A 72,089-nucleotide genomic window follows, 5' to 3' on the forward strand; every position below is an offset into this window, starting at 1 on the left:
TCAGGGGACTTTAAAGCCAAAGACAAGCTTAATTGACCTTGAAGACAAATTAACTAATACAATACTCTGTAAGATTCCACAACAATGCTTGGTCTGCATATTCTCTTGGAAATATTCAAGAATAAAATTTTGAAAATGTTGAAATGATAGCTGCCAGGAGCCAGCGTGAGGAGCTCCGCCCATGGTAAAGGTCATGAGGAAGGAGGCTCGGCATACGCAAAGGCGAGATCGAGCCTCAGGAGTCCCCCTGGATATTCTCGAGCATTTACCCGCCAAAATCAGAGTCTGCCTACTTTACTGCTTTGTGTTCTCACCTCTGACTTTACGGGGGCTGTCCCCCACCACCATCTCGCTCTCTCTGAAAAGGAGTTAACTTACAGCTCCAGTTAATAAGTTCCTGGGCATTAGGAGTGTTTAAATCCAAACCCCTCAGATGGCTCTCTAACTTGCCTGACAAGTTTACCCAGACTCCTACAGCTATGCATACGATTGTTTACAGTCTCCCAGCTGCAAAAGGCACGGGAAGCTTAAGATATTCAAATAGCTTAGAGCTTCTCAGAGAGTTAGAAACTGTTAGAATAAAACTAGTAAAAGATTTCATTGATAAGCCAATGCTTGCTGCCAAGTTTCCACATCCCCTGTATTGTATCCTTGAATGTGTATTAATTAATATAGTTGGTATGTAGAAAAAATAAGTAGTGGCCTTGGTGCTAGCAACTTTAGACCCTCACAACCCAGATAATCACGATGGTGTGATCACTGACTTAGAGCCAGACATTCTGGAATGTGAAGTCAAGTGGGCCTTAGAAAGCATCACTACGAACAAAGCTAGTGGAGGTAATGGAATTCCAGTTGAGCTATTCCAAATCCTGAAAGATGATGCTGTGAAAGTGCTGCACTCAATATGCCAGCAAATTTGGAAAACTCAGCAGTGGCCACAGGACTGGAAAAGATCAGTTTTCATTCCAATCCCAAAGAAAGGCAATGCCAAAGAATGCCCAAACTACCACACAATTGCACTCATCTCACACACTAGTAAAGTAATGCTCAAAATTCTCCAAGCCAGGCTTCAGCAATATGTGAACCATGAACTTCCACATGTTCAAGCTGGTTTTAGAAAAGGCAGAGAAACCAGAGATCAAATTGCCAACATCCGCTGGATCATGGAAAAAGCAAGAGAGTTCCCGAAAAACATCTATTTCTGCTTTATTGACTATGCCAAAGCCTTTGTCTATGTGGATCACAATAAACTGTGGAAAATTCTGAAAGAGATGGGAATACCAGACCACCTGATCAGCCTCTTGAGAAATTTGTATGCAGGTCAGGAAGCAACAGTTATGGACATGGAACAACAGACTGGTTCCAAATAGGAAAAGGAGTTCATCAAGGCTGTATATTGTCACCCCGTTTATTTAACTTCTATGCAGAGTACATCATGAGAAACGCTGGACTGGAAGAAACACAAGCTGGAATCAAGACTGCCGGGAGAAATATCAATAACCTCAGATATGCAGATGACACCACCCTTATGGCAGAAAGTGAAGAGGAACTAAAAAGCCTCTTGATGAAAGTGAAAGTGGAGAGTGAAAAAGTTGGCTTAAAGCTCAACATTCAGAAAACGAAGATCATGGCATCCGGTCCCATCACTTCATGGGAAATAGATGGGGAAACAGTGGAAACAGTGTCAGACTTTATTTTTCTGGGCTCCAAAATTGCTGCAGATGGTGACTGCAGCCATGAAATTAAAAGACGCTTACTCCTTGGAAGGAAAGTTATGACCAACCTAGATAGCATATTCAAAAGCAGAGACATTACTTTGCCAACAAAGGTTCGTCTAGTCAAGGCTATGGTTTTTCCTGTGGTCATGTATGGATGTGAGAGTTGGACTGTGAAGAAGACTGAGTGCCGAAGAATTGATGCTTTTGAACTGTGGTGTTGGGGAAGACTCTTGAGAGTCCCTTGGACTGCAAAGAGATCCAATCAGTCCATTCTGAAGGAGATCAGCCCTGGGATTTCTTTGGAAGGAATGATGCTGAAGCTGAAACTCTGGTACTTTGGCCACCTCATGCGAAGAGTTGACTCATTGGAAAAGACTCTGATGCTGGGAGGGATTGGGGGCAAGAGGAGAAGGGGATGACAGAGGATGAGATGGCTGGATGCCATCACTGACTTGAAGGACGTGAGTCTGAGTGAACTCTGGGAGTTGGTGATGGACAGGGAGGCCTGGCATGCTGCAATTCATGGGGTCGCAAAGAGTCGGACATGACTGAGAGACTGATCTGATCTGATCTGATCTGAAGGTAATAAATTCTTTCCTTTGTTGTAAACCCACTGCACCTCTGCCCTATAGGAATGCAACTTTATCTAACACCTTCAGAGGATGGCGCCAAACTTTAAAATAATTACTCTTAGAGAAAATAAGTCTTATGGATTGACAAACCTTTGTCAGAGTCATAAAATGTTAATAGGCCTTCTGGCCAGAAGATGATGTAAATCACCTAAACCATTTGTATACGATAAATTTGCAGGAAAGAAACCCTGGTTTCGATAAGGATCAAAGACTGCTGACTTTGCATGATTTCACATCCCCTATTATTCTCTATGTGCAACTTATGGTATAAAAGCCCCTGTTGAAAATAAAGCTACGGGCCTTGCTCACCGAAGCTTGGTCTCCCCATGTCATTCTTCTTCTCAATTTCTGGCTGAGTCTCCATCTGGAGCGCGGAGGTCCCCTGCAACCATTTATTTGCCTGGGCTTCTAAGACCCACTCGAGAAGGTGCCTAAGGTGAGGCAACTTCCGCTATTCGAGAGGCGCCTGCGGCCTCTGTGGTCAGAGCTAACCTGATGTCACAGGTTATACTGATTTTCCGCGTAAACCAAGCTACTCAGCCTCTTTTCTCCGTTGAATTTTCCTACTGAGCTATCCTCATTCTATTACTCTTTATATCTTTGATGAATATTTAAATAAAGCTATTGTATCCAGTGAACTCGCTGAAGCCGTCTCCCCTTCGAACTCCCTGGATCAGCTGGGGCTGGACCTCGGCAGATAGCTGACCAAAAATGATGTTCATCTTTAAACTCTGAACTTTCTGGACTAATCTCATCTGCTGAGAAAATCATGGTGTTGAGTTACTTGCAGAATGACATATGCTCCGTATTTCACTAGTCACACTATTAGTTATGCTTTAATTTTATTCCATTTCTTTAAGCTTTCACTTTCTTTGACCTCGTCTTTTTCAGAATGATTCTGGGTCTTACATCTGGCTCTGAAGATACCAAGACAAGAGGGATTTCTAGTATTGGCTAAACACAGTATGCTGCTGTGCTGAGAATTCCAGCACTTTATTTAACCATGTAGTAAAGAAGATAAAAAAATTATTATAGTTTTGAAAAAGGGATATTTAAGACCCTGTGGAAAAAACAACGTCAAAGCAAATGATGTAAACTGATATCTGAAAGCAGTTAAATTCTCTGTAATCACTTCTTTTCCTCCCTTGTTAACACAAATGGAAAGATTAGAGTTGGAAAGACACAGGGATGAATAAAGTATTTAGTGGCCGTTCCTCATATTATAATGAAAATACACTGCCTGCATCAGTAAGTGAGAATGGTGATTTTCTGCCTTTAGGAAGCATTGGGCTCACAGGAGTGAATTTCACATTACTTAGTCACTTTTGACCAGAAGCCATGGATCACTCAAAGTCCAAATGCTCTTTGGAGCATCAACTGCCCCCGTTTTTCTGTGCTTCCAGAAATGTGCATATTGACTCTTCTAAAGCAGTGACCTGATCAATCCGAGAATAATGGTCAGATATGAAAAATAAGTACATGAATGAAAAAGAAAATAAAATGCTCCCACTACAAACACACATCCTGGTCAATTAGAAACATTTTCAATCCCACAGGTCGGCTCTTCTCCTGGAATTCTCATAGCCTTATGTTAAATGTGAAGCTGATTGTTAGAATGTTGAAAATCCATTGTTCAAGGGAATCACATCAAAATAGTTTATTATTTTATAAATATAAGCAGGAATTGGGTCTCACCCTTTTGATACCCTTATGATAAAGTGTATAAATACAAAGATAAGAAACCTTTGATTCTATTACAGAAAATAAAGCCAATAATTGGTGGACACAACAACCCTGTTTATACCCCTAAACAGGCAGTGTCTTTTTGTTTGGAATTGAATGTTTCAAGAGTGAGTAAAATCATTTGTCTTCATATACTCGAAACTTCTAGTGTTGGTCATAACCAGAGTTTACTACACTCAGACCAAGTAGGAAAAAAAAAAAAGACAGAATGAAAAACCTGTTGTAAAATGTGTTCTGTTAACATTTGCAGAGAAAAAAGAGAACACAGTGAGATTAGAGAGAGAGAGAAGGAGAGAAGAGGCATAATATGAACTACCATCCTCCTCACATAAAGACTTCAAGGAGTGAGGCAAATAAAAACTTAAGGCCAAAACTTGCAGCAGGATGGACATGTATGTGTATTAGGACTTTGACTTGACTGTCCCTAGCATGTTTGACATAAGGACCAGGTGAAAGTAGGTACAAATGCAGATAGAATTTTCCCACTCAAGCGCTAGTTCAGAAGTTGTGTCAAAAGAAAGTCAAGAGAAATGACTTGGGAACTCTTACTGGGCTGCCTGGTGGCATTCTGGTTGTTGTCTGGTGGCCAATTTTCCTTACTTGAGGTGCTGTCCAAATGCCACTTCAGGACACAAAACTACTGGTACCAAATTGGATGAAAAAATTTCCCGCAGTGGTTATAGAGTTCTCAGATTGCTCCCTAAGCAGGTTGTAGATGTACATTCTCTTTCAGGGTGTTGAATGTTTGTCTTTCTCTTTATGAAAATAATTGCCAGACAGCTTCTCTGGTTCTAGACACAGCATAATCCACATGGAGGATTATGTGGTCTGGCTCCTGGGCCAGGTGACATGGAATCTTCCAGATCTGAGTGCGGTCAGAAAAGCAAACTGCTCTCTGTAGCCTGCAGTGCCAGCAGCCCTCCACGGGGTCCTGGAAAACACAGAAGACTTGATTGAAAACATCAATCATCTGGATCTGTTTACACTTAGAACACTGTGTAACAATAGTTAAATGGTTCGAAACCTGCCTGACATCAAAATACAACAGGGAGCTTAGTGGATGCTCCAGGGGGAACATGGCAGCCATTCCCTGGAGGCACGGTGGGGCATGAGCTCCCTTAGTGGGGAGGAGGATGGAGGTTCTGGGAGGCTGTCCTGGGGGAGCTCTGAACCCTGTTTACACAGAAGAGGACCCAGTGACTGTGACTGAGGCCTCTTGTGGCCTCCTCCTCAAGACCCTACACTCATATATGCCTCAGCCCAGCCTGGTGTCAGCCCGTTCTCTGCTCACCACAGCTCCTCCTGCCACCCTGGGGCTGAGCCTCATTGGGAAGATTCTGTTTGGAGCCTTACATTCTGTGGAGCCCAGTGAGTGTCCTGTTCACAGACATGCGTGCAGTGTGTCCAGGCTCCTCACTGCTGATTCTAATGAGAAATCAATAGACTGTTGAATAGAAATGTGTCCCCTCCTTGAACATCTGGTGAAATCCTGGTGCTGGATACTTGTGTTTCTTTGTATATGTTACAAATCGATGAAGATAAAAACACTTATAATCAAGATAATAATACAATTTTAAGCATTTCCTGTGTAATCTCAAGCTGGAAAGGAAATCATCTTTAATAAGTTTTATTCCTTTAATCAGCAACAGGATTATATTGTTCAGGGGGATTTGGAATTAGTTTATGTCAATCATACACTGTCCGAATATGCAACTAGCATGTCCAGTATTAGTTGGGAAATATGTTAGAGCATTTAAAAACTGGGATCTGTTTGAAGTATTCAGTTTCTATATAAGAATCGCTAGAAAACGTGAGAACTTCCCTGGTAGCTAAGCTGTTAAAGAATCTGCCTGCAATGCAGTAGACCCTGGTTCGATTCCTGGGTTGGGAAGATCCCCTGGGAAAGGGATCGGCTACCCACTCCAGTATTCTTGGGCTTCCCTGGTGGTCAGATGGTAAAGAATGCGCCAGCAATCCAGGAGCCTGGTTTCGATCTCTCGGTTGGGAAGATCCCCTGGAGAAGGGCATAGCAACCCATTCCAGTATTCTTGCCTGGAGAATTCCACCACAGAGGAGACTTGCGTGCTATAGTCTATGGAGTCAAAAAGAGTTGGACATGACAGAGCAATAGAGCAGAATACAGAAAATGTGACCCATATTTGATTTCAGGATATGAAGATTCATGTGAAAACTTTGCATTTATTTACTGTTTGAATTCATTTGTTTTCATAATAATCCTATACCAGGCTTATAATCTCCAAACTGTATTTTGGTTAAAAATAAGAAATGTGAAATAATACAAAAGGTGAATCACTATTGCTAGGGAGAACACTGGATAAGCCAACCACTTATTTGGTAACCAACCACTGCAGAAGGTACAACATAATAAAGGGGTAAAGTGAGGAATACATATTTTCAGAACATCAGAAAAGAGTGGAAACTATGAGAACTAGATGACACGAAAAATCAAAGCTTTCAGTTTTGAGGTGATATTTACCAAGCAATCTGTCCTTCTGTATTATCTTCAAAATGGCATATGAACAGAAGTTCTGATTTGGTTCTAACAGAGGAATGTAGCTGGAAAGAGAGAATCCATATGAGGGCTATGGACTCAAAAGGCTACTTCTAGCATAAGGGCAGTTCCCTAAAGGGGACATTCTGAGATCTGAGTCAGCAGTCATGGGAGGAGATGCTGGGCCTAAAACCAGGAATCCTCCCCATGGGTCTCCATCTCCTCTGCATCTGCTGTTCTGCACCCTTCAGGTCTTTCTGTTCAGGCCTACAGATGCCTGTAGCATCTCCCAACCCAACCACATGGCCTCTGCTGGACTGTCTCCAGGAGCAAATAGGTTTTAGAGACTCTCCTCATCTGAAGTAGGTTGACAGTGACTGTGGGACATGACCTCAGGTTTCTGCACAGGGACATCACTGAGCCCTTGATAACAACAGACCTCAAGCCTGTTCCACACACTCATTTCCTCTGACACTAACAGTGGCCTAGACATCACAAAGAAACCCAGGCCCACATCTCTTCCTCTCTGTGATTCCATAAGGAACACACTGGATCTTCTTTCTGGGTTCCTATTTTCAGTTCTCAACCCCACCACCTTTTTGAATTCCACCAAAGAGAAGCAAAGAGCAGAATACGTCCAACTATGAGAGTTGACTAGATTTTCCTCATGATTCCATTCCTGCTGTCTTCTCACACTATAAAATGCTTCCTTTTCAAAAAACAAACAAAACAAAACCTCTCATATCATTCTGTATTCTTCCAGGGTTCTACAGAATAAATTCTACATCTATATAATCCAGTTTATGTTTTGTCTTTTTTTTTTTTTTCAGTTTTTAAATACCTACTTTTTAAGACACCTTATTCCTTATTGTGATAGGTAATTGAGAAAAACAAAAACAAAACAAACAAACAAAAAAAAACCAAAGGTCCGTCTAGTCAAGGCTATGGTTTTTCCTGTGGTCATGTATGGATGTTAGAGTTGGACTATAAAGAAAGCTGAGTGCTGAAGAATTGATGCTTTTGAACTGTGGTGTTGGAGAAGACTTTTGAGAGTCTCTTGGACTGCAAGGAAATCAAACCAGGCCATCCTAAAGGAGATCAATCTTGAGTGTTCATTGGAAGGACTGATGCTGAAGCTGAAACTCCAATACTTTGGTCACCTTATGTGAAGAGCTGACTCATTTGAAAAGACCCTGATGCTGGGAAAGATTGAAGGCCAGAGGAGAAGGGAATGACAGAGGATGAGATGGTTGGATGGCATCACTGACTCAATGGACATGAGTTTGGGTAAACTCCAGGAGTTAGTGATGAATAAGGAGGCCTGGTGTGCTACAGTTCATGAGGTCACAAAGAGTCAGACACGACTGAGTGACTGAACTGAATAATATATGATAAAGTAAACTGCTAACAGGTACTGAACTTGTTTTGCTATAAATTCACCTGACCTGTCCCCTGATAGACTGTGATTGATTCTACATGTCACGGAATAGGAAGACAGGAGAAAAAGGATGACCTAGAAAGCCTCCCCTTCCTCAAAAATCTATTTGCTGATCACATTTAAATTGTCCATTTTATTATGCTGGTAATGTCACTCCAGTACCCAACGGGATAAAATAATATATTGTCTGAAAATGAGCAGAGAGACTCAAAGCCTTCCTGAGCCCTCAGATACGTTCTGTTCCCATGGTTCTCCAGCATCTTCCTCCTACACAGACTCAGAGTCTCATGCCCTCCATGAACACATGTGAGCAACTGGGCCACCAGGAGAGAGAGAGTTTATGTTTGGGGTTGTACCCTTGGACAGCAAGTGGGAGGTGCATCCTAAAGTAAACTCTGCTGGCAGTAATAAGGACAGCATCCTCAGCCCCCACCCTGCTGATTATGAGGATGAAATGTGTTCCCAACCCACTGCACCCTGTCTGGGGACCCAAGACTCCCAGTTAGAAGCCCTATAAATCAGGAGCTGTGGAGACTGGCTGGGCTTCTGCACATACCAATGCAAAAAAATTGTCTCCATATCTATTTTGAACGCTCTGACTGGCTCTGCAGGAGATGGAGGCCGTCTCTCCAGGGATGACAGACAGGGAGCGTAGAGTCTGGGTCTGCATTATAGCCCCAATGCACCCTAAAATAAATAGAGAAAAGCACAATATTTCAGACAAATTTGAAGAGGCATTTTCTGAAATTTTCTCTTGCTTATTTCAGACTAAGTTATTTTTTTAATCCTGATTAATACCCCAAATTTCCAGTTTCAAAATAATCCAAGATTCACAATGTAAAAGGTCTCTAGGAGTCATGCACACTTGCCCACACTTTGTATCTCACAGTATTTAACAGGGAACACCTACTTACTTCCTCTGCATTTATCCTCATTCTCATGTTGATAAACATCACATGCCCTTTACAGAGGGCAAGGTGTGCATCTAACATGGGGACAAAGACACATGAAAAGCAGTGCTGGCCCAGAGCTCACCACTCTCTGCATCTTCCTTCTCATCCCCGCTCCATCCTCACCTGGGACCCAGAGCAGGAGGAGCCCAGGAGCTGACAGGGAACCTCATGTTCAGAAGTGTGAACTGAGGAGTCCTGGTAAGTCAGAGTAAGACCAGAGCTGAGCTTCTATCTCAGACTTGCAAGGGAAGGTCCTCCCTGGGGAACAACAGGCAAATCCCCTGGTGGGGGCAGCAATGTGCACAGAGCCCAAGGGGGAGCAAAGGAAGAGAAAATGTTTATGTGTGGAAGAAAGACCTTCAACTTCATTACAGATGAAATTCATGCTTTGCAAGGGTAAAAAGCACACAGTTAAATGTGTCCTTCCATTTTCCCTCCCGGTTCTCTAGTTTCTTAGAACTTTTGAATTCATGTTATTGTGGTTCAGTTACTAAATGGTGTCTGACTCTGCAAGCCCATGAACTGCAGCAAGCTGGGCTTCCCTGTCCTTCACAATCTCCTGGAGCTTGCTTAAACTCATGTCCATTGGGTCAATGATGCCATCCAACCATCTGTCAACTCCGTGTCCTCCTGCCCTCAATCTTTCCCAGCATCAGGTTCTTTCCCAATGAGCTGGCTCTTTGCATCAGGTGGCCAAGGTACTAGAGCTTAAACTTCAGCACCAATCCTTCCAATGAATACTCAGGGTTGATTTCCCTTAAGATTGAGTGGTTTGCAGAATTGAAAGAGACATGTGTACCCCAATGTTCATTGCAGCACTGTTTATAATAGCCAGGACATGGAAGCAACCTAGATGTCCATCAGCAGATGAATGGATAAGAAAGTCCTGGTACATATACACAATGGAATAGTACTCAGCCATTAAAAAGAATACATTTGAATCAGTTCTAATGAGGTGGATGAAACTGGAGCCTTATTATACAGAGTGAAGTAAGCCAGAAAGAAAAACACCAATACAGTATACTAATGCATATATATGGAATTTAGAAAGATGGTAATGATAACCCTGTATGTGAGACAGCAAAAGAGACACAGATGTATAGAACAGTCTTTTGGACTCTGTGGGAGAGGGCAAGGGAGGGATGATATGGGAGAATGGCATTGAAACATGTAATTATCATATGTGAAATGAATCGCCAGTCCAGGTTCAATGCATGATACAGGATGCTCAGGGTTGGTGCACTGGGATGACCCAGAGGGATGGGATGGGGAGGGAGGTGGAAGGGGGGTTCAGGATGGAGAACACACGTACACCCATGGCAGATTCAAGTCAATGTATGGCAAAACCAATACAATATTGTAAAGTAAAATAAATAAATAAATAAATGGGGGGAGAAAAAAAAGATTGACTGGTTTGATCTCCTTGCTGTCCAAGGGACTCTCAAGAGTCTTCTCCAGAACCACAGTTCAAAAGCATGAATTCTTCAGCGCTCAGCCTTCTTTATGATCCAAGTCTCATATTTGTGCATCATATTACACTTCTCTTTAAGAATGCTGAGTTTCCCTCTCTATGTGCTAATTTTTGTTCTTGTTTAAATATTTGTTTAAAGACTCTGGATTTGTTCTTTTTCATTTTCATTGTGATATTAAAAAACATACAGGAAGAACAGGCAAATATGTTAAGTATACAACACATGAAGGTTTACATATATCACCATCTGGATAAAAATATAAAATACGTCATACCCTACAGATGCCTGACTCTTGCACTTTGAAAACCACTAACTACTCCAACCAAGAACACGGGGATTCTGAGAGTTAGGGGAGAAGATGTCTACCTTCAGGGAAACCTGAGGTCATGGTAGTCTAGGACAGAAGCAGGAGCTGAGATGCATGGAGCAGAGGAAAGGCATGAGTATGATTCAAAGCCAGGAAATTCTAGAACTGGATTTAGTTGAACAAACTTAGAAGCTGTGACTACATGCTACTCACATGAAGTTCAAATTTCATCATAGTATTCTGTCTCTAATATGAGGATAATTTCCAGATTTTTAAGAGAATATACATCAGGATGATTAAGATTCTCTAGACTAGGATTTTCTGCCAGAGAGACTGAGGGAAAGACAGTTTTCTCAGAATCACTGACCAGTCCCTCCCTGGGGCCCCAACTCTGTCTATGAGCAAGTGCCTGAGTCTGGCAGGTAAATCAGTGTGGGGAAGGTCTGTGCTCCACAGGCCTGGAGAGCAGGTGGTTGGTCCTTCACAGTCAGTGATGCTGAGAGCTGAGGGAGAGTCAGCATGGAGCCATCTGTGAGCATCTCAGCCAGAGGTCCAGACCCTGGGGAGGTGATGACAGGGACTCCTGGGCTCTGGACCTGAGGATGTTCCCACCTCCTTCCAGGGCTCCCCACCATTTCCTCCTCCCCCAGTTTGTCCTCCACTGAGAGGAGCAGCTGCTCTGACCCCGATTCCCTGGGGGAAGCAGCTGCTCAGCTGAGCACAAGGGCTGAGCCCACGGGGGAGGGGTGTGTTTAGGGCCATGACACGTGTGGTCCCAGTGAGGGTTCTGTGCACAGAAGTCACATGTAGGGACCCCACCCTGGTGAGTGTAAGTGTGAAATCCATCCCAGACCCACAGTCACTGAGCCAGGCTGGGACCCCTGAAGCCTGGGGAACCCCTATGATCAGTGGTTGAGGAGAGTGTGTGGTTTGTGCCAGAAGCATGGCGGGCAGGTGTGTCCATTACTGTGGATGAGAAGAGATGGCCTTCAGGAGATGGCGACGCTCCCTCCATGGCCACAGGCCAGAGGGAGGAGATGGAGTCAGCACAGCAGCCCCATGGGAAACTGGGAAAGAAGGAACTTAGTGTGAGTGGAAATATGGAACAGGAGTTATGAAGGAAAAAATGATGTTGCTTATTCAGGTTTTTTTTTTTTTTACATCAATGTAGTTCTGTGTATAAATTTTCTCTAGTTTTAAGTACCTATAACCTAAGCAATGACTAAAATATTTTTTTCTAGGATGTAAAATATCACCAGTTCAGTAGCTGAGTCCAGGATGCCCCCATGAGAATCCCATGGTTCACCCAGACTCACGTGCAGGACATGGGCTGCCCCCAATCCTCCATGATCAACTCTTACGTGTAACGACTGAGCATCATTCACCTGATCTTTCATGGACTGGAGAAGGAAATGGAAACCCATCCAGTGTTCTTGCCTGGACCCAGGCCTTGACAAGTGGAACGGGGTAATGTCCTGCTTTTGAATATGGGCTGCAGCTTTCCTGAGTCAAAATGACCCACTGTTTCACTGGATGGAAGCAGCAGCAGCAGGATGTAGATAAACTTAAGCTGGGCAGTAATTATAAGCTGGTTGATGTGAACATTTTGAGTGTATACTGCTGACTGGACCCCAAACAACAAAGCACTGAGTGACTATAGGTACTTAATTTTGCTTCCTTGTCATTTTTCAAAAGTTTCTGGTTTCCCATCTCTTTCAGAAAATATTTGAGAAGGAAATGATAAGCATATAAAATAGATGTTTTTCGGATCCCACCTCTGGCAAAACGTTCTGTCCATTATAATTCAAAATTGCCTTCTCTGAAACTGAATTGTACAGTAGTTTGAGCATTCTTTGGGATAAAAACTGTATTTTCCAGCCTCTGTGTTTTAATAAAAGGGCTGTGTATACACTGTTTATTTGTAGATTAACATACATTTTACCCTAAAAATGTTAAGGATGATTTTGTAGACTTCTGGAATGATCTCTTCTTAATATCTTCTGCTTCAGTCAAAAATGAAATGATTTGCTGGAATTTCCTGTCAGTTAGAATCTGGCAAAATGCTAGCTGTTGATCACTTTCATCCAATCAGGGAGACATGAATTTGAGGCTGGTCCTCAGCCTGGTGATTCCTGCTCTTGCTGGTTCATCTCCTCTCCCAGGAGTGGCCCTTCCCCCATTCTACCTGAAGGCTTTGTTCTAATCAGGATCCAACCTTCTCTGGTGCCCTTGGAGCCTTATTTTTATCTCTGACCAAGGATATCACTGAAAGCTGTGCTTGGCTTTGAGGCCTCCACCATCTCTTTTTTTTTCCTTAAAAATTTTTAGCTTTGAGGATTCCTTAGTGAGATGGCAAAAGTGTTTAAGTGTCATTAAAGAGGAATAGGGCTCACTTCCCTAGGCTTCACTGCTTCTCAACTTTTCAAGTACATTCTCTCTTTGTACTCCTGTACATGAGATAGAATTAATTATTAAGAATTTTCTTGAGTCTCCAGACAGCCCCATACCTATATAATATGAGAGAAAGATTATCACTTACATAAGCAAATTCCAGGTGGAGTAAGGTGGGCACTAGCTGGAGCAGGCTGGGTTGAAAGAGGCAGAAGTTTGGGCTCTTAATAGGGTTGCGAAGGGACTTGGTAAATTCACCTTGTGTGGACTTGGGTTTGTGAGTTTTGAGTGTCCCTGTGGCTGTTGGACAGATATAGGGCAAAGTGGATGTTGGAGAACAGCCTGAGAGGTGTCGCTGATCCCATTTTAACAATGGAGTCAGACTCCTTGCTATCTGGAGCCCCTCTGATGTCTATATAAAGACTCTGCTTGCCATTGCCAATGCAGGAGATCAGGTTCAATCCCTTGGTCAGGAAGATCCTCTCAAGAAGGGAATTGCAATCTGCTCTAGTATTCTTGCCTTGGAAAGAATGATGGGCTGTAGCCCTTCCTTTTTTCCCCAAAATTTATACACTTCTTGGTAGGTTATAGAAAATACGATACTCCACCACTTAACAAAGTTGGAGTTACCAAAGATAAAGAGATTCTAAGGAATGATTTGAAATTCAGATACTGTGCAAAAGACCATATCTCTCTAAGTACAAGATGAAGCAAACTGACAATGGCAACAAGTATTTACTGAGTGAGAACCTGGAGAATTCCATGGACAGAGGACCCAGGCAGGCTACAGTCCATGGGATTGCAAAGCCATGACTGAGCGACTCACACTGCCACTCACTTTTCATTTTCACTTACAAACTTTGCCAGTCATATGATAACTATTTTGTATGAATTCATCTATTTAATTCTTATAACAAGTTTTAGCATTTTTATTGCTAAAGAAAATAAAATCTTTTCATTTCCTTCATTACCGATCAATAAACCAAGGGGAAAGGGCTTTCCTGATCACATTAGTGGTAAAGAACCCTCCTGCCAATGGGGAAATATAAGAGATGTGGGTTCGATCCCTGGTTCGAGAAGATCCCTGGAGAAGGAAATGGCAACCTACTCCAGTATTCTTGCCTGGGAAGTCCCATGGACAGAGGAGCATGGCAGTCTACAGTCCATGGTGTTGCAAAGAGTCAGATACAACTGAAGTGACTTATCATGCATGCAAACCAAGGGGAAAAGGTTCAATAAATCTCCAAATATATACAACTATTAAATACAAGTCAAATTCTGAACAAGAATGCATGGTTCCATCCTTTTTGTCTCAGATGGGAGTAAATACCATTGTTATGTTCGTTTCCTGAGCTTTCCTCCATTTCACCCCAATGAGACAATGGTAACCTGGGTGAGAAGAAATCCCTGACCTTTCACTCAGCCCCCTTTCACAGAACTGGCTGCTATAGGACACAGGACCCCTACAGTCCCTGCTGCTTCTGCCAGGACCAGGCTGTGCAGCTCATGGGACCTTAACATGTGGTGCCTGAAGAATAGCTAAGACACTCATGATCCAGAGCCCTCACTGCAAACCCTTCCCCTGAGACTGCCACCTCTTATACAGACTCAGAGCATCCGCTGTCAGTTCCCCAGAGAAGCTGCACTTTGAGCAGCTGAGCCACCCAGGCAGGGAGGTTTGTGTTCAGGGCTGTATCACTGTGGAGGAGGATGTGTCTCTTGAAAACAGTAATAGACTCCAGCATCCTCAGCCTGCACACTGCTGATCGTAAGTGTGAAATCTGTTTCTGACCCACTGCCAGTGAACCTGTCTGGGACCCCAGTATTACGGTTGGAAACCTGATAGATCACACCCTGTGGTGATTGGCCTGGTTTATGTTGAACCCAACGCAAATAGGTTTTTCCATCACTATATTTCAGACTCTGAGTAGACTTGCAGGAGATGGAGACCGTCTCTCCAGGGATGACAGACAGGGAGAGGGGAGTCTGGGTCAGCACAACATCCCCACTGGATCCTAAAGAAAGGACAGAAATTTTCAAATTACATACAAATATTATGAGCTCTAATTATCATATCCAATTTCTTATTTATGTTAGCTAAAATACTACTTTGTTTTACTCTCATTATCAATACTTTTCATCCATACAACAAAAATGTACAATCACGATAATGAACATGACATCCGTGAAGTGTAAAAAGCCACTAAACATCCCCTACATCACCCCCACTTCCTCTGTCACCGTCCTGACCAGAGTACAGGTCCTTCTTCCTTCTGGAACTTTCCTCACTCTCTCAGATCTAAACATCCTATGTTCGTCTGCATGACAAGCCATACACATCGAACACACAGATAGAACGCACATGGAGAGCTGAGATGCCCCCAGAACTGAGGCCCCCATCCTCTTCTCATGCCCCCTCTGTCCTTACCTGGGACCCAGAGCAGGAGGAGCCCCAGGAGCTGAGCAGGGAATCTCATGTTCAGAAGTTTGAACTGAGGAGTCCTGATAAGTCAGAGCAAGATCAGAGCTGAGCTTTTATCTCAGACTTGTAAGGGAAGGTCCTCCCTGGGGAACCACATGCAAATCCCCTGGTGGGGGCAGCGGTGTAGACAGAGCCAGAGGAGGGTGGGAGGGATCAAGCTCAAGCAAAGTGAAATAAAGCTCTTGTGTGTTTAGATGAATACCATTAGCTAAAGTTTATACTGCTTGGAACAGTGGGAAGAATAATCTCACTGAGAAAATGCAGATTGACTGTCAGGACACAGTGTACAAGGCCTGGGGCTCTAAGAAAGCACTGAAGACCCTGACATGTAGACAGGTGTGTCCAGGGTCAGTATTCGGAAGGGGACCAGCATCTTGCTTTTCTTCCCAGATGATCTAGATAACAGAACAGCTAGTACTGACCTTCAGAAATTTCTCCAAACAAGAGTGTGGAGGTGAGCTGGTTCAAGATCTGTCCAATAACTGCAGGTCTCAGGTTACCTGTTTAAGAATGTTGAAATCAGGTGTTAGAACTGCTCTTTTCCTGGCACCTAGTGAATTAAATTTCAAAGACACTTAAGTCAAAAGAAAATGACAGAAGAAAAATGATATAGCTTGTGCAGAAAGTTGATAGTTCAGTTTAAGATAAGGAAAAATGTGTAAGAATTTTATGTAAAATGAAATATCAAATGAAATATCAAAAACCCAGCAGCTTCAACCTAGTGCATATGCTATCATGATTCTATCTGAGTCTGTCTTTGTCTCTGTTTCTGTCTCTCTCTGTCTTTCTGTCTGTCTCTGGATATATCTATATGTATATATGTTGCTGTTTTTCTTTAGTTGATGAGATGTATCAAACCCTTTGCAACATCGAGGACTGCAGCCCACCCACCAGGCTCCTCTGTTCATGGGATTTCGCATGCAAGAATACTGGAGTGAGATGCCATTTCCTTCTTCAGGGGATCTTCCCAACCAGGAAGCCACATATATATATGTATGTATATATATACATATGTATATACATATATATGTATGTATGTACATATATATATATATATATATAATCAAAGAAGTTCTTGAAGAAAAAGTTCACTTGAGATGATGGGACAACATGAAAAATGTATGACTGTGTTTTCTTTTATTCCCAGTGGTGCTTAAAGAGAGCTCTTCCTCTGTTAACTCCCATTAGGTAGAACCAGTTTCCGCAGGATTTCCTGGTTTGTCAGTTCTGTGTGAAAAACTAAGGTTCTCACTGCCTGTATGTTGGAAGCCACAGTCATGAGCCTGCATTTCAAAAGGGATGGTGTTTGTGAGAAGAGCAATGACTGGATTCCTTATTTGAAAGTCTCAGGGAGGCCTGTGTCTATCACTGTCACCTTTCTGGGCTTTTATTTCAGTCCAGTTCTTATGGAATCAGGCTCCAGGCCACCAGTGCTTAGGGGGTCAGTCTGTCACACCAGCTTTTATTAAATAGGAAAACTACAGGACTATTCTCATGGGTCAGCCTGATGCAGGTCATGGTGAACTGAACTGTTCCTTAAAAATAATGACAATGTCAAATTCCTTTTGTACTGAAAACAGAATCTTGGCAATTATAAAAGTAGACTTTGCTTTCTTAGACTTTGGGCAATTTAAATCCAAAATCAGACTAACCTAATCAAGAGAAATGAACTAATAGAATATCCTGCAAGATTCCATAATAATATTTGGTCTGTATATTCTTTGAGAAATACTCAAGAATAAAATTTTGATAACTGAGCAAAAATGATGCTTGCCTTTCAACTCTGAACTTTATGGTAATAATCTCACTCACTCAAAAAAAACCACGGTGTAGAGGGAGATAAAGAATTTTATATGTTCTATAGTTCACTGAAGTGTGACTCACCCTTTTACTTATTTATTACTTCTTTAAGTTTTTGCTTTCTTTGATCTTGTCTTTTTTAAAAAAAATTCTCCTGGGTTTTCTTCCTGCTTTCTGAAGCTACCAAGACTAATAGGGGTTTCTAGCAGGCGGCAGGCAGGCTGCTGTTCTGAAAATTCCAGCCCTCTAATTAACGATGCAGTGAACGAAGTCAAAAGATAAGCATCTGAAAGAAAAGCAAACCAATACAAAACAAAGGGAAGAAGCTATTAGAAATATTAATACTAGTTTTATATGAGTCCTTTAGCATCTATTAAAGTCAGAATTGCTTTTGTGTACTATTACTGGCTGAATTCTGTTCCCCTAAAAATTATAGTGACATTTTGGACTCGAGGACCTCTGAACACGACATTATTTAGAAAATAGCCTGTATTGATATCATTTGGTGATCATGGTGTGGTTATACTGTGCTATGGTGGGCCTTTAATATAAGCGGCCTTCTAAGGGAGGAGAAAGGACACAAAGACAGAGATTCAGAGAAGAGACCATGTGAGGACAGACGCGTGACTGGACTTATGGTGCCAATGGTTAAGGAAAACCTGGGGCCCAAGAAAGGGAAGAAAGGTGAGGAGAGCCTTCACCTCAGAGGGTAGCTGCCCTGGCCTGGACAACACTTGGTTTCATTCCTCAGGGCTTCAGTCCTGACAGAATACCTTTCTGTTGTTTTAGCCCATCAATCTCTAGTACTTTCTTATAGAAGTCTTAAGAAACAAATAAATTCAGTCCTGAGAATGGAAACATAAATTGTGGGGAAAAGAATTAAAGTGAGAATTCTGTGGTATTTTCTTTTATGACAAATCAAGTGTTCAGAAACTCCTTTTACAAAATATTCTTTAAGATGGATTAATTTCAGAGAGAATTTGTCTTTTTTGTGAACTTACTAGAAAACTTTTAAAGGTCTCTATTAATACTTATCTTATCTCATAGACAACTATCCTAAAATCTACAGAAAATGTAAAATCTCTTAGAAATTGATCCTCTGTCAGGAAAAAAGTCTTTAAAACATTCCTCTCCTACTTCAGACAGAAAGTATAAGATTTCTCATTTTAAAAACACTCTCTGCCTCACGTATGTTAGCAAACCAGGCTGAGGCCTGTAAACAAAACTAAATAGCAGCCCACACTAGTCACGTCACACCACCCAGCAACAAGGAGAGTTTGTCAGGGTTGAATGTATAAGCTGTATGAGTTCCAGGTGAGGGGCAGGCCTCTGTGAGCCTCCAATCTTGACTGTAGTCAACTGGATGAGGAAGGCCTCAGGCAGGCAGGTTCATTGCACTTTTGACTCTGTTGTCAGATACTATTAGTTTCAGTTCCTCAAAACCAGAAGCCAGTGTGTGATATGCATGACCTTGGAGACTGTGCTGTTGGTGTTTGAATTTGTGTTCCTGCTGTCATTTTCTGTGGAATGGCGACTGTAACATTGTGACACCCTCTGTGTAGCATTTTCTATGGAACTGGCCACCCTCTCAGACAAGCCCATGCTGCCATGGGCAAGGTTAGAGACACATAGAGGCCTGTTCACCTTCTGGATCCAAACCCAGATCCCTCATGTGAACAGGTGAGAGATTGTCATTGAGGAAGAGTTGAGAGCAGTCCACCCAGCAGAGGGCGCTCCCTGCTGCAGATCTGCTGGGCTAGATCCTGCACCCAAAGGCTTTTGTGATGTCTAGGGAGCTGATTGCCTTTTAAACTTGAAAGCAAATTGTCACCCACAGTCTTTGGAAAAGCATTTTAGTTTCTAGGAAATAAAGACAAGTCTATGTGAATGTATTTATCCTCTGACTGTTGCAGGAAGGGGGACCCCTTCCAGGGCCCAAAACTGGGCTCTTGTCTAACACTTGGAGATGAATTGCCTGAGGAGACACATGTGCTGACAAAGCAAGAGATTTTATTGGGAAAGGGCACCTGGGTGGAGAGCAGTAGGGTAAGGGAACCCAGGAAAACCGCTCTTGCGCGTGGCTCACAGTCTCATGTTCTATGGTGATGGGATTAGTTTCCAGGTAGTCTTTGGCCAATCATTCTAATTCAGAGTCTTTCCTGGTGGCGCACACATCACTCAGCCAAGATGGATACTAGCGAGAGGGATTCTGGGAAGTGGATGGACATGGGGTGTCTCCTTTCGACCTTTTCGAACTCTTCCGGTTGATGGTGGCTTATTAGTTCCGTATTTCTTATCGGGATCTCCTGTCATAAAACAACTGATGCAAATGGTTACTATGGTGCCTGGCCAGGGTGGGCGGTTTCAATCAGTGTGCTTCCCCTAACATGACTGTATAAGCCTTCTCAAAACACAGGTGAAACAGGTTTGATCCATGCCCATCTGTTTCACATCATTAAGACCTTACTTTTCATGGTCATGATAGAATCGGTATCTAAATGTTTGACTCATTTTTGTTTCCTTTCTCTTAAAATAAGTAAAAAATTCTGTCGATCTACACAACTGATCAATACGATGAGAGAGGAAATCGTGTGCTGGAGATGGAGCCTTTGTCTGTAATAGTTTTACTCTGCGCTGTATCCCACTCACCCGTAGACAAACTGGACAAAGTAAGACAATAATTTCACTGCATTGCCCGCCCAAGCTTTCTCTGCCATATAAGCTCTTCATGTCCTCTGGGATCTTCACTCAAAACTCACCCTTGTACTCAAAATATATTCTCCTACAAAAGCACAGATTCTCTGAATGTTTAATATTTTTCCACTGTCTACATGTGTTTTTTTTTTTGGCCTCTAAGAATGTGTAGTTCACTTGAGAAATGGGGAGTGGAGAACACTGGAAGATTTTAGGCAACAAATCACAGATTCTAGTCCCTTAAGTTTTAGTTGAAGCTGTCTTTGAATGAGAATTTGTATGGTATACCAAGATTGCAAAGGACATAATTTTCTCCAATTTTTCATCCAGATAAGCAGGTGTACCTGAAAAAAAAGGAAACTATAAGCTGAGAATTCTCAAATTTAATGCTTTTTTTTAAGCTACTCATGATTTCAGGAGTTTACAAATCCTAACACAGAAGGGATATTCAAGATATTGTAGGGGAAAAAATCAAGTTAAATCACTTAAACTGATATTTAAAATCAACTGAATTCTCTATAACCATTTCTTTTCATCTCCCATTAACTCAAATATAGGGTTTTGAACAGGAAAGACACAGGGATGAATAAAGTATTTTGTGGCCATTCCTTATCTTAAAATGAAAATACTTTGCCTTCATGAGTAAGTGAGAGTGGTTTTTCTCTGCCGTGAAGTTCGTGTCTACCTAGTCACTTTGACCAAGACCAGGACTGAAGTTCAAACGCTCTCTGAAGCATTAGCTGACCCCATCTTTTGGTGCTTCCAGAAATTTGCATGTTGGCTTCTTTAAAACAGTTACCAGACCAAGGAGAGAATAAGAATCAGATATTAAAAATAAGTACATATGTTGAATATTAAATAGGATTACATTTGTACTCCTTGGAGAAGACAAGAAGGTATAAGATTAAGGAAGAACTATAGTCTATGATAAATTGCTGGAAACTTCCTTGTGCAGATGTTACTCACATTCCATACCCTAATCCTAGACAATCAGAAACATGATCCCACAGGTTGTCTCTGTGTTCTGGTATCCCTACAGCCTATGTGAATTATAAAACCAGTTATTAGAATATATAAAAATCTATTATTTCAGGTAATTCCCCACAAATAATTTATTATTTTAGAAGGAGGACAATTTGTTTATTCTATTATATAAATATACCAAATAATTACTGGTCACAATCAACCTAAACATACAAAACCTCTTTGTTTGAAAGAGACAATAATGTTTCAAGATTCAGTCAAATCATTTCTCTTGGTATAAACTAAACTTCTGGGCTTCCCTGGTGGCTCAGTCAGTAAAGAAACCAGCTTCAATGCAGGAGATTCAGGATCAACCCCTGGGTCAGGAAGATTGCGGAGGGAGGCATGGTAACCCACTCCAGTATTCTTGCCTGATGAATCCCACAGACAGAGGAGTCTGGTGGGCTACAGCCCATAGGATCACAAGAGTCGGACATGACTGAAGCGACCGAGCACTCATGCACAAGCTAAAGTACTAGTGTTGGTCGCCACACTTCTAGTGTTAGGGGTTCATGACACTTAGAACATGTAGAAAAAAGAGAGAAGGAGAAGCAGCTGAGAAAATATGTCTATGTTAAAGAATTGCAGAAATAAAAGAAAACAGAGATTTAGAGAGAGCACGAGAGAGAGAGAGGACGATAAAGTGAATTTCCAGCCTCTCAGCATCAAAATATTCAAGGTGATAGGCAAATAAAGAGAAACTTAGGAATGAAACACCCAACGTGTATTAGAAAATGGACTTGACTGCCTCCTGTTGTGCTTTTGACACAAAGACCAGGTGACAGTAGATACACGCCAAGATAATTCCAATTTAAACCCTCCTAACTGGAGCACCAGTTCAGAAATTGTGTCAAAACAAAGTCGTGTGCAGTGAGTTGGGAATCTTTTCAGGCTGCTTGGTGATTTTCTGGTCATTGTGTAGTTGATGATCTCCCTTGGTTGGACGTACTGCCCAGATTATATTTCTGGACAAGAACACTTGATACCAAATTGCACAGAAAGTTTTCCCCCAATGGTAAGAGAGTTTTCAAGGGTGTCATAAACAAGACTGGAATGTGCATCACTTTCCAGGGTTATGAATGTGTGTCTTTTTCTTAAAGGAATTGTCTGACAGCCTCTGTGACTTCTGGACACTACATAATCCACATGTAGGAGGGCTGGTCTGGCTCATGGACCAGGTGACACTGAATCTGCCAGATTTCAGAGGGCTGTGCAGTAGGTTCAGCCTGTGGTGCGAGCACCCCTGCCTCCGTGCCAGTGCGGACAGAGAGAGCTGATCAAAGACATCAGCCATCTGGACATAACCGACACTCAGAGATCAGCCTGCTGAGCAACAGGAAATCCATCAGGGAACCTAGTGGATGCTCCAGGGGGGACATGGCAGCCCTTCCCTGGAGGGACAGTGGGGCGTGAGCTGCCTTAGTCAGAAGGAAGGAAGAGGCTGTGGGAGGCTGTCTTAGTGATGCCCTGATCTCTGTTTACAAAAAGAGGACTCAGTGCCTGTGACCGAGGTGCTCATAGTGTCTTTCTCGAGGCTCCAAGGCCATTTCCACTAGAGCCCATCCTGGTGTCAGCTCATCCTCTGAGCACTGCAGCTGCTCCTGCCACCGTGAGAAGCTGAGTCTCTCTATGGTAAGTTTGTGTTTGGATCTTTATACACCATTCAGGGTCCAGTGAGTTTCCTGCTCGAGCAGAGGAAAACGTGTAGCATCTCCAGGCTCCTCACTGATGATGGTAGTAAGAAGTCAACTGAATTGGTATAAAACTGTTCCTTCTGTGAATATGTGTAGAAATACCTCCTGAAGTCCAGCGGTTCTGTGCATGTGTTACAAATTCCCTGTGTATACCATTTCTTAAAACTTCTATTATAATCAAGAATCTAGCTTTAATTGCACTTACTATGAAATCCATTGTCTGGAAAGAAATGACCTCTAATAAGTTTTATCCCTTTAACCTAAACAGTATTATGTAGTCCAGGTGGATTTGAAATTATTTAATGCAATCCACGCCATGTCAGAGAATGTGACTAGCATGCCTGTGATAAACTCAGATGTATTTTTAGAGCATTTCTAAAAATGGGATCTATTTGAAGTATTCACATTCTATACAACTATCACTAGAAACAGGAATCAGATGCACTTTTAGGAAATGAACATTCATGTGAACCCAAAGTATTTATTTATTGTTTGAATTTTTTGTTTTTATGACAATTTACTACCAAGTTTCTAAGCTCCTGATAAAGTGATCCTGATAAAAATGTGACATAAATCTCCATGCTGTTGCTGTTAAGTCGCTTCAGTCGTGTCTGACTCTGTGACCCCATAGACGGCAGCCCACCAGGCTCCTCTGTCCCTGGGATTCTCCAGGCAAGAACACTGGAGTGGGTTGCCATTTCCTTCTCCAATTCATGAAAGTGAAAGTGAAGTTGCTCAGTTGTGTCCGACTCTTCACGACCCCATGGGCTGTAGCCTACCAGGCTCCTCCGTCCATGGGATTTTCCAGGCAAGAGTACTGGAGTGGGTTGCCATTTCCTTCTCCAAAATCTCCATGAATGTTGGACAATTTGGAAATCTAGCCACTGAAAAAGTTACCAATAAAGAAAATGAAAGTGGAAAATTCATATTTGTATAATATCAGGGAAAATGGAAGGTGTAAGAATTAGATGACTTGAAATAACAAAGTAAAAAACATTCCTTTCTTGTTGAGCCAATGCTTACCCAACACTTTGCTCTTATATTGTTTTCCAAAATTTCATGTGGACAGAAGCTCTGACTTGGGTCAAGTGCACCAACCCAGCTGGAAACCATAAATCCACCTGAGGTTTGAGGCCTCATAAGGTAACCTCCATGAGAGAGGAGAGTCCTGAAATCTGAGTCAGACGGCAGGCTAGGGGTGCTGGGTCAGAAAATAGAAACCTCCTACTTATTCAGACATTTTCTTTTTCTTTACTCAAGGCTGCTGTGTGCATCTTTAATACTTGTCTGACTGCTGGAAGTTGGTCTCCATCTCCTCAGCCTCTGCTGGACCACGTTCAGGAGCAAGTATGTCTGGAGACTGCTCGGCTGAGTTAAGGTGACAGTGACTAGGGGACATGACCTTGGGTCTCTGCCCAGGAACATCACTGAGCCCTTGATGATGGAAGATCTCAATCCCTGGCCACACACTCATTTCCTGTGACATGTGCAGTGGCCGAGACACAGCAGGGGCTTCCCAGGTGGCACTAGTGGTCAAGAACTAGTGCCTGCCAATGCAGCAGACATAAGAGACGTGGTTTCAATCCCTGGGTTGGGAAGATCTCCTGGAGGAGGGCATGGCAAACCACTCCAGTATTCTTGCCTCGAGAATCCCACGGACAGAGGAGCCTGGAAGGCTACAGTCCACAGGGTCGCACACAGTCGGACATGACTGAAGCGACTTAGCAGCAGCATACACAACCCAGGAAACCAGGCAGATGGCCCTTCCTCCCCGTGATTCCATAAGGAACACACTGGGTTTTCTCTCTGGGTTCTTCTTATCAGTCCTCAACAGCACCACCATTTTAAATCCCACTGAATAGAAGCCAAGAGCAGTATGCTCAGTTGTGTGTGTCGACTTGAATCCATTCACGTTTCCATTCCTGCAGTCTCCCCACAGCTTAAAATTCTTAACTTTGAGAAAAAGAACTTGGCATATTATTCTGTATCCTTCCAATGTTCCTTGGTGTAAATTCTATACCCTACCCTGTCTAGTTTATGTTATTAAAAAATTTTTGTTTTAACCCAAGTTAAGGAATTCAAATACTCATATTTTTTCTTTCTCTGGAAGTTAATTGAGACAATTAATGCTAGCATTAGGATATTGTGCTTGCTATCACTTCAAAAAAATTTTGAACATTCATAACTCAAAATTTTCACTAAATTTTCCCCAGTAAGTCTGTCTGGGGACTCCTTGTAGAGACTGTGATCTGACACATGATGAAGAAATAGGAAGATATGTAGGAAAAAGAAGATTCAGAAAGTGCAGAAAGTGGAAAAAACTACTTTTTAATATTATGACATTTTATCTCCCTAAAAATCCCACCACCTATTCTGCTACAAATCTGCCTCATTGTCTCCCTGATATACGAACTGTATTGATTCTACACGTCACTCTACACAAGGGGGAAAGTATGATGCCTCTCACTCACCTCTCCCTCCTCAGGTCTGTTGCTCAGAGGGCACTTAGACCCCCCATTGTCCTGCTGGTGCTGTCAATCAAGAACCCCCATGGCCTTAACCTGTGTTGTCTGAAGTTGAGCAAAGACACTTCATCACCTTCCTGAGCCTTCAGACACATTCTGTTCCCCTCTTTCTCCAGCATCTTCCTCCTACACAGACTCAGAGACTCTGCCCACCTGCTTACCACACAATCAACACATGTGAGCAGCTGGGCCACCAGGAGAAGGGGGTTTATGTTCAGGGCTGAATCACTGTGGGAGGAGTTTCTTTACTTTGGTGGCAATAATAAACTCCAGCATCCTCAGCCCCCACCCTGCTGCTTTTGAGGGTGAAGTCTGTCCCTGACCCACTGCCAGTGAACCTGTCTCAGACTCCAGAGGCCTGGTTAGAAGCTCCATAGATCAGGAGCTGTGGAGACTGGCTGGGCTTCTGCACATACCAATGCAAAAAAATTGTCTCCATATCTATTTTGAACGCTCTGACTGGCTCTGCAGGAGATGGAGGCCGTCTCTCCAGGGATGACAGGGAGCGTGGAGTCCGGGTCAGAACAATAGCCCCATTGGATCCTAAAAGAATTAGAGAAAAGTACAAGATTTCAGACAAAATTGAGAAGTTATTTTCACAATTTCCCAGTTTACTTCAGGCTAAATTATTATTTCTTTTTAATTCTGATTAATATCCCAAATATCTAGTTTCAAAATAATCCAAGATTCACAATGTAAAAAGAGATTTCTAGGAGTCATGCACAGTTGCCAACATTTTGTATCTGTCAGTGTTTGCCAGAGCACACCTACTTGTTTCCTCTGTATTTATCCTGATTCTCATATTGCTGGATATCACATGCCCTTAACAGAGAGTGAGGTGTGTATCTAACATGGGGGCAAAGACACATGGAGAGCAGTGCTGCCCCCAGAGCTCACCCCCCATCTTCCTTTTCATGCCCCTCCATCCTTACCTGAGACCCAGAGCAGGAGGAGCCCCAGTAGGTGAGCAGGGAACCTCATGTTCAGAAGTTTGAACTGAGGAGTCCTGAAAGTCAGAGCAAGACCAGAGCTGAGCTTGTATCTCAGACTTGCAAGGGAAGGTCCTCCCTGGGGAACCACATGCAAATCACCCGGTGGGGGCAGTAGCATGGATAGAGCCAGGGGGAGAGGAGACTCGTGAGAGCAAAGGGAGAAAAAGTGTCTCTGTGTGGAAGAAAGACCTTCAATCTCAATATGGATGCAATTCACAATTTTTAAGAGTAAATGGCACAGTTAAATGTGTCTTTGCATTTACCCTCCCTCTTTAGTTTCTTACAACTTTTGAATTCATGTTGTTGTAGTTCAGTTGCTGAATGGTGTCTGACTCTTTGCAACCATATGAACTGCAGCAAGCTGGGCTTCCCTGTCCTTCACTATCTCCCAGAGTTTGCTCAAACTCATGTCATTGAGCCAATGATACCATCCAACCATCTGTCGCCACCTTTTCCTCTTGCTCTCAGTCTTTCCCAGCATCAAGATCTTTTCCAATGAGTCAGCTCTTCCAGTCAGGTGGCCAACGTATTGTAGCTTCAGCATCAGTCCTTCCAATGAATAGTCAGGGTTCATTTCCTTTAGCATTGATCTGGTTACATCTTCTTGCTGTCCAAGGGACTCTCAAGAGTCTTCTCCAGAACCACAGTTCAAAAGCATCAGTTCTTTGGCGCTAAGCCTTCTTTACGATCCAAATCTCACATCTGTACATCATATTACACTTCTGCTTAAGAATGCTGAGCTTCCCTGAATATGTGCTGATTTTTGTTCTTTTCAAAATATTTGCTTTAAACTCTGGATTTGTTCTTTTTCAATTTAATTGTGATATTAAAAAACATACAGGAAGAATGGGCAGATATATTAAGTACACAACACATGAAGGTTGACATATATCACTATCTGGATAAAAATATAAACCATGTCACACTCTACAGATGCCTCACTCTTACACTTTGAAAATCACTAACTACTCCAGCCAAGGACACGGGCATTCTGAGAGTTAGGGGAGAAGATGTCTACCTTCAAGGAAACCTGAGGTCATGGTAGTCTAGGACAGAAGCAGGAGCTGAGATGGGTGGAGCACACAGAAGGCAGGAGCACGATTCAAAGCCAGGAAGTTCAGAAGCAGATTTAAGTTAACAAACTTAGAAGCTGTGGCTACATGATACCCACATGAAGTTTAAATTTCATCATGGTATTTGTTTCTAATATGAGGATAATTTCCAGATTTTAAGAGAATATACACCAGGATGATTAAGATTCTCCAGACTTGGAATTTCCACCAGAGAGACTGAGGGAAAGAGTTTTCTCAGAACCACAGACCAGTCCCTCCCTGGGGCCCTGACCCTGTCTATGAACAAATGTCTTTGAGTCTAGTGGTGAAGTCACAGTGGGCCAGGCCTGTGCTCCTGGGGCTAGAGGGCAGATGGCCGGTCCTCTAGGATCAGTGATGCTGAGAACTAAGGGAGAGTCAGCATGGAGCTGTCTGTGAGCATCTCAACCAGCGGTGCAGACCCCAGGGAGCTCATGACAGAGACTCCTGGGCTCGGGACCTGAGGCTATTCCCTGGGAGTCCTTCCAGGGCTCCCCATCATTTCCTCCTCCCCAAGCTTGTCCTGCACTGAGAGGAGCAGCTGCTCTGACCCTGATTCCCTGGAGGAAGCAGCTGCTCAGCTGAGCCCACAGGGGAGGGGTGTGTTTAGGAACGTAATGTACAGTTCCCATTGAAGGCTCTGTGCACAGAAGTCACATTCAGGGTCCCCAGTCTCCACAGTGGTGAGTGTGAGTGTGAAATCCGTCCCAGATCCATGGCCACTGAGCCAGGATGGGACCCCAGGAGCCTGGGGGACCCCTATGTCAGTGGGTGAGGAGAGTGTGTGGTTTGTTCTGGAAGGAGGGAGGACAGGTGTGTTCATTTCTATGGATGAGATGGGATGGCCTTGCAGGAGATGGAGATGCCTCTTTCCACGACTGCAGACCAGAGGGAGGGGACGGAGTCAGCACAGCAGCCCCAGGAGGAACTGGGGAAGAGGGGAACTTAGCGTGAATACAAATACGGAAGAGTAGTTATGAAGGAAAAAAGTGAACGTGCCTTATTCAGGTAGGTTGTTTTTTTACCTATATATAGTTCCATGTAAAATTTTATACAGTTTTAAGTATATGTAACCTGAACAATGACTGAAATATCCTTAGGGTGCAGCTAAACCTAAGGATGTGGGCATGATGCAATTATAACCTGGTGTGATGTTAACATTTTGCAGAGTATCTACCACTGACTGGACCCAAAGCAACCAAGCGCTGGAAGAAGATCAGTCAAGTCTCTTGTTAATGCAGGTATCTAATTCTTCTTGGTCATTTCTAAAAGTTTGTGGCTTCATGAAACTATTCTGCATCTTATCACTTAATATGATAAGCATACAAAAGTAATTTCCCTCATAGCTACAGATCCTTTGGCTCTGTCTCAATGTTTATTTTATTCCACCTATGTTGATTACCTTCTCTCAAACTGAATATTTTTGCCCTTGATAATATATGCCTCAGTGTTTTAATAAAAGTGAGGCTGTAGCGTATACACTTAATGTAAATGTAAATTAATGGACATAATTTCCCTAAAAATATTAAAGATGATTTTAGACTCTGGAATGATTTTTGTCACTCATAAATAATTTACTTTTGATTCTGGCAAAATGTTAGGTGTTTATCACTTTCATCCAATCAGGGAGACATGACTTTGAGGCTGGCCCTCAGCCTGGTGATTCCTTGCTCTTCCTGGTTCATTTCCTTTCCCAGGTGTGGCCCTTCCCCCATTCTACCTGAGGACTTTGTGCTAATCAGGATCCAACCTTCTCTGTGGTCCTTGGAGACTAATTTTATTGCTGAGAAAAATGTGCCCAGTGTGGAGACTGGGGACCCTGCACGTGACTTCGGTGCACAGAACCTTCAACGGGAACTGTACATTACGTTCCTAAACACACCCCTCCCCTGTGGGCTCAGCTGAGCAGCTGCTTCCTCCAGGGAATCAGGGTCAGAGCAGCTGCTCCTCTCAGTGCAGGAGAAGCTTGGGGAGGAGGAAATGATGGGGAGCCCTGGAAGGAGGTGGGAATAGCCTCCCTGTACGTTCCTACACATACCCCTCCCCTGGGGGCTCAGCTGAGCAGCTGTTTCCTCCAGGGAATCAGGGTCAGAGATACTGTTGAAAGCTGTGTTTGACTTGAGGCCTCCACCTTCTCCTTTCTTTGAGGTGTTCGGTTTGTGAGCAGCTGTTACTGAGACAGCAATGTGTTTAAGGGACATTAAAGAGGGTTAATGGAGAAGGCAATGGCAACCCACTCCAGTACTCTTGCCTTGAAAATCCCATGGATGGAGGAGCCTGGGAGGCTGCAGTCCAGGGGGTTCCGAAGAGTTGGACACAACTGAGTGACTTCACTTTCACTTTTCAGTTTCATGCATTGGAGAAGGAAATGGCAACCGACTCCAATGTTCTTGCCTGGAGAATCCCAGGGATGGGGGAGCCTGGTGGGCTGCCGTCTATGGGGTCACACAGAGTCGGACACGACTGAAGCGACTTAGCAGCAACAGCAGCAGCAAAGAGGGTTAAATTAGGCTCAGGTCCCTAGGCGTCACTATTTCTTAGCTTTTCAGTACATTCTCTCTTTACCAGTATGCTGTCAATCTCTGGAAATGAGATAGAATTAATTATTAAGAATTATCTTGAGCTTCCAGACAGTCCCCACATCTAGATTTTTTGAGAAAGATTATCACTGACATAAGGAAATTCCAGGTGGAGTAAGATGGGCACAAGTGGGGCCAGGATGGATGGAGAGAAGCAGAAGTTTGGGCTTTTGTAGGGCTGTGGAGGGACCTTGTATGGACCTGGGTTTGTGAGTTTTGAGTTTCCCTGTGGCAGTTGCACACATATGAGGCAAAATGGAAAACAGGAGAATAGACTGAGAGGTGTTGATGAACAAATATTAAAAATGGGATCAAACTCCCTCTTACCTGGAGCCCCTTTGATGTCTATGTAAGGACTCCACCTGCCAATGTCAGTGCAGGAAGCATGGGTTCGATCCCTGCTAAGGGGAAGATCCTCTGGAGAAGGGAATGACAACCCACTCTAGTATTCTTATCTGGGAAATCCCTTGGACAGAGGAGCCTAGCAGGCTGTAGTTCATGACGTCACAAACAGTCAGACATGACTGACCAACTAAACCTCACAACAAATATATATATTTCTTTTTCCAAATGTGTACACTTCTTTTTAGGTTGTAGGAAATAAGCTATTCCACCACTTGACAAAGTGGGAGTTTCAGAAGATAATGACAATCTATGGAATGATCTGAAATAAAAATATGATGGGAAAGATTGTATCTACATAATTACAAGATGAAGCAAATTGACATTGATAACAAGTATTTACTGAGTGAGAGCCTGGAGAACTCCATGGACAGAGGGGCCGGGCAGGTTACAGTTCATGGGGTTGCAAAGAATCAGACACGAATGAGCGACTAACACTTTCACTTATGTTTCACTTTCATTTATAAACTTAATTAGTCATACGGTACTTTGTATGTATTCATTTATTTAATTCTTATAACAGGCTTTAGCATCAGTTCAGTTAAGTTCAGTCATTCAGTTGTGTCTGACTCTTTTCGACCCCATGAATTGCAGCACAACAGGCCTCCCTGTCTATCACCAACTCCCGGAGTTCACTCAGACTCATGTCCATCCAGTCAGTGATGCCATCCAGCCATCTCATCCTCTGTGGTCCCCTTCTCTTCCTGCCCCCAATCCCTCCCAGCATCAGAGTCTTTTCCAGTGAGTCAACTCTTCACATGAGGTGGCCAAAGGACTGGAGTTTCAGCTTCAGCATCATTCCCTCCAAAGAAATCCCAGGGATGATCTCCTTCAGAATGGACTGGTTGGATCTCCTTGCAGTACAAAGGACTCTCAAGAGTCTTCTCCAACACCACAGTTCAAAAGCATCAATTGTTCGGCTCTCAGCTTTCTTCACAGTCCAACTCTCACATCCATACATGACCACAGGAAAAACCATAGCCTTGACTAGACAGACCTTTTTGGCAAAGTAATGTCTCTGCTTTTGAATATGCTATCTAGGTTGGTCATAACTTTCCTTCCAAGGAGTAAGTGTCTTTTAATTTCATGGCTGCAATCACCATCTGCAGTGATTTTGGAGCCCAAAAAGATAAAGTCTGACACTGTTTCCACTGTTTTCCCATCTATTTCCCATGAAGTGATGGGACCAGATGCCATGATCTTAGTTTTCTGAATGTTGAGCTTTAAGCCAACTTTTTTACTCTCCACTTTCATTTTCATCAAGAGGCTTTTGAGTTCCTCTTCACTTTCTGCCATAAGGGTGGTGTCATCTGCATATCTGAGGTTATGATATTTCTCCCAGCAATCTTGATTCCAGCTTGTGCTTCTTCCAGCCCAGCGTTTCTCATGATGTACTCTGCCTAGAAGTTAAATAAGCAGGGTGACAATATACAGCCTTGACGTACTCCTTTTCCTATTTGGAACCAGTCTGTTGTTCCATGTCCAGTTCTATCTGTTGCTTCCTGACCTGCATACAGATTTCTCAAAAGGCAGGTCAGGTGCTCTGGTATTCCCATCTCTTTCAGAATTTTCCATAGTTTATTGTGATCCACACAGTCAAAGGCTTTGGCATAGTCAATAAAGCAGAAATAGATGTTTTTTTGAACACTCTTGCTTTTTCCATGATCCAGAGGATGTTGGCAATTTGATCTCTGGTTCCTCTGCCTTTTCTAAAACCAGCTTGAACATCTGGAAGTTCACGGTTCATGTATTGCTGAAGCCTGGCTTGGAGAATTTTGAGCAAACTTTACTATCGTGTGAGATGAGTGCAATTGTGTGGTAGTTTGAACATTCTTTGGCATTGCCTTTCTTTGGGATTGGAATGAAAACTGACCTTTTCCAGTCCTGTGGCCACTGCTGAGTTTTCCAAATTTGCTGGCATATTGAGTGCAGCACTTTCACAGCATCATCTTTCAGGATTTGAAATAGCTCAACTGGAATTCCATCACCTCCACTAGCTTTGTTCGTAGTGATGCTTTCTAAGGCCCACTTGACTTCACATTCCAGGATGTCTGGCTCTAGGTCAGTGATCACACCATCGTGATTATCTGGGTCGTGAAGATCTTTTTTGTACAGTTCTTCTGTGTATTCTTGCCAGATCTCTTCTTAATATCTTCTGCTTCTGTTAGGTCCATACCATTTCTGTCCTTTATTGAGCCCATCTTTGCATGAAATGTTCCCTTGGTATCTCTAATTTTCTTGAAGAGATCTCTAGTCTTTCCCATTCTGTTGTTTTCCTCTATTTCTTTGCATTGATTGCTGAGGAAGGCTTTCTTATCTCTTCTTGCTATTCTTTAACTATGCTTTAGCATAGTTACTCTTATTTTCCTTCAGTAAGGATCAATAAACCAAGGAAAAGAGGCTTTCAGGTGGCACTATACTAAAGAAACCAATGTGGAGATGTAGGAGATGTGGGTTTGATCCCTAAGCCTACGTCTTCTGCTGGAGAAGGAAATGGAACCCACTCCAGTATTCTTGCCTGGTGAAGAATGGGCAGAGGAACCTGGTGGGCTTTCAGTCCATGGGGTCGCACAGAGTCAGACATGACTGAGCAACTAACACTTCACACTTAAAGTCAAAAGTGATTCCTATAATTTTGAAAAAGATATTTAAGACACTCTGGAAAAGAAAACATCAAATTAAATCACATATACTAATATCTGAACCAACTAAATTCTCAGTAACTACTTCTTTTCCTCTCTGGTTAACACAAATGGAAAGTTCAGAATAGAAAAGACACAAGAGATGAATGAAGTATTTAGTGGCCCTTCCTTATCTTACAATAAAAATACATGGCTGCAAAGGTAAGTGAGAACAGTGATTTTCTGCCTTAAGGAAGCATTGGCCTCACAGGAGTGAACTCATGTACTTAGTCACTTTTGGCCAGAAGCCAGGGATCCCCAAAGTCCAAATGCACTTTGAAGTACTAGCTGTCCCATCTTTCAGTGCTTCCAGAAATTTGCATATTTATCCTTCTAGAGCAAGGCCTGATCAATCAGAGAATAAGAGTCAGATATTAAAAATAAATACATGAATAAAAAATAAATGCTCTCACTAGGAATACTTATCCTAGTCAATTACGAATACTTTCCCCCCATAGATTGGCTATTCTGGAATCCTTACAGCCTTATGTGAAGTCTGAAGCTGTTTATTAGAATGTTTAGAAATCTATTATTCCAGGTAATAGCACCAAATATTTTATTATATTATAAATATAAAGAGGAATCGCCTCTTGGCCTTTTGGCTAAGATCAAGTATATAAATAAAAGAGGAAACATCTTTGATTCTATTGTGTTTCTTTACGGGTAGGTTTCTTACTTGTCATTATCTCCATAAATCACAAATTCTATGACCTGTTTGATGAAGTTATCAATAAGATTGTGCCTCAAATGAAACAAAAATCTACTTGGAATTCAAGGGATCATTGTCAACACACCATGAATGTGAATTTCACAGGATGCAAATATTTAACTTTTAACATTAGAAAACTTGTTTCCACTCATTCCCTCTGGATTCCTACAGACTTAGAAATATTTTAAAGACAACATATCAATTTGATGGGAGTTTTAGATACAAGGAATAAAAAGAAAATTCCCCTAGATGGAGCAAGTACTATATTTAGTCCTACACACTAATGTTAGGATGGAATATAATCAGATTCCTTTCAGTTTATTTAAGTTACATGTCTATTCTGTGTAAATGCTTATAATGCCTGTATGTGTGTCCAAGGGAGTCACAGACCCACTGTTGGACTTGAATTCATGATATATAATATGTGCTAAACATCAATATAGCAAATAGGTACATATGCATCTGCATATAGATTATATAGGACTATTTTTCATAAATCAGTAGCTTGCATATGTGGCTGCATTTGAGAAATGCTCTGAGCAGATGAAGGTACCTAGAGGAGCTAGGGCAGCCCAGCCTCACCCATCTGCTCTCCTGGTTGGTTTATGTTTGGGTGTGTAATACTGTGGGAGGTCTACTGTTATCCTGTTTACAGTAATAAGTTGCAAAATCATCAGCCTCCAGGCTGCTGGTGGTGAAGGTATAATCTGTCCCAGATCCACTGCCACTGAAATGGGATGGGACCCCTGTGTACACACTGGTTCTGTCATAGATGAGGAACTTAGGAGCTTTCCCTGGTTTCTCTTGATACCACTGTAAATTATTTCTAACGCTTTGACTGGCCCGACAAGTGATGGAGACTCTGTCTCCTAGAGATGCAGACAGGGAAGATAGAGACTGAATCATCTGGAGGTCACACCTGGCAGATGAGATTGGAAACACAAAAACATATCTCCACAGGATTAATCAAGTTATAAGAGGACTTCCCTGAAGGGCCAGGCAGTACTGACCACACTGGACTGAACAAACCCCCAGTGTTCTCCCTCCTTTCCTGGGAGCCAGAGCAGCAGGAGACCGAGGAGCTGCCTGGGGGCCCTCATGTTCACTGTGCATTCTGATCAGGACACGGACTCCTGTCCAGGCTGTGACCAGACTATGAGGAAGTGTCCAGGGCAGTGGGCTGTGCTCTGAAAACATGTAAATCAGCAGGGAGTGGCAGGGCTGGACGAGGCTGCAGGGCTGGCTGAGCTCAGTAACAGCTTAGGGGCTGGGAGTGCCCGGGTCTGGGTCCCACAGGCAGCACACACTTGCCTCAGAGAATTACTTCCCCCTGGGGGTCACAGGACACAGTCAGTCCATTGTCCAGTGAGTACAGGTTTCTTTTGATTTCTTCAGGATCCATGACATGCTTTCTTGGTCTCTCTCCTTCTAAGACAGGGTCTGGATCAGGTACGACACTCAAAGGAATTAAACAGGCTCCTTTTATTTGATACCAGTGGATATTATTGGAGCCACAGAGGCTTCCTCTTGCTGGATTCCCTGATATTCTTGGTGGGAGAAATTGTCATCACCACCAGTCAGAGAGGCAGTGAGGTAGAAGAGCAGTAAAATGTGTGTGTCACAATTGGTTAGTAAGCGCCCAGATTCCAAGCATCTCCATTGCTTCCTGTTATCCCAGCTGAGCACTGTGACCTCCATACTGACTGCTCTGTCCCAACATGTCCTCCAAGGCCACCAAGGCAGGGACTTAGTCCCTCCATACCTGACAATTTTCAGCTATGTTCTAACTCTGAACACCTTTATACACATCCATGCTCTGTGTGGCCTAACCTCCTTGAAGGACTGTTCATGTCTTTCTTTCCCTTTAACCCAAGCTACTGCCTTCAAGGGGGCTTCCCTGGTGGTTCAGAGGTTAAAACTTCTGCCTGCAATGTGGGAGACCTGGGTTCAATCCCTGGGTTGGGAAGATCCTTAGAGAAGGAAATGGCAACCCACTCCAGTATTCTTGACTGGAGAATCCCATAGGTGGAGGACCTATGGTCCTCTCCCGGCCAATGATTGATTTTATGTCTCTGAATCCATTTGTTTCCAGCTCTGCGTGTTTCCCCCACCCCCACGTCCTAAGAGCTGGCAGCTCTCAGGGCAGGTACAGGGTGATGGGGCTCAAGAAGTGGGAGGAAGACAACCTTGGGAAGGTGAAGATGGAAGCCTTGCACACGAGACTGGAGCCACACAGTGTGGGCAGGGCATGGACACAGGCCTGATGGGAGCCCAGGATGGGATGTTGCAGCAAAAGTGGTGGGTGTCCATCCTGGGGTGGAGCCACTGCTGGATCAGAGCAGGGTGTTGAGCTGGAAGGAGCTGAGGAAGCCATTCATATATCCAGGGACGCCAGTCCTGGTCATCTCACCAACAGTTACCAATTCTTTCTCCAGTTAGAAAGAATGTCCCTGGGGTTGGAGTTTGACCAGGATGAACTCAAAAGCCAGGATCAGTCCAAATCCAGGAAGATCAGCGCTCTCCAAAGTAGGATGAAGACCGAGGCCACATCCTCTGGAGTTGCTGTGAGCTGCAGAGAGGACAGGCAGGAGGAAATGGTGGATGAAGATGAAACCACCTCTGCCATCAGTGTTACGAGACGAGGGAGTCCCCAAACCCTCCTGTTGTGGCTGCAAAGACAGAGAAGCTGTGTCTACAACACACAGCGGGAAGCCAGTCTGCTCACAGTGGTTTTTGTGTTTTCTATGTCCTTGAGGACTCGGAGATCAGTTGTTACATAGACCACTGTTAGATCAGAAAAGTGTTACTTGGTAGAGTTTAGTACCTTTTATTCCCTAGGAATTGTTCTCTAAAATTCCCATGAAAGCACTACTCGGTCTCTACAGATGATGAAAATCTTATAATGTAGAATATGGAAGGGATTTTGAAATGTATGTTAATACAGCATGTAGACCATTTCTGTTACCAAATTCGCCAGTATTCTATTTGTTAGATAATGCTTGAGAGACTATGTTTGAGTGTGTGAATGTGAGGGTTGAGTGTGTGTGCGTTCTCTCATCCTTTTTTTCTTCTTCTCCCATTCCTGAACAAAATAATATTCAAAGTTTCATCACAAAGATTATTTACAGATTTAATTTATGCTTCAGGTTAAGGGGTTTTAATTATTTCAATTTAAACTTTTGGAAAATTTTATGAAATTATGAACTTTCATGTCAGAATTGTGCTGAGTTAGACAATCTGAGGCCTACAATTGTTATGTTTATCCAGTTTTAAAACCTGATTTATTTTAAACAACGATTCCTTAATATTTCCTGTGATTTGATGGTTTTTGGGGTGAAATGTGTTATTTTCAACTTTCTACCCATTTATATTGATTCAAGTTCAAAGAATCAAAACTTAAAAATTTTAAGTTCAAATGATCAGAAAAGTCCAGAGCTTAGGCCTTAGGAAGGCTTCACATTTACTCATGTACCATGCACATGCAGGCTCCATGCACAGCAGGGCAGAAGTGGGGATTGAGCAGAAGGGGGAGGCCGCTATGGCTGTGACCAGAGTTTCTGCCACATTTTTAGCTTCACTGTGGATTGAAATTAGATGGGAAGGACAGATTCCAAAGTTATCTTTACAAGTGGGTTGTGATTAAATTGTACCTGAGGATGTCCATGAAGTCCAGTTTCAAATCTTTAGCCAACAAGGTCAGCATCAGCAGCTCTGGAAATATGGTCTCCTGAGATTGATCCTGCTTAGAAGGTAGAGATGGGCTCTGAGGACACAACCATCTCAACGGGGCGGGGCCAACGTCACCCTTATAGCCACAGTGCGCAGGACACACGGAGGGTTTCTGCACCACTCAGCATAGCTGCAGCTCTTCCCCAGGTCACATCTGAACCCGTTCAAGCATTGAGGGCTTCATGTTGAAAATGGGACAGTATCATTGTTAACTTTCTCAGTATTTCCTACATCTAGCCAAGGACATGTGTTTATTGTGGTGTTTGTCTGCCATCTAGTGGCAGTTTGTGACATAATACCTTGAAAGAGTTCTGTCCTTACTTGATTGCATACATTGGCAAAGCAGCAGAGTGAAGACATAGGATCTAAGACATCCCTGGTATAGTTTGTATTCACCTACGATGCACCTGAAATTGATCATATCTCCAGTACTGTCTCATTGTGTTGTTAACTGTCTTTGTCTCTGTCACAGTGTAGGCTGAGGAAACCTTGATGATCTGAACATTCTACACTGAATTCCACTACACAAGCCTTATTGAACAATACACTAAGTAGACCTGACCAGCAAGAAATTGCTAAGACTCAGGTTGACTTGCAAAAATATATGTCTTCCACAAGGTGAAATGTAAGTCTCCAAAATTCATGAGCCTGCCACATTACTATGTTGGGGATCCACATGTCTAAGGCATGCTGGCTTATCCTTTTAGATACCAACAAGCTATATCTTGTTCCTAGGGCCACTAACAGTGAAATACAGTATTTTTGATGCTTCTGTGGAGTGTTGAGACAACACATGACCTCAATGAGTACATCACTCCATCCCATCCATCTGCTGCTGCGAGTGCTGCTCCATCACGTGGGTGCAGGGCAGGAAAGGACTCTGCATCAGGCTCAGGCAGCACTGTGATTGGCTCCACCATTTGGACCACATCACGTGGTGAGGCTGCATCTGTGTTAGACAACGATGCTGTGTGCACAGTCTGAAAATTGCTGGTATATAGTCACATCATAGATTTCTAGGGTTCTAGTAAAAAACCATACTGTGATCAAAAACAAACAGAAAAACTAGCATTGATAAAAAATCAGATCCCAGAATGTCAGAGACCTCTATACACTAGTCTATAAAACAATAAGTAGCTATGTGATTGAGCTGCCTGTTAAAACCTTTGAATTTCAGATCCAACAGAGTCTCAGTATGGATGGGTCTCAGTGGCAATCTATCTTAGGCTGGAGGTGGTTCTTATAGGATTGGATCTAAGCAAATTCAACAGGCGCACTTCATCTTAATGGACAGGTATCTCAGGTTCCCCTATCACCTTATATTTGGGCTTTATGGGAGTGGTGAATCAGCTAATTCCACACGGGAAAACAAAGTGAAAAGTATCCAGGCTTTCTCCAAGGCTAAGTTGACATCATGTGTTGGTTTGAACAAAGATGTATAATTTCCAAGCTACAGCCCAATTAATGGCAGGTGTGAAACAAGATGTTAAGCTAGCAGGTATTTCAACAGTGCACATAGACATCATCTTAAACTGGACAGAGAAGTGGCCCAAGATAAGAGTTTACAGCAATTTCAGGGTAGCTGGTTAATCAAAGAGAAGATTGGCAGATCAGAGATCAGCAGTCTGGGGAAAAGGAATGTAGATAAACCCAAGGAAGTGGGCATGATGTAATTGCAACTCATTTAAATCAACGTTCTACAGAGCAGCGACCACAGACCAGACACCTAATAACCAAGCACTGAAAGGTTTTTACATCTCTGAGCAGATGAGTTCTTACATCTCAGGCAGCTCAGTCACTGGCCCCAGAACATGACATAACTATCACAGTATTTGCTCTTCATGTCCATGAACACAGAGGTCCAGGTGACATGGATGGAGGCTGTGCAAACATCCAACAACAGGAGCCCACATCCACTATGTACACCACCTCCACATGCCCCGCCCCCACCATATCCATTGTGTCTGCCACCCCTATCAGTACAGATCCAAAACTGTCACCTATCAATGTTCTCAGCTTTAGGGATCAACACCAGCAGCCACATGGTGGTACTTTGTTTCCGTATCACTTCCTCCTTGAGGAGTTGTGATGCATCATTCCTGGGATTAGCTGTAATCTGTGTAGAGTTTACCCTTCCCTGCCCTTCTAGCCTCAGCCAGTATTACGGTCTACAGATTCACAGAACCTGTGGTTTGCCCATAAGAGAGGCCATTGGATCAAGGAACTTATTTTGTGAAGAAAGTCATAGGTAACAATAGACATGTATTCAGAGCACCCCTTAATCCTCCCAAACACGTGATGCCTGAGATGTAGACAAGACACTCATGGTCCAGAGCCCTCACTGCAAACTATTCCTCTGAGAGCTCCACCGTCTTCTTCTTACACAGACTCAGAGCATCTGCTGTCAGTTCCCAGAAAAAAGCTGTACTTTGACCAGCTGAGCCACCCAGGGAAGGAGGTTTGTGTTCAGGGCTGTATCACTGTGGGAGGATCATATGTATGCTGAAAACAGTAATAGATGCCAGCATCCTCAGTCTGCACTCTGCTGATTCTAAGTGTGAAATCTGTCCCTGACCCACTGCCAGTGAACCTGTCTGAGACCCCAGTGTCACAGTTGGAAACCTGATAGATAAGTCACTGTGGAAACTGGCCTGGTTTATGTTGAAACCAGTTCAAATAGGTTTTTCCATCACTATGCAGGAGGCTCTGACTTGACTTGCAGGAGATGGAGGCCATCTCTCCAGGGATGACAGACAGGGAGAGTGGAGTCTGGGTCAGCACTACATCCCCACTGGATCCTAAAAGAAACAGAGAATTAGAAAGTTACAAAGCAACTGTTTAAGAAAGCAACCATTTTCATTATTTCCATTTTCTTATTTATTTTAGCTGAAATGTTAGTACTACTTTGTTTTACTCTCATTTTCTGTGATTTTGAGTCATACAGCAAAATTGTACAATAACAATAGTTAATCTGACATCTGTAAAGTTTAAAGAGACCACTAAACATCACCCACGCCATCCCCACCTCCCTGTCACCAACTTGACCAGAACACAGGACTTTCTTCCTTCTGGAACCTTCCTCACTCTAACAGATCTAAGCATCCCATGCCCATCTGCAGGACAAGTCACACACATCTAATATGCAGAGAACACACATGGAGAGCAGTGCTGCCCTAGAGCTCACTCCCATCCTCCTTCTCATGCCCCTCCATCCTTACCTGGGACCCAGAGCAGGAGGAGCCCCAGGAGTTGAGCAGGGAACTTCATGTTCAGAAGTGTGAACTGAGGAGTCCTGATAAGTCAGAGCAAGACCAGAGCTGAGCCTTTATCTCAGACTTGCAAGGGAAGGTCCTCCTTGGGGAACAACATGCATAATTTCCATGTGGGGGCAGTGGTGTGGACAGAACCAAGGCGAGGGTGGGAGGGGTCAGCTTGAGCGTAGTGAAATAAAGGTCTTCTGTGTTGATATGTAAGCTATGTGCTGTATCCCGCTCACCCATAGATGAACTGGACAAAGTAAGACAATAAATTCACTGCAGTGCTTGCCCAGGCTTTCTATGCCCTCTAAGCTCTTCAACTCCTTCAGGATCTTCACTCAACACTCACTCTTGTACTCAAAAAATGTTTTCCTAAACAGGCACAGCTCCTCTGAAGGTTTAATAATTTTTCCACTGAACACATGGGAAGTTTTTCCTGCTTTGGCCCTATAAGAATGTCTAGTTCACTGAGAAATAGGGAGTGGAGAACATGGGAAGAATCTGGGAACAAATCCGGATTCTAGTCCCTTAAGTTCTAGTTGATGCTGCTGCCTTTGAATGAAAATTTGTATGGTATACCAAGATTGCAAAGGAAATAATTTTCTCCAATTTTTCATCTCGGTAAGGAGGTGTATCTGAAAAAAAAAAAAGGAAACTGTGAACAGAATTCTCAAATTTAATGCTTTTTCTTACATAGTCCATGATTTCAGGAATTTAAAAGTTCTTATAATTATATGAAAGGAATAGTCAACACACTATGAAAAAAACATCAAATTGAATGACTTAAATTGATATCTAAAATCAACTAAATTCTCTGTAACCATTTATTTTCATCTCCCATTAACTCAGATGAAAGGTTCAGAACAGGAAAAACATAAGGGATGGATAAAGTATTTTTTGCCTTTCCTTATCTTATAAAAGAGAAATACACTGCCTTCATGAGTAAGTGAGAATGGTGATTTTCTGCCTTAAGGAAGCACTGGGCTCATAGGAGTGAACTTCGCATCTCAGTCACTTTTGAGCAGAATCCAGGGATGACCTGAAGTCCAAACACTCTCTGACACATCAGCTGAACCCATTTTTCAGTGCATCCAGAAATTTTCAGGTTGGCTTCTGTAAAACAGTGATTAGACCAAGCAGAGAATAAGAATCAGACATTAAAAATAAATACATACATTAAAAATAGATAATATCTGAGCTCCCTGGAAGAGATAAGAAGATATTATAAGTTTAAGAAAAAACTATAGACCTTGATAAATTGCTAGCAACTTCCTTGTGCAGATGTTACTCACATTACATACCATTTTCCCGGTCAGTCAGAAACATCTTGAACCCAAGATTGCCTCTCTATCCTGGAATCCTCACAGCCTATGTGAAATATAAAACCAGTTATTAGAATGTATAGAAATCTATTATTTCACATAATTGTGTCAAAATAATATTATTATTTTATAAATATAAAGAGAAATACAAATAACCTTATATATGCAGATGACACCACCCTTATGGCACATAACGAAGAGGAACTAAAGAGCTTCTTGATGAAGGTGAAAGAGGAGAGTGAAAAATCTGGCTTAAAGCTCAACATTCAGAAAACTAAGATAATGGCATCTGGCCTCATCACTTCATGGCAAACAGATGGGGAAACAATGGAAACAGTGAAAAATGTATTTTCTTGGGCTCCAAAATCAGTGCAGATGGTGACTTCAGCCATGAAATTAAGATGCTTGATCCTTGGAAGAAAAGTTATGACAAACATGCTGCTGCTGCTAAGTCACTTCAGTCGTGTCCGACTCTGTGCGACCCCATAGACGGCAGCCCACCAGGCTCCCCTGTCCCTGGAATTCTCCAGGCAAGAATACTGGAGTGGGTTGCCATTTCCTTCTCCAATGCATGAAAGTGAAAAGTGAAAGTGAAGTCACTCAGTCGTGTCTGACTCATAGCGACCTCATGGACTGCAGCCTACCAGGCTCCTCCATCCATGGGATTTTCCAGGCAAAAGTACTGGAGTGGGGTGCCATTGCCCTCTCCCTATGACAAACCTAGACAACATAAAAAGCAGAGACATTACTTTGCTGACAAAGGTCCATCTAGTCAAAGCTATGGTTTTCCAGTAGTCATGTATGAATGTGAGAGTTGGACCATGAAGAAGGCCAAGCAATGAAGAATTGATGCTTTTGAACTGTGGTGTTGGAGAAGACTCTTGAGAGTTCCTTGGACTGCAAGGAGATCAAACCAGTCAATCCTAAAGGAAATCAATCCTGAATATTCATTGGAAGGACTGATACTGAAGCTGAAACTCCAATACTTTGGCCACCTGATGCAAAGAGCTGACTCATTAGAAAAGACCCTAATACTGAGAAAGATTGAAGGCAGGAGGAGAAGGGGACTGCAGAGGATGAGATGGTTGGATGGGATCATCAACCCAATGGAAATGAGTTTGAGCAAACTCCGGGAGATGGTGAAGGACAGGGAAGACTGGCATGCTGCAGTCTATGGGGAGGCAAAGAGTGGGACATAACTGAGTGACTGAGCAACAACAAAGAGGAGAAATCTTTAATTCTCTTATAGCAATATAGCAAATAAATGCTGGTCACAATAACCTTAAGCATACAACACCTTTTTGTTTGAAACATACAGTAATGTTTCAAGATTGTGTACAATCATTTGTCTTGGTATAAACTAAATTTCTGGGCTTCCCTGGTGGCTCAGTTGATAAACACACTGCCTGCAATGCAGGAGACTCAGGTTCAATCCCTGGGCTGGAAGGACCCCCTGGAGGACAGCATGGCAACCCACTCCAGTATTTGTGCCTAGAGAATCCCATGAACAGGGAAGCCTGGCAGGTTACAGTCCATAGTGTCAAAAACAGTCTGACAGTACTAAAGTGACTGAGCACGCATGCACAAGCTAAACTTGTAGTGTTGGTGACCACACTTCTAGTGTTGGGAGTTCACTAAACTCAGAACATAAAAAAAAAAAAAAAAAAGAGATAATGAGAAACATGTGAGAAAATATATCTGTGTTAAAGACTTGCAGAGATAAAAAAAAAAAGAGAGAGATATTTAGAGAGAGAATAAGAGGAGGAGAGAGGAGTCATGATATGCATTTCTAGCCTCTCAGCATCAAAATCTTTAAGGGGGGGGCGGTCCTAAGATGGCAGAGGAATAGGATGGGGAGACCACCTACTCCCCCACAAATTCATCAAAATATCATTTGAACGCTGAGCAAATTCTACACAACAACTTTTGAATGCTGGCAGAGGATACCAGGCACCTAGAAAAAGCATTCTCTTCAAAAGGAAGTAGGACAAAATATAAAAATAAAAAGAGAGATAAGAGTTAGGGATGGAGACCCGTTCAGGGGAGGGAGTCATGAAGGAGGAGAAGTTTCTAAACACCAGGAAACCCTCTCACCAGCGGGTCTGTGGGGAGTTTTGGAATCTCAGAGTGCAACATAACTGGGAGGAAAAAAAAAACAAAACCCACAAATTACACACCTAACCGCAACTCCCAGCAGAGAAGTAGCCCAGATGCTTGCATCCGCCATCAGCGAGCAGGGGCTGAACAGGGAGGCGTGAGCTGCATGCTTAGAGTAAGGACTGGGCCTGAATGCCCTGAGGACAATCTGAGGAAGCTAATGTGAGATAGCAATCCAAACTGTGGGATAGCCAATGAGAAAAAAAGAGAGAGAGAGAGAGAGAACTTTCCCGCAGAAAGCTCTAACCTAAGGCACTGCCGGGCCGCTAGCAGAACAAAGGACTGAGCAAATACCAGAGGAGAGCTACCAGCTGCGGACTGGCCCATCCCCCAGCTGGAGGCAGGGAGGCAAGCAGGCAGCAGCCAGAGCCAGAAGGCGAGGGGCAATCTCGGCCCCAGAGACGGCATCCTCCACCAAACTGTGAGCAGGCTCTCAGTTACTAACCAAGTCTTCCTGAGATCCTGGACGGTTGACATCCACCAGGAGGGTTGCAGTCAGAGATCAGCCCCCCAGAGGAGACACATGGCACACCTGAGATGGCACTCTTGCTGCACACCCAAGAAACCGAGGGTCTGGGACTGGGGAGGTGATAAGATGCACCACTCAGCTGGGAGAGCACACTCGCCAAGCACCTGGTTGCCTGAGCTGCTCGGACCTGGGAAGGGCACAAAACGCAGGCAAACCAAGTCTGTGCCTTTGTGGAGTACCCGAGAACCTGAACCTGAGTGGCTTAGACCTGGGAAGTGCATGCAACCCAGGGCCCGCTTTAGACAGTTCCTCTGCAGAGCAACCTGGAGCCTGAGCAGTGTAGACTGGGAAAGCACACACGCCGTGAGTGGGGGCAAACCCAGTGTGGCCCAGACACTGTGAGCACTCTCCACACACACCAGTGATATTTGTTTGTGGTGTTCCTCCCTACCCACAGCACAACTAAACAAGTCAACCTAAATAAGTGACCACCTTCGCCCCCTTGTGTCAGGTTAGAAATTAGACACTGAAGGGACTTGCAAACAGAGGAAGCCAAAATAAACAAAGAAGAGTGAACCGTTTTGGAAGTGACAGGTGCAACAGATTAAAACCCTGTAGTTAGCACTGACTACATTGGAAGGGGCCGATAGACCTTGAGAAGAAGTATAAGCTGGAACAAGGAACTATCTGAAACTGAACTGACCTCACACTGCCCTCAACAGCTTCAGAGAAATTCCTAGATATATTTTGATATTATCATTTAAAATTTTTTAAATTTAAAAAATGTTTAAGTTCTCTACTACTCCTTTAATTTTCATTTTTATAACCTACTATTACCTTGCAAAAGAGAAAGACCCTATTTTTAAAGCAAATTTCATATATATATATATATTTTATAATTTTTGTGATTTTGTTTCATTTCTTTAATATTGTATTTTTGAGAGTCTAACAGAGATTTTTAATCTCTGCTTTTTGGTTTTTGTTATCAATTTTGTACCTTTAAGAATCCAATCTTCAATACCCATTTTTACTTAGGAGTGTGATTACTGGCTTGATTGTGCTCTCCCCCTTTTGACTCTCCTTTTTCTTTCCCAGATCACCTCTATCTCCTCCCTCCCCTTCCCTTCTCTACTTAACTCTGTGAATCTCTTTGGGTGTTCCAGCCTGTGGAGAACACTTAGGGAACTGATTACTGGCTAGATCTGTCTTTCTCCTTTGACTCCTCCTCTTCTTCTCTTAGTCAACTCTATCTCCTTCCTCCCTCTTCTCTTCTCTATGGAACTCTGTGAACCTCTCTGAGTGTTCCAGACTGTGGAGAGCACATAGGGAATTGATTACTGGCTAGACTGCTCTCTCCCCTTTTGATTCCCCCTATTCTGCTGGTCACCTCTATTTCCCTCCCCCCTCTTCTCTTCTCCATGTAATTCAGTGAACCTCTCTGGGTGTCCCCCACTTTGGAGAATTTTTCACCATTAACCTAGATGTTTTATCATTGGTGCTGTATGGATGGAGAAATTTTGAGGCTACTGTAAGAATAAGACTGAAAGCCAGAGGCAGGAGGCTTAAATCCAAAACTTGAGAACACCAGAAAACTCCTGACTCCAGGGAACATTAAGCAATAAGAGCTCATCCAAAAGCCTCCATACCTACACTGAAACCAAGCTCCACCCAAGAGCCAACAAGTTTCAGAGCAAAACATATCAACCTAATTCTCCAACAACACAGGAACATAACTCTGTGCATTAAAATACAGGCGGCCAAAAGTCACACCAAACCCATAGACACCTCAAAACTCACTACTGAACTTCATTGCACTCTAGAGAGAGGAGATCCAGCTCCACCCAGTAGAACACCAATGCAGGCTTCCCTAACCAGGAACCCTTGACAAGCCACTCGTCCAACTCCATCCACAGGGAGGAACCTCCAAAATGATGAGGAACCACAAACTTCCAGCATACAGAAAGGCCATCCCCAACACAGCAATCTAAACAAGATGAAAAGGCAGAAAAATATTCAGCAGGTAAAGGAACATGATAAATGCCCACCAAACCAAACAAAAGAGGAAGAGATAAGGAGTCTACCTGAAAAAGAATTCATAATAATGATAGTAAAAGTGATCCAAAATCTTGAAAACAAAATGGAGTTATGGATAAATAGTCTGAAGACAAGGATTGAGAAGATGCAAGAAATGTTTAACAAGGACCTAGAAGAAATAAAAAAGAGTCAATCAATAATGCATAATGCAATAACTGAGATAAAAAACACTCTGGAGGGAAACAACAGTAGCATAACTGAGGCAGAAGATAGGATAAGTGAGGTGGAAAATAGAATGATATAAATAAGTGAAGCAGAGAGGGAAAAAAATAATTAGAAGAAATGAGGACAACCTCAGGGACCTCTGGGACAATGTCAAAAGCCCCAACATTCAAATCATAGGAGTGCCAGAAGAAGACAATAAGAAAGGCTGTGAGAAAATACTTGAGGAGATAATAGTTGAAAACTTACCTAAAATGGGGAAGGAAATAGCCACCCAAGTTCAAGAAACCCAGAGAGTCCCAAACAGGATAAACCCAAGGTGAAACACCCCAAGACACATATTAATCAAATTAACAAAGATCAAACACAAAGAGCAAATATTAAAAGGAGCAAAGGAAAAGCAACAAATAACACACAAGGGGATTCCCATAAGGATAACAGCTGATCTTTCAATAGAAACTCTTCAGGCCAGAAGGGAATGGCAGGACATACTTAAAGTGATGAAAGAGAAAAACCTACAACCCAGATTACTGTACTCAGCAAGGATCTCATTCAAATATGAAGGAGAAATCAAAACTTACAGACAGGCAAAAGCTGAGAGAATTCAGCACCACCAAACCAACTCTTCAACAAATGCTAAAGGATCTTTTCTGGATAGGAAACATAGAAAAGGTTTATAAACTCGAACCCAAAACAACAAAGTAAACGGCAATGGGATCATACTTATCAGTAATTACCTTAAATGTAAATGGGTTGAATGACCCAACCAAAAGACAAAGACTGGCAGAATGGATACAAAAACAAGACCCCTATATATGCTGTCTACAAGAGACTCATCTCAAACCAAGGGACACCTACAGACTAAAAGTGAAGGGCTGGGAAAAGATATTTCACATAAATGGAGACCAAAAGAAAGCAGGAATAGTAATACTCATTCAGATAAAATAGACTTTGAAAATAAAGGCTATGAAAAGAGACAAAGAAGGACACTACATAATGATCAAAGGATCAATCCAAGAAGAAGATATAACAATTATAAATATATAAGCCCCCAACATAGGAGCACTGCAATATGTAAGGCAAATGCTAACAAGTATGAAAGGGGAAATTAACAGTAACACAATAGTAGTGGGAGACTTTAATACCCCACTCACATCTATGGATAGATCAACTAAACAGAAAATTAGCAAGGAAACACAAACTTTAAATGATACAATGGACCAGTTAGACCTAATTGATATCTATAGGACATCTAACCCCCAAACAATGAATTTCACCTTATTCTCAAGTGTACATGGAAACTTCTTCAGAATAGATCACACCCTGGGCCATAAATCTAGCCTTGGTAAATTCAAAGAAATTGAAATCATTCCAGGTATCTTTTCTGATCACAATGCAGTAAGATTAGATGTCAACTACAGGGGAAAAAAAAAAAAAACAAAACTATGAAAAATACAAACATATGGGGGCTAAACAACACGCTTCTGAATAACAAACAAATCACAGAAGAAATCACAAAAGAAATCAAAATATGCATAGAAATGAATGAAAATGAACACACAACAACCCAAAACCTATGGGATTCAGTAAAAGCAGTGCTAAGGGGAAGGTTCATAGCAATACAAACTTATCTCAAGAAACAAGAGAAAAACCAAATAAATAACCTAACTCTACAGTTAAGCAACTAGAAAAAGAAGAAATGAAGAACCAAGTTTTAGTAGAAGGAAAGAAATCATAAAAGTAATGGCAGAAATAAATGAAAAAGAAACAAAGGAGACCATAGCAAAAATCAACGAAGATAAAAGCTGGTTCTTTGAGAAGATAAATAAAATAGACAAACCATTAGCCAGACTCATCAAGAAAAAAAGGGAGAAGAATCAAATCAACAAAATTAGAAATGAAAATGGAAAAATCACAACAGAAAACACAGAACTACAAAGGATCATAAGAGACTACTATCAGCAACTATATGCCAATAAAATGGACAACTTGGAAGAAATGGACAAATTCTTAGAAAAGTATAACTTTCCAAAACTGAATCAGGAAGAAATAGAAAATCTTAACAGACCCATCACAATTGAAACTGTAATCAGAAATCTTCAAACAAACAAAAGCCCAGGACCAGATGGCTTCCCAGCTGAATTTTACCAAAAATTTAGAGAAGAGCTAACACCCATCTTACTCAAACTCCTCCAGAAAGTTGCAGAGGAAGGTAAACTTCCAAACTCATTCTATGAGGCCACCATCACCCTAATACCAAAACCAGACAAAGATGCCACAAAAAAAAGAAAACTATAAGTCAATATCACTGATAAGCATAGATGAAAAAATCCTTAACAAAATTCTATCAAACAGAATCCAACAACTATTAAAAAGATCATACATCATGACCAAGTGGGCTTTATCCCAGGAATGCAAGGATTCTTCAATGTTCACAAATCAATCAATATGATACACCACATTAACAAATGATTATCTCAATAGATGCAGAGAAAGCCTTTGACAAAATTCAACATCCATTTATGAGAAAAAACCGTCCAGAAAGCAGGCATAGAAGGAACATACCTAAACATAATAAAAGCCATATATGATAAACCCATAGCAAACATTATCCTCAATGGTGAAAAATTGAAAGCATTTCCCCTAAAGTCAGGAACAAGACAAGGGTGCCCACTCTCACCACTACCATTCAACATAGTTTTGGAAGTTTTAGCCACAGCAATCAGAGAAGAAAAGAAATAAAAGGAATCCAGATTGGAAAAGAAGTGAAACTCTCACTGTTTGCAGATGACATGATCTTCTACATAGAAAACCCTAAAGACTCCACCAGAAAATTACTAGAGCTAATTAATGAATATAGTAAAGTTTCAGGATATAAAATTAACACACAGAAATCCCTTGCTTTCCTATACACTCACAATGAGAAAACAGAAAGAGAAATTAAGGAAACAATTCCATTCATCATTGCAACGAAAAGAATAAAATACTTAGGAATAAATCTACCTAAAGAAACAAAAGACCTGTGTATAGAAAACTATAAAACACTAATGAAAGAAATCAAAGATGACACAAATAGATGGAGAAATATATCATGTTCATGGATCGGAAGAATCAATATAGTGAAAATGAGTATACTACCCAAAGCAATCTATAGATTCAATGCAATCCCTATCAAGCTACCAACAGTACTTTTCAGAGAACTAGAACAAATAATATCACAACTTGTATGGAAATACAAAAAACCTCAAATAGCCAAAGCACCTTGAGAAAGAAGAATGGAATGGGAGGAATCAACCTGCCTGACTACAAACTATACTACAAAGCTACAGTCATCAAGACAGTATGGTACTGGCACAAAGACAAAAATATAGATCGATGGAACAAAATAGAAAGCCCAGAGATAAATCCACACACCTATGGACACCTTATCTTTGACAAAGAAGGCAAGAATATACAATGTAGAAAAGACAATCTCTTTAACAAGTGGTGCTGGGAAAACTGGTCAACCACTTGTAAAAGAATGAAACTAGAACACTTTCTGACACCATACATAAAAATAAACTCAAAACGGATTAAAGATCTAAATGTAAGACCAGAAACTATAAAACTCCTAGAGGAAAACATAGGCAAAACACTCTCTGACATAAATCACAGCAGGATCCTCTATGACCCACCTCCCAGAGTAATGGAAATAAAAGCAAAAATAAACAAATGAGACCTAATTAAACTTAAAGGTTTTGCACAATGAAGGAAGCTATAAGCAAGGTGAAAACACAGCCTTCAGAATGGGAGAAAATAACAGCAAATGAAGCAACTGACAAAGGACTAATCTCAAAAATATACAAGCAGCTCCTGCAGCTCAATTCCAGAAAAATAAACGACCCAATCAAAAAATGGGCCAAAGAACTAAACAGACATTTCTCCAAAAAAGACATACAGATGGCTAACAAACACATGAAAAGATGCTCAACATCACTCATTATCTGCTGCTGCTGCTGCTAAGTCACCTCAGTCGTGTCTGACTCTGTGCAACCCCACAGACGGCAGCACACCAGGCTCCTCTGTCCCTGGGATTCTCCAGGCAAGAACACTGGAGTTGGTTGCCATTGCCTTCTCCAATGCATGAAAGTGAAAAGTGAAAGTGAAGTTGCTCAGTCATGTCCGACTTGTAGCTACCCCATGAATGGCAGCCTACCAGGCTCCTCCATCCATGGGATTTTCCAGGCAAGAGTACTGGAGTGGGTTGCCATTGCCTTCTGAGAGAAATGCAAATCAAAACCACAATGAGGTACCATCTCATGCCAATCAGAATGGCTGCTATCAAAAAGTCTACAAACAATAAATGCTGGAGAGGGTGTGGAGAAAAGGGAACCCTCTTATACTGTTGGTAGGAATGCAAACTAGTACAGCCACTGTGGAGAACAGTGTGGAGATTTCTTAAAAATCTGGAAATAGAACTGCCATCAGTTCAGTTCAGTTCAGTTGCTCAGTCGTGTCTGACTCTTTGTGACACCATGAATTGCAGCATGCCAGGCCTCCCTGTCCATCACCAACTCCCAGCATTCACCCAAACTCACGTCCATCGAGTCGGTGATGCCATCCAGCCATCTCATCCTCTGTCATCCCCTTCTCCTCCTGCCCCCAATCCCTCCCAGCATTAGAGTCTTTTCCAATGAGTCAACTCTTAGTATGAGGTGGCCAAAGTACTGGAGTTTCAGCTTTAGCATCATTCTTTCCCAAGAACACCCAGGACTGATCTTTAGAATGGACTGGTTGGATCTCCTTGCAGTCCAAGGGAATCTCAAGAGTCTTCTCCAGCACCACAGTTCAAAAGCATCAATTCTTCAGCCCTCAGCCTTCTTCGCAGTCCAACTCTCACATCCATACAAGACCACTGGAAAAACCATAGCTTTGACTAGACGAACCTTTGTTGGCAAAGTAATGTCTCTGATTTTTAATATGCTATCTGATTTGGTCATAACTTTCCTTCCAAGGAGTAAGCATCTTTTAATTTCATGGCTGCAATCACCATCTGCAGTGATTTTGGAGCTGAAAAAAAATAAAGTCTGACACTCTTTCCACTGTTTCCCCATCTATTTGCCATGAAGTGATGGGACCAGATGCCATGATCTTAGTTTTCTGAATGTTGAGCTTTAAGCCAACTTTTTCACTCTCCTCTTTCACTTTCATCAAGAGGCTTTTGAGTTCCTCTTCACTTTCTGCCATAAGGGTGGTGTCATCTGCATATCTGAGGTTATTGATATTTCTCCTGGCAATCTTGATTCCAGATTGTGCTTCTTCCAGCCCAGCATTTGTCATGATGTACTCTGCATATAAATTAAATAAGCAGGGTGACAATATACAGCCTTGACGTACTCCTTTTCCTATTTGGAACCAGTCTGTTGTTCCATGTCCAGTTCTAAAAACTGCCATATGACCCAGCAATCCCACTGCTGGGCATACACACCAAGGAAACCAGAATTGAAAGAGACATGTGTACCCCAATGTTCATTGCAGCACTGTTTACAGTAGCCAGGACATGGAAGCAACCTAGATGTCCATCGGCTGATGAATGGATAAGAAAGCTGTGGTATATATACACAGTGGAATATTACTCAGCTATTTTAAAAAATGCATTTGAATCAGTTCTAATGAGATGGATGAAACTGGAGCCTGTTATACAGAGTGAAGTAAGCCAGAAAGAAAAACACCAATACATGTATTTGGATATTAGAAAGATGGTAATGATGACCCTATGTGCGAGACAGTAAAAGAGACACAGATGTGAAGAACAGACTTTTGGACTCTGGGAGAAGGCGAGGGTGGGATGATTTGAGAGAATAGCATTGAAACATGTATATTATCATATGTGAAATAGATCGCCAGTCCAGGTTCGATGCATGAGACAGGCTGCTCAGGGCTAGTGCACTGGGATGACCCTGAGGGATGGAATGGGGAGGGTAATGGGAGGAGGGTTCAGGATGGGGAACATATGTATACCCATGGCTAATTCATGTCAATGTATGGCAAAAACCACTACAAAATTGTAAAGTAATTAGCCTTCAATTAAAATAAATAAATTAATTAAAAAAATCTTCAAGGTGATAGGCAAATAAGGAAAGCCTTTTGAACAAAACATGCAACGTGTGTGGACTTGACTTCCCCTTGGTGTGCTTTTGACACAAGGACCAGGTAACAGTAGGTACAGGCATAGATAATTTCAGTGTAACCCTTGTAACTGGAGCACCAGTTCAGAAATTGTGTCAAAGCAGTCACCTGCTATGAGTTAGGAATTTTCTGGGGCTGCTTGGTGATATTTTGGTTTTTGTGTGGTGGTACATCCCTTGGTTGGACATACTGCCCAGATTATATTTCTGGACATGAACAGCTGACACCAAATTGCATGAAAAGTTGCCCCAATGGTAAGAGAGGTCTCATGTGTCCCATAAATAGGACTGGGATATATATCACTTTTGAGCGTGTTGAATATGTGTTTTTTTTTTCTTGAAGGAATTGTCTGACAGCCTCTATGACTTCTGGACACTACATAGTCCACACGTAGGAGGGCTGGTCTGGCTCATGGACCAGGTGACATGGAATCTGCCAGATTTGAGTGGGGCCAGAAAAGCAGAGGGCTGTGCAGTAAGTTCAGCTGTGGTGCAAGCAGCCCTGCCTCCTGGGCCAATGAGGACACAGAGAGCTGATCAAAGACATCAACTATCTGGACATAACTGACACTCAGAGATCAGCCTGCTGAGCAACAAGAAATATACTAGGGAAACCAGTGGATGCTCCAGGGGGACATGGCAGCCCTTTCCTGGAGGGACTGTGGGGCATAAGCTGCCTTAGTCAGAAGGAAGGAAGAGGCTGTGGGAGGCTGTCCTAGTGATGCCCTGACCTCTGTTTACCAAGAAGAGGACTCAGTGCCTGTGATTGAGGGCCTCAAGGTTTCTTTCTCAAGGCTCCAAAGCCGTTTCCTCTTGAGCCCATACTGGCGTCAGCTCATCTTCTGGACACCACAGCTGATCCTGCTCCTGAGAAGCTGAGTCTTTATACACTGTTCAGGGTCCAGTGAGTTTCCTGCTCAGAGAAATACATTCAGCATATCCAGGCTCCTCATTGATGATGGTAGCAAGAAGTCAATTGCATTTGGGATAAAACTGTTCCTGCTTGATGAAAGTGAAAGAGGAGAGTGAAAAAGTTGGCTTAAAGCTCAACATTCAGAAAACGAAGACCATGGCATCTGGTCCCATCACTTCATGGCAAATAGATGGGGAAACAGTGGAAACAGTGGCTGACTTTATTTTTCTGGGCTCCACAATTACTGCAGATGGTGACTGCAGCCATGAAATTAAAAGATGCTTACTCCTTGGAAGGAAAGTTATGACCAACCTAGACAGCATGTTAAAAAGCAGAAACACTACTTTGTCAACAAAGGTCCGTCTAGTCAAGGCTATGATTTTTCCAGTGGTCATGTATGGATGTGAAAGTTGGACTATAAAGAAAGCTGAGCACTGAAGAATTGATGCTTTTGAACTGTGGTGTTGGAGAAGACTCTTGGACTGCAAGGAGACCCAACCAGTCCATCCTAAAGGAGATCAATCCTGGGTGTTCATTGGTAGGACTGATGTTGAAGCTGAAACTCCAATACTTTGGCCACCTGATGCAAAAAGCTGACTCATTTGAAAAGACCCTGATGCTGGGAAAGATTGAGGGCAGGAGGAGAAGGGGACGACAGAGGATGAGATGGTTGGATGGCATCACCGACTCAATGGACATGGGTTTGGGTGGACTATGGGAGTTGGTGATGGACAGGGAAGCCTGGTATGCTGAGGTTCATGGGGTCTCAAAGAGTTGGACATGACTGAGTGACTGAACTGAACTGTGAATACATGTAGAAATACCTCCAGAAGTCCAGCGATTCTTTGCTTGTGTTATAAATTCTCTATGTAAACCATTTCTTAAATTATTATAATTAAGAATCCAGTTTTAATTGCACTTGCTACTAAACAGATTATTCTGGAAAGGATGACCTCTAATAAGTTTTACCCCCTTAACCAGAAACAGTATTCTACTGCCCAGGTGGACTTGAAATTATTTAATGCAATTCACTCCATGTCAGAGAATGTGATTAGCACGCCTATGATACATTCAGAAGTAAAAAGAGCATTTCTAAAAATAAGATGTATTTGAAGCATTTACATTCTACTCAGCTATCACTAGAAACAGAAGTCAGATCCACATTTAGGAATGACACTTGTGTGAACCCAAGGTATTTATTTATTGTTTGAATTTTTTGTTTTTATGACAATATGTTACCAACTTTCTAAGCTCCAAAGTGATTCTGATTAAAATATGGCATAAATCTCCATGAATGTTGGACAATTTGGAAATCCAGCCACTGAAAAAGTTACCAATAACCAAAATGTAAAATGGAAAATTCATATTTGTATAGCATCAGGGGAAAATGGAAAATGAGAATTAAATGACTTGAAATAACAAAGTCAAAACATTCCTTTCTTGTTGAGCCAGTGTTTACCCAACATTTTGCTCTTATATCATTTTCCAAAACTGCATGTGGACAGAAGCTCTGACTTGGCTCAAGTGGACCAACCCATCTGGAAACAGTAAATCCACCTGAGGTTTGTGGCCCCATAACGTAACTTCCGTCACAGGGGACTTGGCTGAAGTCTGAGTCAGCAGGCAGGCTAGGTTTGCTGGGTCAGAAAACAGAAACCTACTTATTCAGACTTTTTCTTTTTCTTTTCTCAAGTCCTTAATACTTGTCCAAATGCTGGAAGTTGGTCTCCATCTCCTCGGCATTTCCTGGGTTTTGAACTCTTAAGACATTCCCTGTCACTGTTGGTAGCACCTTCCCAGTCCAAACATATGGCCTCTGCTGGACCACATGCAGGAGCAAGTGTGTCTTTGAGATTCTCCTTGGCTGAGTAAAGTTGACAGTGACTAGGTGACATGACTTTAGGTCTCTGCACAGGAACATCACTGAGCCCTTGAAGATGGAAGCTTTCAAGCCCTGGCCACACACACACATTTCCTGTGACATGTGCAGTGGCACAGACACAACCTGGGAAACCAGGCAGATGGCCCTTTCTCCTTGTAATTCCATAAGGAACATACTGGGTTTTCTCTCTGGGTTCTTCTTATAAGCACCACTGTTTTCTTTTTCTTTTTTTTAATTTAATTTTATTTTTTAACTTTACAATATTGTATTGGTTCTGCCATATATCGAAATGAATCCGCCACAGGCATACATGTGTTCCCCATCCTGAACCCTCCTCCCTCCTCCCTCCCCATACCATCCCTCTGGGTCGTCCCAGTGCATCAGCCCCAAGCATCCAGTATCGTGCATCGAACCTGGACTGGCGACTCGTTTCATATATGATATTATACATATTTCAATGCCATTCTCCCAAATCATCCCACCCTCTCCCTCTCCCACCGAGTCCAAAAGACTGTTCTATACATCAGTGTCTCTTTCGCTGTCTCGTATACAGGGTCATTGTTACCATCTTTTTAAATTCCATATATATGCGTTAGTATACTGTATTGGTGTTTTTCTTTCTGGCTTACTTCACTCTGTATAATAGGCTCCAGTTTCATCCACCTCATTAGAACTGATTCAAATGTATTCTTTTTAATGGCTGAGTAATACTCCATTGTGTATATGTACCACAGCTTTCTTATCCATTCATCTGCTGATGGACATCTAGGTTGCTTCCATGTCCTGGCTATTATAAACAGTGCTGCGATGAACATTGGGGTACACGTGTCTCTTTCCCTTCTGGTTTCCTCAGTGTGTATGCCCAGCAGTGGGATTGCTGGATCATAAGGCAGTTCTATTTCCAGTTTTTTAAGGAATCTCCACACTGTTCTCCATAGTGGCTGTACTAGTTTGCATTCCCACAAGCAGTGTAAGAGGGTTCCCTTTTCTCCACACCCTCACCAGCATTTATTGCTTATAGACTTTTGGATTGCAGCCATTCTGACTGGCGTGAAATGGTACCTCATAGTGGTTTTGATTTGCATTTCTCTGATAATGAGTGATGTTGAGCATCTTTTCATGTGTTTGTTAGCCATCTGTATGTCTTCTTTGGAGAAATGTCTATTTAGTTCTTTGGCCCATTTTTTGATTGGGTCATTTATTTTTCTGGAGTTGAGTTGTAGGAGTTGCTTGTATATTTTTGAGATTAGTTGTTTGTCAGTTGCTTCATTTGCTATTATTTTCTCCCATTCTGAAGGCTGTCTTTTCACTTTGCTTATAGTTTCCTTTGTTGTGCAGAAGCTTTTAAGTTTAATTAGGTCCCATTTGTTTATATTTGCTTTTATTTCCAATATTCTGGGAGGTGGGTCATAGAGGATCCTGCTGTGATGTATGTCGGAGAGTGTTTTGCCTATGTTCTCCTCTAGGAGTTTTATAGTTTCTGGTCTTACATTTAGATCTTTAATCCATTTTGAGTTTATTTTTGTGTATGGTGTTAGAAAGTGTTCTAGTTTCATTCTTTTACAAGTGGTTGACCAGTTTTCCCAGCACCACTTGTTAAAGAGATTGTCTTAATCCATTGTATATTCTTGCCTCCTTTGTCAAAGATAAGGTGTCCATATGTGCGTGGATTAATCTCTGGGCTTTCTATTTTGTTCCATTGATCTATATTTCTGTCTTTGTGCCAGTACCATACTGTCTTGATGACTGTGGCTTTGTAGTAGAGCCTCAAGTCAGGTGGGTTGATTCCTCCAGTTCCATTCTTCTTTCTCAAGATAGCTTTGGCTATTCAAGGTTTTTGTATTTCCATACAAATTGTGAAATTATTTGTTCTAGCTCTGTGAAGAATACCGTTGGTAGCTTGATAGGGATTGCATTGAATCTATAAATTGCTTTGGGTAGTATACTCATTTTCACTATATTGATTCTTCCAATCTATGAACATGGTATGTTTCTCCATCTATTAGTGTCCTCTTTGATTTCTTTCACCAGTGTTTTATAGCACCACTGTTTTTTATCCCACCAAATCAAAGCCAAAGAGCAGTATGTTCAGTTGCGTGTGTTGACTTGGTTCCCTTCACATTTCTATTCCTGCAGTCTTCCCACACCTTAAAATTCCTAAGTTTTGAGAAAAAGAGTGTGTCATATTCTTCTGAATCCTTCCAGTGTTCTCTGGTGTAAATTATATGCCCTATGGCTTCCAGTTTATGTTATTCTTAAAAAGGTTAAATCCCAACTTTAGGAATTCTAATACTCATATTTGTGTTTCTCTGAAAGGTAACTGGGAGAAATCACAGATGTTTGCATTGTGATATTGTGTCTGTCATCATTTCAAAACAAAAAATTTTGGACATTCATACTGAAAACTTTCACTAAATTTCCCCCACTAATTCCATCTGGGGGCTGCTTGTGGAGACTGTGATCTGACATATGTTGAAGGAATAGGAAGATACATAGTAAAAAGGATATTCAGAAAGTGTAAAAAGTGGGAAAAAAACTTTTTTAATATTATGACCTTCTATCTTCTTAAAAGTATACCCAAACTAGTAATCCAAGCATGTATTTTGCTAAAAATCTGCCTCATTGTCCCACTGATATACTGACTGTATTTATTCTACATGTCACTGTACACAAGGGGAGAGAAGTAGGATGAGCTCTCACTCACCTCTCCCTCTTCAGATCTGTTTGCTCAGAGGGCACTTAGACCCTCCATTCTCCTACTGGTCCTATCACTCAAGGCTGTTCAGCTAATGGTCCTTAACCTGTGGTGTCTGAGGTGCAGCTGAGGCTCTCATGGTCCAGAGTCCTCAGCTTCATCTTACTCCCCTGACCTCCAACATTTTTCCTACACAGTCAGAGACTCTGCCTACCTGCTCCCTAGTCAACACATGTGAGCAGCTGGGCCACCAGGAGAGGGGGTTTATGTTCAGGGCTGTACCACTGTGGGAGGTGCTTGTATACTCTGTTGGCAGTAACAAACTCCAGCATCCTCAGCCTCCACCCTGCTGATTTTAAAGGTGAAATCTGTCCCTGACCCACTGCCAGTGAACCTATTTGGGACCCCAGAGGCTCTATTGGAAACCAAATAGATCAGAAGCTGTGGAGACTGGCTAGGCTTCTGCAAGTGCCAACTCAAATAAGTGTCTCCATAACTATCTTCGAGGCTCTGACTGGCTCTGCTGGAGATGGACGCCGTCTCTCCAGGGAAGACAGACAGGGAGAGTGGAGTCTGGGTCAGCACAATGTCCCCACTGGATCCTAAAATAATGAGATAATAGTACAAGATTTCAGACAATCTTGAGAGTTATATACAGAAATTTTCCATTTATTGTTTATTTCATTCTAAACTATTTGTGATTCTGATTAATAGCCAACATATCAAATTTCAAAATGAATCAGAGATTTACAAAGAAAAAGAGGTCTCTAGAGCTCATGCCCACTTTCCCACTCTTTCTCTGTCACAACCAGAGCATACATACTTCTTCCCTCTACATCCATCCTCATTCTCATGTTGATAAACATCACATGCCCTTTACAGAGGATAAGGTGTGCATCTAACATATGGACAAACACACATGAAAAGCAGTAATGCCCCAGAGCTCACCACTCTTTGCATCCTCCTTCTCATCCCCCCTCCATCCTCACCTGGACCCAGAGCAGGAGGAGCTCCAGGAGCTGAGCAGGGAACCTCATGTTCAGAAGTTTGAACTGATCCTGATAAGTCAGAGCAAGACCAGAGCTGAGCTTTTATCTCAGACTTGCAAGGGAAGGTCCTCCCTGGGGAGCCACATGCAAATCCCTTGGTGGGGGCAGATATGTGGACAGAACCCAAGGAGGTGGGGAGACTGATGTGAGTAAAGAAAGTAAAACCTTTGACCTAGTACAGATGAAATTTATGCTGCATGAGTAGTAAAGAGACATACTTAAATGTTTCTTTCTATTTTCTCTCCCTATTTTATAGTTTTTTTAGAACTTTATCAGTCTTACTATACTTCTCTTTAATAAGGCTGAGTTTCCATGATTATGTGGTGATTTTCCTTCTTCATAATATTTATTTAAGAGACTCTGGATTTGTTGTTTTTCAATTTAATAGCAATTAAAAAATCAGGGATACTTAAAGGGGATATATCTTAATTGCCCAACAAATGAAGGTTTACATGTGTCACTATCAGGACAAATACACAGAATGCATCACATTCTCGGATGCTGTACTCTTACAGTTTTCAAGTTAATAACTCTTCCCAATCAAAGAAATGTCATTCTGAGAGTTAGAGGAGAAGTATATCTATCTTCAGGTAAAACTGGGTTTAGAGCAGCCCAGGATAGAGAGCCAGAGCTGAGATGGATGGAGCACATAGACAGCATGAGGAAGACTTGAATCAGGAAATTCAGAAACAGGTTTAGTTGAATGTTTTTGGAAACTCTGACTACATGACATCCACATAAAATGTAAATTTCATAGTGGTTTTGTATTTCTAATATACAGATATGTTTTGAGGTTTAAAAGAGTACATATCAGAATGATTGGGCTTCCTACGTGGCTCAGTGGACACAGGTCAGGAAGATTCCCTGGAGGAGGAAGCAACCCACTCCAGTTTTCTTGCCTCATAAATCCCATGGACAGAGGCGCCTGGAGAGCTACAGTCCATAGGGTCGCAAAGAGTCCGACATTACTTATCAATGAGCCAACAAACAATCAGAATGCTTAAGCTTATCAACACAAGGGTTTTCTACCAGAGAGAATGAGGGAAAGACAGTTTTCTTAGAACCACAGAGCAGACACTCCCTGGGACCCTGACCCTGTCTATGAACAAACATCTCTGATTTTGGTAGTGAAGTCAGCATGGGACAGCTCTGTGCTTCTGTGGCCTGGAGAGCAGATGGCCAGTCCTTCAGGGTTAGTGATGCTGAGAGCTGGGGGAAAGTCAGCATGGAGCCAGGGATCCAGACCCTGGGGAGCTCATGACAGGGACTCCTAGGCTCGGGACCTGAGGCTATTCCCACCTCCTTCCATGGCTCCCCACCATTTCCTCCTCCCCTAGTTTGTTCTCCACTGAGAGGAGCAGCTGCTCTGACCCCGATTCCCTGGGGGAAGCAGCTGCTCAGCTGAGCACAAGGGCTGAGCCCACGGGGGAGGGGTGTGTTTAGGGCCATGACACGTGTGGTCCCATGTCGGGAGCTGCGTTAGGCATTACTGACATTACTGAGGCACGGCCCTAAACCCCATCCCTTTGTTCTGTAGGCACGGACCCGGAATGAAGGAGTTAGGCTTTGTGATTCTGACTTGTTTTTTCCTTTCCTTGGCTGAGTTGACTGAAGAGAATATTAAGGTGCTTATTGTTTTTGAGAGGAGCACGAGAAGGCATAAAGCCTTCTGCAGCTGTGCTCAAAGAATAATTCATAAAGTTAATCACTGACATTTGTTCAAGGACTTTTACAAAAAAGTGTTCCAGGGTGAGCACACAGGCCGCAGCTTGAGGCCATGGGAGGGATTGCTATCTGAAGCCCATTTGTGAGAAAAGTGTTTATGGCAAAGGAGTTTGCTGAATTGAGGGCTTAGGAATAATTAAAATAGTTATAAGCTAAAGATTTAAGGATTGCTGTAATGTTAGCATATTCTACTATAGCTTATAGAAATTAGGGACTTCAGAGATATTATTAGCAAGAAGCCCTTTCTAAGAAATAGTGAGCTTAGGATACTAGGGGCAAACAGGACTTAGAAAGATAAGAATTAAACTGAGGAATGTGGTATGCAGCCCAGAATTAGCATGAGTTACAGTGTATTCACAAGGACACATGAGAAAAAGTAGATAAGAGAATCACTGAGGAAGGAAGTCCTTTTGAGGGGCAACAACGATTTTTGGAGAAAAATAAATCTGGGTCAATGGGAACTAAAAATATCAAACCTCTGACCTAATGCTTTTGTAAAAGTATAAAAGAGAATCATAAGCTTGAAATAAACAGGCAGTCCAAGAAAAATGAGAGGCTGCCTCAGTTTCTCGCTGAGGCAGGGAATCCCTTCAGGTTGAATCCCTGGCTGCTGGAGCTGGACTCCGGCAGTCCCAGTGAGGGTTCTGTGCACAGAAGTCACATGCAGGGTCCTACCTCTGATTACAGGAGGTGACAGCAGGTGTGAGTAAATGTGAGTCTGATCGCTAGGTCTACGAAGCCAGGAGCGCCGGCTTAGGGAGAACCTTTGGTTTTGCTCTTTCTCATACCTCGTGTAGGGGACGCTTGATCTCTGTCCTCCCTATAACTGTCACTAACCAGATCATCCTCCAGAGACCTCATCCTCACTCCTCTCCTTTACTGGATGGACCTTCTCACTCACAATTCTTTCTAATGTATATGTTCATTGTCAACTACGTCCCCAGACTCACGCTGTCCTTGGGACAGGATGTGATAGAAGGAACAGGTATGTAATCAAGTGCCCATTGCTCAGGTCACTGAGAGTCTTTCCCAAGTGTATGTGCCCTATTGTCATGGAATCTGCTATGAAATTATTCATGCTGCAAAACGTAAATGTTGAATAGAATTAAGAAGCATTAATAAAAATAATAATAATAAAATTAATAATGATACTCAGAATGGGTCTGGACTCTGGGACTTTATTACCAGAGATCTACACACTGAGCTTCTTTGAGATCCCTTTGAGCAGGTGCATTTTATGTGACTACTTTTTGAAAAGCACACTAAGGGTTTTCCCCAATGACAGTATCATTTCTAGGACAATGTGTAGCTCTTCTTTGCACATTTTCAAACATCTTTTTTTCCTGATACCCACAAATATATTATAAGTGCTCATGACAAAGTTCTCCATGGTGTCACATAGTATGCTCAGCTTATAATAAGAAAGCACCTCCATAGTTACAAATCCTTAGAATCTTGTCTTGATTGTGGTTTTCATTCACTGGTGTTGAGTGCCTTTCCTAAACCTGCCTATTTTTTCCCCTTGATATTGTAGGCCTCAGTGTTTTAATGAAAGCAAGACTATATTTGTTATATTTGTACTTAGGTAGATTAACATACATATTTACCCCAAAAATGTTTTAGATGATTTAATATTCTGGAATGATTTTATCACTCAGAAAGTGTTTAGGTTTGGTTCTGGCAGCTGAAGTGCTAGGGGTTTATCACTTCCATTCAATCAGGGAGGCACGACTTTGAGACTGGTCCTCAGCCTGGTGATTCCTTGCTCTTCCTGGTTCATTCTCTCTCTCAGGTGTGGTCCTTCCCCCTTTCTACCTGAAGGCTTTGTACTAATCAGTATCCAACCTTCTCTGGGTTCCTTGGAGACTTATTTTTATCTCTGACCATAGACATTACAGAAACCTCTGCTTGGCTTTGAAGCCTCGACCATCTATTTTCTTTTAGATTTTCAGCTCATGAGCAGCTGCTTCTGAGACAGGAAGAGCTACGGACACTAAAGAGAGCTAAATACAGTTTACCCATACAGGCTTCACTACTTCTTTTCTCAGCTCTTCAAATACCTGCTCTCTTTGTATGTCTGCATTCATTCTATGGAGATGAAATAGAATTAAATAATAGGTATTGGGCTTCCCTGGTGGTCTAGTGGTTGGGAATTCACCTACCAACGTAGGGGACAGGGGTTTGATTCCTGGTCCAGGAAGATCCCACAGGCTGAGAAGCAACTAAGCCTGCAGGCCACAACTGCTGAACCTGTGCTCTAGAGCCTGGGAGCCACAACTACCAAGCCCATGCACGTAGAGGCCATGCTCAGTAGGAAGAGAAGCCATCACAGTGGGAAGCCCATGCACTGCAATGAACAGTAGTCCCAACGTTCCTCCTAAACTGCCACCTCCTAGGTCATGGATTTGTCCCTCCACACCTGAAAATGTAGGCTATCTTTCTAGCTCTACAGGCCTAAAGGATGTACACATCCTTGCTATCTGGAAGCCATTTATATGTCCAGTGATGCCAGTTCTGGCTATCTCACCAACAGTCACTGCTTCTTTCTCTAATTAGAGAGAATGTCCCCTGGAGTTAGAGCCTGGATTAGGATAAACCAAAAAGCCAGGATCAGCCCAAATCCAGGAAGATCAGTTCTCTCCAAAGTAGGATGAAGACCAAGACCACATCCCCTGGAGCTGTTGTGAGCTGCAGAGAGGACAGGTAGGAGGAGATACAGGGATGAAGATGAAGCCAGCTCTGTCATAAAGTAGAACAAGACCAAGGAGTCCCCAAGCCTTCCTGTGGTGGCTGCAAAGACAGAGAATCTATGTCTACAACACACACTGGGAAGCAGTCTGTGCATGACGGAACTGCCATAATCTGTGGTCTTGAGGATTCATGGATCAGATGTCATATAGACAAGTGTTGATCAGAAAACTGTAACTTGATACCTTGTAATATCTTTTTACCCCAAATGTATTTTTAAAGCCTGTGTTCAATATAATACTCTGTCTATAAGGCAATGAAAATCTCATAATTCATGATGTGGAATAGATTATGAAATGCAATAAACAATGTGGCTAATTAAACCAGTGGATGTCTATAGCTAGTTTGCCTTATTTCGTTTAGTAAAATGAGGCACAAGAGAGATAGAGTGTGTGTTTTCTAATCTCTTCCTTCTTCTGCACCCAGTCCTGAACAAGATCGTGTTCTGTGTCAAACTTGCTACAAAGATAATTTATAAATTAAATTTATACTCCAGGTTAATGGCTTTGAATTATTTGAATTTAAATATTGTTGAAAATTTTATGAAGTTACAAACTGTCATGCCAGAATAGTGCTGATTTAGACAATATATGACCTACAATTTTTGTTTATCCAGTTTTAAGAAGAAATTTATTTAAAGTAATGATTCGTTTATGTTTCCTGTGACTTCAGAGTTTAAAGTGAAAAAATAAAACATTGTTTCCAATTCCACTACCAATTTAAATTTGTTTAAGATGAAAGAATCATTTGGCCAATTTTCAGTTCAAGTGATCGGAAAGCTCAATTTACACTGCATTAAATAATGGATAGTAATAGTCATAATAACTGTAAACAGCATTAGGTTACTTAAGGAAAGGAAAGATCCAGAGCTTTGGCTTCAGGAAGGCTTCACAGAGTCACTCGTGCACAAAGCACATGCAGGGCTGAGCTAGAGATCCATAAACATGAGGAGAAGGGGGAGCCTGCTGTGAAAGTAGCCAAGAGCTTCTGACACATTTTTAATTTCACTCTGCATCGAGGTTAACTGGGATAGGAAGGAGAGAACCAAAAATCACCTTTAAAATGTAGGTTGTGAAATAATGGGCCCTGAGAATGTCAATGAAATCCATTTGCTAATCTTTTAGCCAACAAGGTCAGCTTTAGCAGTTGTGAATATATGACCTCCTGAGATTGATTCTGCTCAGAAAAGGGTAGAGATGGGCTCTGGAGACACAGCCATCTTAGGAGACAGGGGGCAAGGCCACCTTTCCAGGCATAGAGCAGATGGAGGGTTTCTCCACCACTCAGCACAGCTGTGACTCCTCCCCAGGGGTCCCCAACACATTTGAACCTATTCAAGTCTAAGGGGCTTCTGTTGGAAATGGGACAATATCACTATTAGTTTATCAATATTTCTTGAAAAGTGAAGATGTTAGTCACTCAGTCATGTCTGACTCTTTGTGACTCCACGGACTGTAGACAGCCAGCGTTGTCTGTTAGAATTTCCCAGGCAAGAATACTGGAGTGGGTTGCCATTTCCTTTTCCAGGGGATCTTCCCAGGGATTGAACCTGGCTCTCCTACATTGCAGGCAGATTCTTTACCATCTAAGCCATCTTGGAAGTCCCAGTATTTCCTAGATCAGGCCTATGACATTTGTTTATTGTGGTCTTTTGTCTGCCATCTAATGGAAGTTTTGTGATATAATAACTTATAGGATTTTTGATGTGGGGTATTTTGGAGTTAGGCAGTGAGGTTTTCACTGCTACTCATGAAACTGATACTATTACATCCATCACTAAGCCATGTTCTGTAGGAAATGTAACTTTATTCATATACAAGAAACTGCTTACGTTTTTTTTTAAAATTTAAATGTATTTATTTAATTGGAAGCCAATTACTTTACAATATTGTATTGGTACTGCCACACATCAACATGAATCTGCCACAGGTGTACACATGTTCCCCATCCTGAACCCCCCTCCCACCTCCCTCCCCGTACCATCCCTCCAGGTCCAGAAACAATGAGAGTGTTTAACCTGATATCTACCCTCTTCAGTTCAGTTCAGTTCAGTTCAGTTCAGTCACTCAGTCATGCCTGACTCTGTGACCCCATAGACTGAAGCACGCCATGCTTGCTTGTCCGTTACCAACTCCCAGAGCTTGCTCAAACTCATGTCCATCGAGTTGGTGATGCCATCCAACCATCTCATCCTCTGTCATCCCCTTCTCCTCCCACCTTCAATCTTTCTCAGCATCAGGGTCTTTTCCAATGAGTCACTTCTTCATATCAAGTGGCCAAAGTATTGGAGTTTCAGCTTCAGCATCAGTCCTTCCAATGAATATTCAGGACTGATTCCTTAGGATTGACTGGTTGGATCTCCTTGTAGTCCAAGGGGCTCTCAAGAGTCTTCTCCAACACCACAGTTCAAAAGCATTAATTCTTCAACACTCAGCTTTCTTTAAAAAAAAAAAATTTATTGAAGGATAATTGCTTTATAGAATTTTGCTGTTTTCTGTCAAACTTCAACATGAATCAGCCGTAGGTATACATATATCCCCTCCCTTTTGAAACTCCCTCCCATTTCCCTCCCCTTCCCACTTCTCTAGGTTGATACAGAGCCCCTGTTTGAGTTTCCTGAGCCATACAGAAAATTCCCATTGGCTATCTATTTTACATATGGTAATGTAAGTTTCTGTTACTCTTTCCATATATCTCACCCTCTCCTCCCCTCTCCCCATGTCCATAAGTCTATTCTCTATGTCTGCTTCTCCATTGTTGCCCTGTAAATAAATTCTTCAATACCACTTAGCTAAATTCTGTATATATGCGTTACAATACAATATTTATTTTTCTCTTTCTGACTCACTTCACTCTGTATAATAGATCCCAGGTTCATCCACCTCATTAGAACTGACTCAAATGCTTTCCTTTTTATGGTTGAGTAATATTCCATTGTGTACATATACCACAACTTCTTTATCCATTCATATGTCGAAGGAAATCTAGGTTGCTTCCAAGTTCTAGCTAATGTAAATAGTGCTGCAATGAACAATGGGATACATGTGTCTCTTTCAATTTTGGTTTCCTCAGGGTATATGCCTAGGAGTGGGATTGCTGGGTCATATGGTGGTTTTATTCCTATTTTTTAAAGGAATTTCCATACTGTCTTCCATAGTGGCTGTGTCAATTTACACTCCCACCATAAGTGCAAGAGTGTTCCCTTTTCTCCACACTCTCTCCAGCATTTATTGATTGTAGACATTTTGATGACAGCCATTCTGACTGGTGTGAGATGATATCTCATTGTAGTTTTGATTTGCATTTCTCTAATAATGAGCAATGTTGAGCATCTTTTCATGTGTTTGTTAGCCATCTGTAAGTCTTCTTTGGAGAAATGTCTGTTTAGGTCTTTTTCCCACTTTTTGATTGGTGGTTTGTTTTTCTGGTATTGAGTTGTATGAGCTGCTTATATATTTTGGAAATTAATCCTTTGCCAGTTATTTCATTTGCTATTATTTTCTCCCATTCTGAGGGTAGTCTTTTCACCTTGCTTGTGGTATCCTTTGCTGTGCAAAAGTTTAATCAGGTCCCATTTGTTTACTTTTGTTTTTATTCCATTACTCTAGGAGGTGGGTCGGAGAAGGCAATGTCAACCCACTCCAGTACTCTTGCCTGGAAAATCCCATGGATGGAGGAGCCTGGTAGGCTGCAGTCCATGGGGTCGCTAGAGTCGAACATGACTGAGCAACTTCACTTTCCCTTTTCGTTTTCATGCATTGGAGAAGGAAATGGCAACCCACTCCATTGTTCTTGCCTGGAGAATCCCAGGAATGGGGGAGCCTAGTGGGCTGCCGTCTATGGGGTCTCACAGAGTCGGACATGACTGAAGTGACTTAGCAGCAGCAGCAGCAGGAGGAGGTGGGTTTTAGAAGATCGTGCTTTGATTTATGTCATTGAGTGTTCTGCCTATGTTTTCCTCTAACAGTTTTATAGCTTCTGGTCTTACATTTAGGTTTTTAATTCATTTTGAGTTTATCTTTGGGTATGGTATTAGGAAGTGATCTAATTTCATTCTTTTACATGTAGCTGTCCAGTTTTCCCAGCACCATTTATTGAAGAGGCTGCCTTCGCCCCATTGTACATTCTTGCCTCCTTTGTCAAAAATAAGGTACCCAAAGGTGCATGCATTTATTTCTGGGCTTTCTATCTTGTTCCATTGGTCTATATTTCTGTCTTTGTCCCAGTACCATACTTGATGACTGTGGCTTTGTAGTATAATCTGAAGTCAGGAAGGTTGATTCCTCCAGTTTCATTCTTCTTTCTCAAGACTGCTTTGGCTATTCAGGGTCTTTTGTGTTTCCATATGAATTGTGAAATTTTTTGTTCTAGTTCTGTGAAAAATGCCATTGGTAATTTGATAGGAATCACATTAAATCTGTAGATTGCATTTAGTAATAAAGTCATTTTCACAATATTGATTCTTCTTACCCAGGAACATGGAATGTCTCTCCATCTGTTTATGTCGTCTTTGACTTCTTTCATTAGTGTCTTATAATTTTCTGTGTACAGTTCTTTTGTCTCCTTAAGTAAGTTTATTCCAAGATATTTAATTATTTTTGTTGCAATGGTGAATGGGATTGATTCTTTAATTTCTCTGTCTGATTTTTCATTGTTAGTATATAGAAATGCAAGTGATTTCTGTGTATTGATTTTGTATCCTGCAACTTTGCTAAATTCACTGATGAGCTCTAGTAGTTTTCTGATACTATCTTTAGGGTTTTCTACTTACAATATCATGTCATCTGCCAACAGTGAGAGCTCTACTTCTTTTCTGATCTGAATTCCTTTTATTTCTTTTTCTTCTCTGATTGCTATAGCTAGGAATTTCAGAACTATGTTGAATAATAGTGGTGAAAGTGGACACCCTGTCTTGTTCCTGATCTCAGGGGGAATGCCTTCAGTTTTTCACCATTGAGAACAATGTTTGCTGTAGGCTTATCATATATGGCATTTACTATGTTGAGGTAGGTTCCTTCTGTGCCCATTTTTTGAAGAGTTTTAATCATAAATGGGTGCTAAATTTTGTCAAAGGCTTTTTCTGCATCTATTGAGATGATCATATGGTTTTTAACTTTCAATTTGTTAATATGGTATATCACATTGATTGATTTGTATATTTTGAAGAATCCTTGCATCCCTGGAATAAGCCCAACTTGATCATGGTGTATGAGCTTTTTGATGTGTTGCTGAATTTTTTTTGCTAAAATTTTGTTGAGGATTTTTGCATCTATGTTCATCAGTGATATTGGTCTATAGTTTTCTTTTTTGGGCTTGTCTTTGTCTGGTTTTGGTATCAGGGTGATGGTGGCCTTGTAGAATGAATTTGGAAGTGTTCCTTCCTCTGCAATTTTTTGAAAGAGTTTTACAAGGATAAGCATTAACTCTTCTCTAAATGTTTGATAGAATTCTCCTGTGAAGCCATCTGGTTCTGGGCTTTTGTTTTTTGGGAGATTTTGGATCACAGCTTCAATTTTAGTGCTTGTAATTGGGTTGCTCATAATTCCTATTTCTTCCTGGTTCAGTCTTGAAGATTGAACTTTTCTAAGAATCTGTGCATTTCTTCCAGGTTATCTATTTTATTGCCATATAGTTGTTCATAATAGTCTCTTACAATCCTTTGTGTTTCTGTATCATCTGTTGTGACCTCTTCTTTTCCATTTCTAATTTTGTTGATTTGATTCTTCTCTCTTTTTTTCTTGATGAGTCTGGCTAAAGGTTTGTCAATTTTGTTTATCTTCTTAAAGAACCATCTGAAACTCCAATATTTTGGCCACCTGATGCGAAGATTTGACTCATTGGAAAAGATTCTGATGCTGGGAGGGATTGGGGGCAAGAGGAGAAGGGGACGACAGAGGATGAGATGGCTGGATGGCATCACCGACTTGATGAGTTTGAGTGAACTCCGGGAGTTGGTGATGGACAGGGAGGCCTGGCATGCTGCAATTCATGGGGTCACAAAGAGTTGGACACGACTGAGCAACTGAACTGAACTGAACTGATTATTTCTTTCATTTCTTTTTCATTTATTTCTGCTTGGATCTTTATGATTTCTTTCCTTCTTCTAATTTTGAGGGTTTTTTTTTTTTTTTTTTCCCAGTTGTTTTAGGTGTAAAGTTAGGTTGTCTATTTGATGTTTTTCTTGTTTCTTGAGGTAAGATTGTATTGCTATAAACTTCCCTCTGAGAATTGCTTTTGCTGCATCTCATAGGTTTTGAGTTGTTGTGTTTTCATTGTGATTTGTTTCTAGAAATTTTTTGATTTCCCTTTTGATTTCTTCAGTAACCTGTTGGTTATTTAGAAACATGTTGCTTAATCTCCATGTGTTTGTGTTTCTTACACTTTTTTTCTTGTGATTGATATTTAGTCTCATAGTCTTGTGGTCAGAGAAGCTGCTTGATACAATTTTAATTTTCTTAAATTTACTGAGGTTCGATTTGTGACCCAAGATGTGGTCTATCCTGGAGAATGTTCCATGTGCACTTGAGAAGAAGGTGTATTCTTCTGCATTTGGATGGAATGTCCCAAAGATATCAGTGAGATCCATCTAATCTAATGTATCATTTAAGACACATTTCCTTATTAATTTTCTGTTTTGACGATCTGTCCATTGGTGTGAGTGGAGTGTTAAAGTCTCCAACTATTATTGTGTTACTGTCAATTTCTCCTTTTATGTCTGTTAGTGTTTGTCTTATGTATTGGGGTGCTCCTATGTTGGGTGCATAGATATTTACAATTGTTATGTCTTCCTCTTGGACTGATCCCTTGATTATAATGTATTGTCCTTCCTTATCTCTTGTGATCTTCTTTATTTTAAGATCTATTTTGTCTGATATGAGGACTGCTACTCAGGTCTATTTTGTCTGATATGAGGACCGCTACTCCAGTTTTCTTTTGCTTCCCATTTTCATGGAATATATTTTTCCATCCTCTTACTTTCAGTTTACATGTGTCTTGAGGTCTGAAGTGGGTCTTGTTTTTGTATCCATTCAGCCAGACTGTGTCTTTTGGTTGGAGCATTTACTCCATTTACATTTAAAGTAATTATTGATATATATGTTCCTTTTGCCATTTTCTTAATTGTTTGGGGTTAATTTTGTAGCTCTTTTTTCTTCTCTTGTATTTCTTGGCTACATAAGTCCCCTTATCATTTGTTGTAAAGCTGGTTTGATAGTACTGAATTCTCTTAACTTTTGCTTGTCTGAAAAGCTTTTTATTTCTCCATCAATTTTGAATGAGATCCTTGCCAGGTACAGTAATCTTGGTTGTAGATTTTTCCCTTTCAGTAGTTTAAATATATCCTGCCATTCTCTTCTGGCCTGCAGAGTTTCTGCTGAAAGATCAGTTGTTAAGTGTATGGGGTTTCCCTGTATGTTACTTGTTGCTTCTCTCTTGCTACTTTTAATTTCTTGCTTTGTGTGTAGTCTTTTTTAGTTTGATTAGTATGTGTCTTGGCAAGTTTCTCCTTGGGATTATCCTGTATGGGACTCTTTGTGCCTATTGGACTTGATTGACTATTTTCTTCTCCATGTTGGGGAAATTTTCAACTATAATCTCTTCAAAAATTTTCTCATACCCTTTCTTTTTCTCTTCTTCTTCTGGGACCCCTATAATTTGAATGTTGGTGCATTTGATATGGTCCCAGAGGTGTCTGAGATTGTCCTCAGCTCTTTTCATTCTTTTTCTTTATTTTGCTCTTCAGAGGTTATTTCCACCAGTTTATCTTCTAGCTCACTGATTCCTTCTTCTGCTTCAGATATTCTGCTATTGATTCCTTCTAGAGTATTTTTAATTTCAGTAATTGTGCTGTTTGCCTCTGTATGTTTATTCTTTAATTCTTCTA

At 41.9% G+C, this 72,089-nt stretch overlaps 1 long non-coding RNA gene across 3 annotated transcripts; it reads left to right on the forward strand.

Annotated features, from left to right (window-relative positions):
• The first annotated feature begins 28,134 nt into the window (after positions 1 to 28,134).
• LOC138989896 (uncharacterized) lies at positions 28,135 to 56,242 on the forward strand. 3 transcript variants are annotated; one of them, XR_011466057.1, is made up of 3 exons: positions 28,135 to 28,475; positions 28,636 to 28,708; positions 53,539 to 56,242. It is a non-coding gene; the product is annotated as an uncharacterized lncRNA (long non-coding RNA). The 3 variants fall into 3 exon arrangements; XR_011466055.1 differs by lacking the exon at positions 53,539 to 56,242 and adding an exon at positions 35,931 to 41,821; XR_011466056.1 differs by lacking the exon at positions 53,539 to 56,242 and adding an exon at positions 36,274 to 41,821.
• The last annotated feature ends 15,847 nt before the right edge of the window (positions 56,243 to 72,089 follow it).

Source organism: Bos mutus, chromosome 11 (assembly GCF_027580195.1).
Source record: "Bos mutus isolate GX-2022 chromosome 11, NWIPB_WYAK_1.1, whole genome shotgun sequence".
In the NCBI taxonomy this organism is placed as follows: Eukaryota; Metazoa; Chordata; class Mammalia; order Artiodactyla; family Bovidae; genus Bos; species Bos mutus.